Raw genomic sequence first — 72,089 nt, 5'->3', positions numbered from 1 at the left:
TGTAACAGGACATATATAACTACATTTTGTAACAACAATATGTATAAGAGTAATTGGAACCATCTGATCCAGGGGGTGGAGATGGGTAGGTTTAGGGGTGGAAATGGGATCCAGGGGGTGGTGATGGGTAGGTTTAGGGATATGTAAAGTGGGAGGAGTTGGATCTCGAGTTGGAGTTGGTGCACCACTGTAATACCAGTGTACTTACATGGTAACTCCTCAGGAACTGTCCACTTAATATAAAGTGTAACATTCTGGACACCAAACTTTTATATGTAAAGCCTTAGCCTAACTTAATGCCGCTGCTGAGTAACATCAGAGTAATTACGTGATAAATCTGTTATAAAGTGTAACACTTTCTTTACCAAAAAGTGCTGTTAGTCCTGTTACACATTTGTACTTTCATTACCAAAAAGTGTTGTTACCAATGTCCTGTTACACATTTGTACTTACACATACCATTCAGAGGGTTGTTATATGTGTGTAGTTACACAAACATTACAGTTGTAGATACTATGTACCAGTGTGTACTTACACTGTGGTTACATACTACATACATATTTAGTTACTAAGTACACAGGTATTAGGGACACTTAATGTAAAGTGGGACCAAATTATGTAATTCTGTTACACTAGATTACTCCCTAACACTGTTGAGTACTAATGACTAAATCATTTTAAACTGCTTCTTCCTATGAAGTTATAATATTTACACATTCCAAAAGGAGACCATTTTGTCTTTGAACTTGCTTCCCCAGGTTGACGACCCTATTGATATGCTCCCCAAGTCAAGAAAAGCCCTTAGCATCCAGGAAATTGCAGCTCTGGCCAGATCATCATTTAATGGTAAGGGTTTAAACACCTGTAGCATAATCATGAACATTAATGCATGTTAGCAACACACTGAGTTAATCAGTCTTTAACAATTTCCTGTGTTTTCCCCACCAGGCATCTCACAGGTGGTGAAGGATCACGTCACCAAACCCACAGCCATGGCTCAGGGTCGGGTGGCTCATCTGATCGAGTGGAAGGGCTGGTCTAAGCCCTTAGATCCTCCATCTGCTACACTGCAGTCCCACTTTAACTCTTACTCCCATCTCAGCGAGGGTGAGCAGGAGGCCCGGTTTGCAGCAGGTGGGTGTCTCCTTCCCCTCTGTCATAGTTGAGGTATACCTATGATGAAAATTACAGGCCTCTCTCATCTTTTTAAGTGGGAGAACTTGCACAATTGGTGGCTGACTAAATACTTTTTTTCCCCACTGTATATATCCAGTTTTTTTTTTACCTCGTTTTAATTAATGTAATTATTAATAATCACTGTAATTAATGTAGTAATTGTATCTATCTGACTTATATTTCATTACATATACCAGTATATATATATATATGCACAGTTTTTTTTTACCTCATTTTAATGTACAAACCCGATTCCAAAAAAGTTGGGACACTGTACAAATTGTGAATAAAAACAGAATGCAATGATGTGGAAGTTTCAAATTTCAATATTTTATTCAGAATACAACATAGATGACATATCAAATGTTTAAACTGAGAAAATGTATCATTTTAAGGGAAAAATAAGTTGATTTTAAATTTCATGGCATCAGCACATCTCAAAAAAGTTGGGACAAGGCCATGTTTACCACTGTGTGGCATCCCCTCTTCTTTTTATAAGAGTCTGCAAATGTCTGGGGACTGAGGAGACAAGTTGCTCAAGTTTAGGAATAGGAATGTTGTCCCATTCTTGTCTAATACAGGCTTCTAGTTGCTCAACTGTCTTAGGTCTTCTTTGTCGCATCTTCCTCTTTATGATGCGCCAAATGTTTTCTATGGGTGAAAGATCTGGACTGCAGGCTGGCCATTTCAGTACCCGGATCCTTCTACGCAGCCATGATGTTGTAATTGATGCAGTATGTGGTCTGGCATTGTCATGTTGGAAAATGCAAGGTCTTCCCTGAAAGAGACGACATCTGTATGGGAGCATATGTTGTTCTAGAACTTGGATATACCTTTCAGCATTGATGGTGCCTTTCCAGATGTGTAAGCTGCCCATGCCACACGCACTCATGCAACCCCATACCATCAGAGATGCAGGCTTCTGAACTGAGCGCTGATAACAACTTGGGTTGTCCTTGTCCTCTTTAGTCCGGATGACATGGCGTCCCAGTTTTCCAAAAAGAACTTCAAATTTTGATTCGTCTGACCACAGAACAGTTTTCCACTTTGCCACAGTCCATTTTAAATGAGCCTTGGGCCAGAGAAAACGCCTGCGCTTCTGGATCATGTTTAGATATGGCTTCTTTTTTGACCTATAGAGTTTTAGCTGGCAACGGCGAATGGCACGGTGGATTGGGTTCACCGACAATGTTTTCTGGAAGTATTCCTGAGCCCATGTTGTGATTTCCATTACAGTAGCATTCCTGTATGTGATGCAGTGCCGTCTAAGGGCCCGAAGATCACGGGCATCCAGTATGGTTTTCCGGCCTTGACCCTTACGCACAGAGATTGTTCCAGATTCTCTGAATCTTTGGATGATATTATGCACTGTAGATGATGATAACTTTAAACTCTTTGCAATTTTTCTCTGAGTAACTCCTTTCTGATATTGCTCCACTATTTTTCGCCGCAGCATTGGGGGAATTGGTGATCCTCTGCCCATCTTGACTTCTGAGAGACACTGCTACTCTGAGAGGCTCTTTTTATACCCAATCATGTTGCCAATTTACCTAATAAGTTGCAAATTGGTCCTCCAGCTGTTCCTTATATGTACATTTAACTTTTCTGGCCTCTTATTGCTACCTGTCCCAACTTTTTTGGAATGTGTAGCGCTCATGAAATCCAAAATGAGCCAATATTTGGCATGACATTTCAAAATGTCTCACTTTCAACATTTGATATGTTATCTGTATTCTATTGTGAATAAAATATAAGTTTATGAGATTTGTAAATTATTCCATTCCTTTTTTACTCACAATTTGTACAGTGTCCCAACTTTTTTGGAATTGGGTTTGTAATTAATAATCACTGGAATTAATGTAGTAATTGTTTCTATCTGTCTGTCTGTCTGTCTGTCTAATATACTTCATTACATATATAATAATGTTAATTTTTTTTTGTAAAAGTTTAAAAATTTGAAAATAGTTTCCTTTTTACTATAGTATTTATTTTTACATTAATGTTATACTGAATATAATTAACATTAATATATAATGTAACAATAAGGAATTTTAGCAAGTGTCAGTCAACTTTAGCCCGTCCGTGATGTGCCAGCTGAAGGCTTTCAGACTCAGCAGATGCTGTTAAATTAGATTACACAGTCACACATCTACACCTGCTGATCCTGCATGTCAGTTTACTTCATTCCTGTCTTCTGGCTCTCCTCCTTTGATTTTACTTTTCCCGGCAGCTTTTATACTCTGCCACATGTTTGGCTGTCATCAGTTTCCTGACTGCAGTAAATGTAGCTGCTGAGTTAGGGTGCATTTAACAGCAAAACCTGAGTCTCTCAACAGCAGAGCTTTTTCAATCAGAACAAAAGCATCACGAGTAAACTTCTGCGTCATCACTGTGTCAAAAGAGATTTTGTTGCACTGCCTTTTGTTTAATTAGCGTCATTGTGTAAACTCCAGGGTCATTCGATACGATTCCTTTATAATTAACATTAATATATAATGTAACAATAAGGAATTTTAGCAAGTGTCAGTCAACTTTAGCCCGTCCGTGATGTGCCAGCTGAAGGCTTTCAGACTCAGCAGATGCTGTTAAATTAGATTACACAGTCACACATCTACACCTGCTGATCCTGCATGTCAGTTTACTTCATTCCTGTCTTCTGGCTCTCCTCCTTTGACTTTACTTTTCCCGGCAGCTTTTATACTCTGCCACATGTTTGGCTGTCATCAGTTTCCTGACTGCAGTAAATGTGGCTGCTGAGTTAGGGTGCATTTAACAGCAAAACCTGAGTCTCTCAACAGCAGAGCTTTTTCAATCAGAACAAAAGCATCACGAGTAAACTTCTGCGTCATCACTGTGTCAAAAGAGATTTTGTTGCACTGCCTTTTGTTTAATTAGCGTCATTGTGTAAACTCCAGGGTCATTCGATACGATTCCTTTTTTTTGTAGGTGTGGCTGAGCAGTTTGCCATTGCAGAGGCGAAGCTTCGTGCCTGGACCTCTGTAGATGAGGAGGAGATGGACGAAGAGTCCTATGAAGAGGATCCTCCTCTAAATGATGAGCCAATCACAACAACTCTGAGCTCAGGTGAGCGTGGGTGCTCACCCGTCAATATACAGTATTTGGAGATTTAAGTCACAAATAAAAACATATGAATGAATTTGAGTGACGAGTAGCATACATTGAGTGTAGATGCATTAAATTGATCAAAAGGGACAGTAAATATATTTATAGTGTTACAAAAGATTTTTTCTACAAAAATATTAGGTAGCACGACATAATAGTTGCATGCCATTATAATAATAAGAAATGTTTCTTGAGCACCATATCAGCATAATAGAAGACTGGAGTAATGGCTGCTGAAAATTCTGAAAAATTACATCATATATATTAAAATAGAAAACAGTTATTTTACATTGTAATAATATTTCACAATATTACTGTTATTACTTTATTTTAGATCAAATAAATACAGCCTTGGTGAGCATACGAGTCAAAAACTCTTTTAAAAAACCTGAACAACCCCTTATATTTGAAAGATATAACACACACACACACATACTTTAGATTTTAGAATATAGAACTAGAAATCTATTGTTTAAAATGAAAACAAAAAAAAGTATTTGACACTTTCTGGTTGTCATACTTGAACTAAACTGAAAAAAATGATCTCAAAAGCAGTTTGTTAAAAAAAACTATTGAAAAAGTGCTCTTAAAAGTGGAATAATTTCTCATATTATGTGTTTTCAGATGCCACTTGATATTTTGTATGTAGTGCAGTGACATTCAGACATTTTGACTCCGAAAGTGTTCAGATACATTTTGTGGACCCTGTATATTAGCATTTTTCTCGCCACAGTGCATGTCTTTTTATGTGGAACATCAGCAATTTTGTTTTCTCATTCATCTTTTCTGCTCTTTATCATCTGCCTTTTCTGTTGTGTTTTCGGCTTGTCTTAATTCTCCTTTTTTCGTACCTTTTGTGATTCGTGTCATCTTTCTGTCTGTGTCCATCTTCTTTTCCACTTCTGCCCTCTCTGACCTACATCTATAGGTATTCTTACACTTTGCTCCTCCCTCAGACCCTGTATTATCCAATCAAAGCTGCCCAGTGCCAAGTCAGGCTGAGACAGACACCGCTGAAATCCCATGCTCTGACGGCACGCTCAGTCAGTCAGACCCCGACGAGCTGCTCATCTCAGAACAAGTGCCACCACACGCCCAAGAACTCCAGCTTTCAGAAGGCGAGGGCGACAGGGCCACATGTGCGGTTCACAAACCAGACCGCAGGCCTTTGTGGAGCAAGGGAGACTCCTGCTACTACTCCACCTCCTACTCCGAGTCTGGTCTTTCACCTGAGGACGAAGAAGAGGAGGATGGACGAGAGGTGGAGGAAGGGGAGGACAACGTCTTTCAGGAAGTCATCCGCTGGTACAGACACTGTCGAAGCATCTCTGATACCTCTGGAGCTGTGTCTTTTGATGATGATGAGGAGGAGGAGGATGAACAGGAAGAAGGTTCCAAGCAGTGACGCTGTGCTCTCGCTCGCCCTTTTGTCTCAGTCCCTTTGTAGTAACCCTTCTGTGAAGTGTTTGTCCAGTCTGTTATGCATTCAGAGACAATGACTTGTTTTTCTTCCCCATACTTTTAAAGGGATAGTTCATCTAAAAAATGAAAATTATGTCATCATTTTTGCTCCCTCTTGTCTATCATAATCTTTTTTTATCTTCTTTCTTCTGTGGACCACAAATAATGTTAGGCGGAATCAGGGTTATTATAGTTAACTAAAACTGTTTTAGTTAACTAAAACTGAAGCTAAAGTTAAAACCATTTTTTCACTGAAATAATTTCTATATACAGTAAACACTTTGAATATATATTTCAGCTTTTTGCCAAGGCAGCATTTCTCATTTAATTTGGTTTACCTTGATGTACTAAAAAAACCTAAAACCATAAAATGAAAAAAAAAATTATAAAAATTATAATAAAAAAATTAAAACTACTAAAAATGACAAAAACACAACAGAATCATGAAAACTATAGGCTAAAATGAAAAAGAAAGTGAATGGAATGGAAAATACTAAATTAAATCTAAAACTGATTCAAAATATTAATAAAAACTACAGTATAATAGTATCTCTTTGATACAAAAATGTGCGAGCCAGTGTTATTTTAGTATCATTGATATACTGTTATAGTTTTGTTAATATTTTATATTTTAATATTAAAGTTTTATTAATTTTGTTGCTTTTGTCATTTTTATTAGTTTTTAAAATATGTACATATAGTTTTTAGGTTTTATTTTATTTAGTTTATTTTACTAAAACTTCCGTCTCAACTTTAACCAAGTTTTGACTAAACTTAATGAAATTGAGAAATTTTGACTCCACAGCTAGCTGAAATAAAATAAGTATTCTGTTATACATTTTATTTCGTTTCAGTTCATGTTTATTTCAAGTAATGATTTTTTTTTTCTCAGTATGGTTTTAGTTTTATTTAACAATAATAACCCTGATTCAAGCTGCTCTTTTCCAAACAGTGAAAATGAATGCAAACAAGAAGCAAGAATTTCAGGAATGATGACTTAAATTTTAGCCACACAAATGATAGTACGGCTTCAGAACACTAAAAATATAGTGCATAAGTCACGTGGACCACTTATGATACTTTAATGGTGCTTATTTAACGTTTCCCTTTCATTTCCAGTTTAAACTTTCATTGTATAGAAAAGAGCAGCATGGATAACAAAGGGATAGTTCACCCGAAAATGAAAATTCTGTCATTAATTACTAACCCTCATGTCGTTCCAAACCCGTAAGACCTTTGTTCATCTTTGGAGCGCAAATTAAGATATTTTTGATTAAATCTTGAGAGCTCTCTGACCCTCCATAGACAGCAAGGATCATAACACGATCAAGGCTCATAAAGCAAGGACATAAATGTAATAATCAATAATCAACGTAATGAGCGTTGTCTTTGTTCAGTAGAAAGCGTGCGCATGTTGAACGTAAACAACGCTCATTGCGTTGATTAAAGGGGTCATATGATGCTTTTTTAAAGATCATTATTTTGTGTATTTGGTGTAACAGAATATATTGACATGATTTAATGTTCAAAAAACACATTATTTTTTAAATACTGTACATTATTGTAAGTCCTCTATGCCCCGCCTCTCTCAAACGCTTAGTTTTCTACAAAGTCCCTCCTTCCGACAAGCGCAGTCTGCTCTGATTGGCCAGCTGACCCAGTGCATTGTGATTGGCCGAACACCGCAAGCACTCGTCGGAAATGTAACGCCCCTTACCATAATCGCGAGCTTCATCTTTCAAAATAAATGTAAAGACAGTAAATAATGTCATTAGTTTTACCATCAGTTCAAGCCCGAAAGGGGAACAGAGTCACGTGACAGACACAGTGATGAAGCTGGTATGTGTTTGCAGTACACAAACCACGGTTAAGACAGCTGACTCTACTGTGATGTGACCCTGTCTCTCTTTCTCTCTCTCACACACACACACGCACGCGCGCAAACACACACACACACACACACGATGCGCAAAACTCCGCATTTGAACAGTCAATAGCAAATACTTAAACTAATAACAAAACAGTAGCTGATTCAGAAGCGCCAGATTGTCATAGCATAGTCAGAATTACCTCCTCTCCTAGGTTCACGAAACGGTCGTCCATAAAATGCATTGCTGTTCTGTTGTAAGGGATCTTAAAGATTCCTAAATGCATCTACTTCTGGAAGGCCAAATAAAGTGCTTTTGCTTTCGCACTGAAACACACAGCGTCTCTCTGACATGGCTGCTTCAACACTAACTGCGGTTACTGAAACCACGCCTTCTTTGTTTGCATGCACATTTGGGGGCATTATGCAAATATTTCCACATAGTGAGGTAGATATGTGGGGGGCGTGTTAGAACGAGCCGTTTTAGGGGCGCGTGGCAGAGTCTTAACATTGATAAAGAATATTTCTTTGGTTTTGAGACTTTAGTCTTTGCAACTTCAGGGATCTTATCTATGCACAATCAGCTTGTAACACTCCAAAGAGAAAGGAAAACTTGAAATCGCATCATATGACCCCTTTAATGACTACGTTCTGGGGTACTCCCCAAAATGGCGGAAGACGCTTCCTCGGGGAGAAGAATTGTTGAATAAATTGTTATTATTGCTTTCTTTGCGCACAAAAAGTATTCTCGCTGCTTCGTAAAATTACTGCTGAATCCCTGATGTCACATGGACCATTTTAACGATGTCCTTGCTACGTTTCTGTGCCTTGATCGTGTTAGGATCCTTGCTGTCTATGGAGGGTCAGAGAGCTCTCCGATTTAATCATAAATATCTTAATTTGCGCTCCAAAGATGAATGAAGATCTTACTGGTTTGGAACTACATGAGGGTGAGTAATTAATGACAGAATTGTCATTTTTGGGTGAACTAACCATTGAAGACAGGATTTCCAGTTTTTGAGACAACTACCCATCTTCCTCTCTATTCCTGCTTCCAATTGATCTACATCCTCTTCATTTGAAATGAGCGTTCAAGAAAGCCACAGTACTGTTTCCTCATTCAAGCGGCGAGTTGAATGATAGTGACATTATGATTGCAGTATCCAGTGAAATGCAGACGCGACGCTCATTACCTGTGCTCTCGGCGTATTCATGACGACACATCAAGAGACTGGAAAATCTCTGTGAGGAACATGTAAATGCTTTCCTTTTGTGACTGTTCAAAAGTGACGTAATGCTCATAGTAAAATGTTGTTAATACTTCAGGATTGGGGGTTTCCTGAGGGACAGAAAAACCTCAGTTGTTTATTTTGTTTGGGTTTAGATGTCACGCTGCAAGTGCTCGTGTGTCTCGGCTTGCTCCAGAAGGGTTGAGGTGCAGGAGGGTTCTGCTTTGATGGAGCGTGGTAACTATGAATAGAATGTACCTGTTATTATGATCACTGTGTGATGTATATGACCAAACTATGGAAGCCCATTTCAGATGCATTATATAATCAGGATTTGGAAAATCTCAGAATCTTGAGTAATAATTATGACAGTCATATTCATAAAATGATAAATTATGACAGTCATACCTATGAAATAAAAATATATTACAAAAAGTTATTTATGAGACAAAGTCAGATTTATGAGATAAAGTCATGTCAAAATGATGACATCCAAAGTTGTATTTATAAGATGAAAAGTCAAAATTATGTCAAAGATGAGTCATACCTATGACATGACAAAATCAAAATTATGTAAAAATTATGACAAAAATATTTGAAATTACAACTTGCTAAATTAAAATGGAAAAAAAATCTAAATTATTAGGTAGAAAGTCGTAATTATTACATATATGAGATTGTCATATTTGACATTTTATCTCATCATTTCAACTTTTTATTTCATGTCTGTTAGAATTTTGACTTTTTATCTCATAATTCTGCCTTTTTATCTCATAATTATGTCTATTTCAGAATTTTGACTTTTTGTCTCATAATTTCGACTTGCACCATAATTATTACTTTTCATTTCATGATTGCCAAAGAATGATTTTTTTTCTTTTGTGGCAGAAATCGGCTTCCATACCAAACTGAGTGAGAATCCTCTACCATGTTTCTTTCTCTCTGTTTTGCCATCTTTTTTCTCCCTATCTGCACTTCAATAGAAGTTTGATTTGTGATTGGCTGCTGAATGAACAGGTTTTTTTGAAGCTACTATTTAATACAACCTTGACATGCAGCTACACTAAAACAGTAGACAGAACGTATATGTTGCCTTTCCAGACTGCATTCATTCATTGCAGAAGCATGGGGAAGGGCAGTGTAAATTCATATACAACCACGTTTGTCATCATTATCCTCGATATGAACCGGTAATGTCATGATGTTCATTGATGTGAATGTGCGAATCCCCCTACAAAAAAAGTTTATTTTTATTGTTTGTACAGAAAATGTCTGAGGTCAAATGTGAGAATTATGATTGCATTAAAGTTATGTGTATATTCATACGTTTCACTGTGTCTTATGCAAACCTTAAACTGCAAAAACACATTTTCTTGTGTATTTTTGCCAGGTTTTACAGTAGAAATATCATCCCCAACATTTACATTATGGGTACATTTTATTTGAGGGTGTTTTAAAAAAAAAAAATATTTTACCAGAAAACAAGACAAAAATACTTCCAAGATTAAAAAAAAATATATATATAATAATTCCAGTATTTCCCACAAAAAAATGAGTTGCATAAAACAGAAAGCTTTAAAGTTGAAATTTAATATTTACTGATGTACAAAACAATTCCATGTTTTCTGAAAAATAATGGTAACAGCTGATTCAATATGCTTATCTCTATATGTACAGGTTATGTGAGTAGAGTTCATATACATACCGCTTTACCCTGTATTCTGTACAAGCAAATGATTTATAAAAACCATTTACGGATATGGGAGCAGACTTATTGCTTAACTCTACACTGAATGTGCGGCATATTAGCAGACACTTTACACACTGTGGGCTTGACTTAAACTGCACAAGCGGCAAACAGAGACAAAACGTGACACAACATATCTAAAGATCATTATTAGCTTAAGTTACTCCTGTCCCACGTCAGGATTCGGTTTCATAACAAACATTAATAAAACAGCTGATTAGTGCAGCCGGATGAATGGCGAGGAAACATTTCGCTCGTGTGGCTCGCAGAACCCATAGCAGGCGTTTCTTAGAGAATCTGAAAAGTCAGTGTCATGGTTATGGTTTTGGTCCACTTGCCTTGATCCGTTTAAATCAAACCTGTAGCCTCCCATTTCTGCAGTGCACAAGAAAAAGAAACGTAACTCATTCTCTGTTTAGCTCTGCTTAGGCTGTGTCTGGGGTAGTTGTGCTGTTCTTGACCATACTGCATAGCGTCGTTCAGCCACAGTTTTGATGCAAACAGAACATTATACATCATTCTCAGGCTGATACTAGTGAAAACTCCACCGCCGAGGTCCAGTAAACACTTTGCAAGTTGTGAAAACTAAATCTGAAGGCATTTACCTGCCTTGTTTCAATGCATGACCCATTCATGATGTGCATTATTGCAAACAGTTTCAAAATAATATGCACTGTAGAAATAGAGCCAGCGTTCAGTAAAATAACCGTATTTGGCAAGCAGTAGTTCTAATACGACATTATTGCACAGTTGGCAGCTCAAAATCAAATGTAAAAAGCTTTGCGCATATGCAAAACAATTCAGATAAGACACGATCGCAGTTACACAGAATATCCATCGTTGCAATGAATTACATTTTAATACTTTGATGACTGCTGGATGAGATCTGCACAGTGACCACAAACTCCCTGCAATGGTATTTATACAAAGGCTGGTTCTAACACAAACTCGAAACTCGATAACTCGAAAACTTCCCTCAATCTACACTGCCGTCGAAATCTGTGACGTATCGTGAGCATGTGCGAAAAGTATTGCGCTCTGGATTTCTGAACAAATCTGGCCTTGAAGAAAAAAGCAAAAGGCCATGTAAGTAAACCTGATGAAGTAACGTGAAACATGCCAATGCAGGCTATTTAAGCTGGCTGGAAAGCAATATGATTCGTATTGTTTATGCGCATGTGTGAGCATGCAAATGATTGCATTGGGGTTCATACATATAATTAAGAATTTAAGAGGCTCCGTTTCTCCACTTGGAGTCTCTCTTGAGTATTTCGAGCTTTTAGGGAAGATGCTTTAATACATTTTAAATGGCCAGGCAGCTATGCTACAAACTGGTCCTGAAACAGATCCGCGCATGCTTAACGTGCCTACATATTGTGGGATATCATTACTCGTAATTACAGGCAACACCATCCAAACCGTGTACTCAGCGATGCTTTGTTAAAGGAGTTTTTTTCTGATGTTGTCAGTATGGAAAACGCCTGTGTATTGCTGTGTTTTGTTTGAATGGTAATTACAATGTGCTTCAAAACTACCCTGGTTGGAAACTCCTCTGTATGAGTCGCTGTTGGTTTTGTAGGGAGGAGTGGGGTAAGATGCGCCATCCCTGTAATCTAGCAAACTGGATGATTTTTGTCAAATGACCACGTTCTATAAAAGGTCTGTTGTATTCAGCTGCCTGTGATTCACATTGTCAATTTTTTTGTATGTGAAAAAAATTAATGTCAAAGTAAATTTTCTGCATGGCAGGTAAAATGAGTTTGATGTCAAAACAAATTTGTCAATGTCTAAAAATATTTATCATACATTTTGGTGAATTGCCAGTGTAGAAAACAAAAGAGGCTATGAATTGTTAAATCATATCACAACTAAATAAATTTATCAATGAATTAGAAATTAATATTTCGTTTTTCCCAAAATTGTAGCTTTTGGGTAAAGTGTGTCAAATGCAAATTCAAATGCAGAAAAAACAATATATACTTACATCATAAAATAAATGTTGAAAATTGTTACACTACATGCAAATACACTGGATTTTTCTAGTTGGTTAAGATGTGAATATTGAGCATCAAAAACGAATTAATTGTTCATATTTGACCTGAAATAGATTCAAATATTCCCCGGTGACTCAACATCCATGGCACATCTTACCCCTAATGTGGGGTAAGTTGTGTCACTCAGCAATTTTTCCTAAAAAGTCATATTTCTGTGCCTTTATCTGTTCAGAAATATAATCAGGCATATTCATTTCCCTGATGACTTATTTCTTCTTGCCTGATTGACAATCTAAATAAAAAGTGGCACAGTTTACCCCACTCTTCCATTTATTCTCCTGCCTTTCCATGACACTGGTTCCTGTGTCCTTCCTGTCTTTCGCTCATTTTGCATCATGTTCTTGTTCTCTCCGTGTCCTCTTTTGCCCACCCGCTCCCTTTCTTTCCCCCACTCTCTTCCTCCGTGTTTCCTTGCAGTGTGGGTTATTAAGGGCTATATTTAGAGCAAAATTGCAGTTTGGCTCTCAGAGACAATTTTATTTGGATTTAAAGTGTCGGCACCAGATGGGTGCGTTGGCAAGGTGCAGCTGAGTCACTCTCACACACACACTCGGCTTTTCTTACGTACAAAGACGAAGAAACACACACACAAGCGTGCCACAAATCAACAAACAAACACGTTTATGACGAAAACCCGCCGTGACATCATCGAACAGAAACTTCTTTAAATGAATCTCATCAACATAACTCAACACCGAAACGCGCTATGAAGCCACAAATCAACAGACACCCAAATTTATGAGGAATACACAGACGTTCGCTCACAAGCCCATCCACACCGTGTATCTATGACATCCCACACATACAAACACACACGGCGTGTTTCTTGTGAAGGCAGGATCAGAGATTAGGGTTGGTTTGATTAGTACGGAGCAGAGAGTGTGCTTCACTGCTTAAAGACTTCCTCCAGGTTTTCCTCAACCTGACTTCACAATACCGTTTATGGTGTAAATGGAGTGTGCGTTACAGACTGCAAGCAGCTGTCATTTCGGCTGACTCTCTGAGGGAGAGGGGCTTCCCCTGCTCACCACTTCCTCCATCGGAGCTGGGCTCTGCTCGCTGACGACCTCAAAGCCTCCGTCCTCCAGAGGGTGGGTACAGTCACAGGGGAGCTGCGCGAGGTGCTCCTCTTGGGGCGTCAGCTCTGATTGGTCATCTGTGTGTAATGGGCTGTTCTGACTGGACAGCTCTGTGCACTCGGTCTCGTTCACCAGGCTTCCATCTGACGGCTGCTCCGTTTGGTTGTCCAGGTTGGGGAGGTTAGGTTCCCGTGGTAGCGGCAGGCTCCTGTGACGACTCCAGAGTTTGTGGAGCTCGGTGACCTCTGAGACGCTGCTGCTGTTGCCGCTGTCGCGGAAGCTGGCCAGTGGGGGACGGACTTTCACGCCAGTCACGGTTACAGAGCCCTCGATGGCCTTACGCAGCTATAAACAGAATTTTTTTTCAGTTTTTCTGCTATAAAGAAGAGCCAGTAAAAGAATACAATCACGCACCTCTTTTAGAGAGACCACTCCTACTAAACGTCCGGTGCTGGTGACATAGGTATGATCCAGGCCAAGTAGTGAGAAAATGGTGTGTGTCTGAACAAAAGGGACAGAGATAAGGACTGACATTCATGGATAAATAAACTTTACTTTGTTGAGTCTGTTTGTTTTGGACACACTTTAGTTTGGGGACCAATTCTCACTATTATCTAACTATCAACTCTTGACTTTCGCCACAATAAACTCCTAATTTGCTGCTTATTAATAGTAAGGTAGTTGTTAAGTTTAAAGTGTGTGCATAATTATTAAGAAAGTTGATATTCTGATCATATTTTTCCCAACCTCATTTTATCAATTCCAAACCACATCAATCTTAATAACTACTATTAATTTTGTATTTAATCATTTATAAGTGATATATAATTGTCCATGAAGGCTGGAAGTGAAAAACTCAGGTGTATTATATTCAGGTGTGCAGAATTATTAGGCAGGTTTTCTTTTACAGATAAAATTACCCAATAAAGAGATTTAACTCCAACTGGAAGTCAAAAATTATTAAATGCCCATGAGAAGGATGCAATACTTATGCAATACTAGAATTTGCAAAGTTAAGGCATGACCATTGGACAGAGAAATGCTCACTGAGTCAGCACAGTCAGAAAGAACACGTTAACTGCAAAATAATTAAGAATTGAGGTAAAGAACTAGGTGTGAAACCACCAGGAACCATTCAGTCTCCAGTGCCACCATTTTCCAGAACTGCAACCTACCTGGAGTCTCCAGAAGTGCAATGTGTCAGGTTCTCAGAGACATTGCTTGGGAAAAATAACCTTTGCTTAATAAGAATCATAAGCTGAAGTGTTGTGAAATACATGAAGACTGATTTTTATAGGTTTTATAGACAGATAAGTTGAGAGCGACTCTTGAAGTCCCGGATGAGCCCTCCTCTAACTTTATGGGGAAGTCGTGACCTAATGGTTAGAGAGTCGGACTCCTAACCCAAAGGTTGTGGGTTTGAGTCTCGTACTGGCAGGGATTGTAGGTGGGGGGAGTGAATGAAAGCGCTCTCTTCCACCTTCAATACCACGACTGAGGTGCCCTTGATCAAGGCACTGAACCCCCAACTGCTCCCTGGGCGCCCAACCCCCAACCCCCAACTGCTCCCTGGGCGCGCATGCGCACTTTGGATGGGTTAAATGCAGAGCACTAATTCCAAGTATGGGTCACCATACATACTTCACTTCACTTGAAGGACCAGCACCACTTGTACCACTCTTTCAAGAATTTAGCTTCCAGAATCTGGCAGTAAGTTTTGGAATTCATTTTAGTCCATCTCTGCAAGACAGGCTTTTCAGGATAGGAGATGGAAATGCTATTAGCGTGTCTTTTCTTCTCCACCTGTTTTTCTGATTGTGCTGACACAGTGAGCATTTCGCTGTCCAATGGTCATGCCTTGACTTGATTCTAGTATCTCATGGGCATTTACCACGACTGAGGTGCCCTTGATCAAGGCACTGAACCCCCAACTGCTCCCTGGGCGCCCAACACCCAACCCCCAACTGCTCCCTGGGTGCGCATGCGCACTTTGGATGGGTTAAATGCAGAGCACTAATTCCAAGTATGGGTCACCATACATACTTCACTTCACTTGAAGGACCAGCACCACTTGTCCCACTCTTTCAAGAATTTAGCTTCCAGAATCTGGCAGTAAGGTTTGGAATTCATTTTAGTCCATCTCTGCAAGACAGGCTTTTCAAGATAGGAGATGGAAATGCAATTAGCGTGTCTTTTCTTCTCCACCTGTTTTTCTGATTGTGCTGACACAGTGAGCATTTCGCTGTCCAATGGTCATGCCTTGACTTTGCAAATTCTAGTATCTCATGGGCATTTAATACAATTTGACTTTTAGTCTGAGTTAAATCTCTTTTTTGGCTCATTTTATCTGTAAAAGAAAACCTGCCTAATAATTCTGCACACCTGAATATAAGGATTTTTTCACTTCCAGCCTTAATGGACAATCATATATCACTTTTAAATGATTAAATACAAAATTAATAGTTATTAAGATTGATGTGGTTTGGAATTGGTAAAATGTGCTTGAAAAAAATATGATCAGAATATCAACTTATATAATTATGCATGCACTGTAGGTATTGGGAATGGTTAAGGGATCTAAAATATGGTCATGCAGAATAAGACATTAATATGTGCTTTGCAAGTCAACAGTTTACAAACAGCCAGTATGCTGGTAATATGCATGCTAAGCAACTAGTTAATAGTGAGAAATGGTCCCTAAACTGAAGTGTTACCTGTTGCTTTTCCATATGACTTTATATGGCTTACAATACAATATATTCCTAACAAAAATCTGCCATGTGGCTTCAGAATATATTGTACAAATGATCTGCACTACTTTTATGATAATTTTTTGTCATTTTGTATGGCTGAATAATATAGTGCTGTAGGCATGACATTGTTTTTTAGGTCTAAACCCAGGAACAAGCATGTTTCCTTCACTTCATCTTCCGCAAGGCTCTGTTTTTTTTAATGGGTTTTTTGTTAAATGACTGAAATAAGGTCTGTGGTTCACACAAGTTCAAGACATTTTCATGTTTTATTCTATGACATAAAATACATCAGTAATGCTTGTGATTTTTTTTTAAAGCTTTTACTTGTCTTGAAAAAGGCGGTTGCTAACAAGTGTCCTAATGGAACTACAGAGATTGTCAGGAACATTAAAAGTCATCATGCCGAACAGGTAAACTCATCTACTCACTAGTCTGTTTTACAGCCTTATTGTGTTAAATTACTGGTTTCTTGCCCTATTCGGACGGTAATTGTGTCTCAAGGGGACGCAAGTTATTTTCACCATTTACAGGGGGTCGCTGGTGATTTTATTGCCGTCCGAATACAAAATGTCAGTGTTTTTCTCTCACCACCTGCGTAAAAATCCCAGGCTGAATTACCTACTGTTTTTTGACAAACACCAAGGTTGTGTGGTAATTGAATTGCCATCCGAATCCACATCTCTGAGTTTACGAGAAGAAATCAATTCAAAATTCAATGTTTAAATCCTTTTTGAACACTGCCGAACACCATACGTTAACTGTTGTACTTCTCTGTAATTTGCGTGCATACAGTACATTTAGCTTTTCACTTCTGGGGACTGTATTTAGGTTTCAAAATTCATAAAAATTGTGTTAAATTGAATGCTTTTCTGTAATAACCCAAAAGCCAATGGAAAAATCCTATTGGGTTTTTGTCAAGGGAACTAGGGTGATGTAAACAACAAAGTTGGCCTACAAAAATACACTGCTATCATCACTGCAGCGCACTATGCTTGGCAGATACCGCAAATCTTTTACCTTATGCAAAGATGTCCGTTCCACCAGCTGAAAGGGGGCGGGGTCTATTTTACAGTTGTTGAAATTAACAGCCTCATCCAACTGTTGCTCCTCCCACTCTGCTATCTGAAAAAGGAAATTAAAAAAAAAGTTAATACTATTAAAGGTTACAAATTTTTTTTATGTAAACTGACAGGGAAAATTATTCTAGCTTTTATACTATTTATGCAAGATCATAAGATAATCCTCTCCATAAGCAGTCCGTTTAATATTAAAGAAATAATTCAAGCAAAAATGCAAAGTCATCATTTGAGTTTTAATAGAATTCTGAATTCCCCGAATCAAACTTTCAAACCCCTCTGTTTATTCTAGAATACACATTAGTTACAATGAAATGGACAATACCTCAGAATATGTGACTCGCTACAAGAATCATGATACAGTTACAACATAATTAAGGGGTAAGTATAGTATTTAATTGACATACCTCTGCTGTTGACATGTCATCTTCAACATCAGGTGTATCCTGAAAACATCAAGTTGAGAATTAGACATAGAAATGCACAAATGTTTCTTTCATACCTTCTTGTCCTCACAAACGGTCATGCAGTTTACAAGACAAGCGAGATGGTCCTCACTGCAGAACACAAGATCCAGGGGGCGAGGTTGGATCCAGATCCAACTCCTCCCACCTTACATATACCTAAACCTACCCATCTCCACCCCCTGATCCCTAAACCCACCCATCTCCACCCCCTAGATGTGGATCCAACCCCGCCCCCTGGATCTTTCTTCTTTGTTTGGACTAATGTAATCTACCGAAGCGGCTCAAGCTTTACTAAACATTAGCAAGCTTAAGCAAAACATTAAACGCAGCCTAGGGGAGGGCGAGGTAGATTGGATGCCATTACGAAGACAATAAAGCACTAAGACAGGGAATAGCTTTTCAAAAGGTTTTTAATTTGATTGGAGAGTTTAAGGCTCCAGTTCAAAATTGGACTTGAATCAACTTTTAAAGATTTGTTCAAAAGTAACGGGTCCAACTGCAACATCCCCTGACGTCCGCCTGTAGGTTTACAAACATTTGGGGCCTGTTCTGAATCTTGACAACTGCAAAACCAAACCATGCGTCACACAAACGCACTCAAACCCATGAGAGATAAATATACACTTCATAACATGGCATGAATCATCTCATGAGTCAGCTTGTTCCCTGTTCCCTAGAGGAGAAGTACTAAGCTGGAGGAGAGTATCAATACAGCACACAGGCAGAACGCAATAAGGCCTCTGAGTAAAGGCCCTATTGGCTGTGCCACTGCCACCCCCGATGATGCGTGTTTGTGGGCGAGCGGAACGAGTCCCTGCGGCTGCGTTCTTACCGCCATGGGTATCTTCACACGCTTGGGCCTCCTGCTCCTCTTAGGAGCCATGGGGCCAGCATTGCTCTTCCAGTCAGAATAGATAGAAAAGGGAGGAGCATAAAGCGTTAATGTAACTCTAACGCAAAGCTCTCTCAACAGCTGCACCTTCAACATTGACTATTATCAAGGGACACTGTTAGAGCCGTCGTTCCTCCAAAGAGAAAGGCAGAAAGGGGTGTGTAACAAATAAATACAGCAGCCGAAATCCCATGTTAATGCCAGGCTGACAAAACGCTCACTTTGTGCTGGTCAACAGATGTCGCTTGATAAGAGAAGTCCTGTGGGAGTCTACTTAAACATGAGGTGAAACTCCAAAGAAACACAGACTAAGGCCTTGTTCACACTGCACTTAAATCCTATTCATTTTTTTTTTTAAATGGCTGCTTTCAAGAAACATTCTATTTTTCTAAGAATATTTTGTATTCCCAAAAAACATTCTGAAGAATGTTATTATCTGTTTTAGATTAATTTAAAGACAAAACTTAAGAAAAATCTGAATTCATGGAAAGAATATAAAAAAAAAACATCTTAACTTTTTAAAGGGTTAGTTCACCCAAAAATGAAAATAAGCCCATGAATTACTCACCCTCAAGGCATCCTAGGTGTATATGACTTTCTTCTTTCAGACGAATCCAGTCGGAGTTATATTAAAAATAGTCTTTGATCTTCCAAGCTGTTTAATGGCAGTCAGCGGGTGTTGCAGTTCATCAGTCCAAAAGCAGTGAAATAAAGCACATCCATCCATAATAAAAAGTGTCTCACATGGCTCCGGGTAAATATGGTACAATAACCATATTTAAAACGTAATAATCAATTTAATCTAGCTTGTGCTCACTGTGGTACACGGAAGCAGCTCAGGGCAGATGACATAGGATGTCGGCGTTGCGCATGCGCCACTCAGAAGTGACGAGCACAAAAGCGCAGGGGAGAGATCAAAACAAAACATCGGTCACGAATTAGAAATACAAAATGAGGATTTGTAACGAATGTCAGAGGATTTCAATTATAAGCCTGGAGACTGGTTTTCCTTTGCTAAAGTAAGGAAACTTTGCTTCCTTTGCTCCTGTTAACAAACGTTGGTTTTCACGAGACTCAATGTGCAATGCCGACATCTTACCAGAGCTGCTTCCATGTACAACTGTTGGCGCAGGCTAGATTAAATTGATTATTACGTTTTGAATATGGATATTTTTCTTACAAAAACGCATCGATTTGCTACAAGAGGCCTTTGTTCACCCCCCGGAGCCATGTGAGACACTTTTTTACTATGGATGGATGTGCTTTATTTAACTTCTTTTGGACTGATGAACTGCAACACCCGCTGACTGCCATTAAACAGCTTGGAAAATCAAAAACAATTTTTAATATAACTCCGATTGGATTCATCTGAAAGAAGGAAGTCATATACGCCTAGGGTGGCTTGAGGGTGAGTAAATAATGGGCTCATTTTCATTTTTGGGTGAACTATCCCTTTAAAGCTAGGAAGAATATCATTTTAAAAAACTTAAAGTAAGTACATGGTTCATTACAAAAACATGACTCTTCGAGTGCTAAGGCTTTGGCAAGAACTGCTATTCAATCATTCAGAACAAAAGCTTGTCATTTTCTTTTTTACGAAGAAATAAGATGTTCTTAAGAATATATTTGAGAACTACTTTTGAATTGAAAAAAAATAGCATTTTGGAATATTCTGACAAATTTATTTTAGAACATTTCTTAACTTATTTCTTAAAAAGATTTTTGTGAATCTGACACCTGATCTGTATTTAAGTCCAATTCAAAAAATCAGATCCGCTCAGCATTCAATAGTAAATGCCACATGTGAGAGTAAAGAGTGAATTTGGATATTCTGCAGCACAAATGTTGAATAAAAATCCATGAAATCTAATTTGACTTGAATCAAACATCAGGTTTTTTATTCACATATTTATGTGCTTTGAATCACATTTGTCAAAAATGTTTAAAATAGGAGATAACTAAACAGAAGCGAGTCGAATACGGCAAAAGATAGGCCTGTCTGAACAAAGCCTAAGACAGCCACTAAAACATTTAAAAAGCAACAAACAAGATGTTTAGGCTAATTGTTAGGCTGGTTTGGCAGATGGTTCCTCCTTAGTCTTTCATCCCATATTCAGTCTCCGGGCACCTGTAAAATCTACAGCTACACAAGTGCCACGTATCACTCACGATCCCTAGAGAGCCATCATACCTCTACTAGCTCCTTCACAGGTTCCCCAGAGGAGAGGTTTGGAGAGCCTGCAGAAGAGGAGTGATTAGATTAGCACAAGATGGGTGCGTACCAGGGGGTCGCAGACAGTTCACAACACGACATACATGAGTAGGAGTTGAAATGTGTGAGTAAGTGTTATATACACACTGTTCAGTGACTCTGTGTTGCTGATTGCAGACACCGTCTTCAGAGCAGACTTGAGGGGGATCTGGGAGTTAGTCAGTGTGGGGCTGTAGGAGGACTCTTCAGTGGAGATCTGGAGAAAAACAGTCTGTTAGATCCACTTATAAGTAAGTTTGATTACTAACACAGGCTTCACATACTCCCAGCTGTATTACTGAACTCAGAGATGACAGCCTGCTGGGAAGGAATTCTTTGGGATGAAACAGAAACATGAAAAAAAAACACCTGACGGCGATCTGACAATCCTATCTTCTTCTTGAGAAATAAACAGACAACTGGGGAACACAGACTCCAAAAATAATGTCAGACTAACATTGAACATAATTAAAGAAATACTTCACCCAAAATTGAAAATTATTTATTACTTTCTCTATGCTGTTCCAAGCCCATATGCTGTTTTCAGTTGAACACGGAAGGAGAAATGTTTATGCTGTTCCATCTTGTAAGAAAGCTCATAATTACCAATAAACACTGTAAGGAACCATAAAAGCAGTCCATGTGCCTCATTTGCTATATTTCAAGACCTCTGAAGCAATACTACACAGACTAAAATTTAGGTCTTTAATTATGGAAAATTTGCCTCTTCTCTGCAGCTCTCAAATCTTATTCTTTATCTTGCGTGTTCAAGCGCAGCATTCACTTACCATGTGTAGGATATGTCATATATTTTTGGATGTATTGCTTTGTTGGAAATTCAATTGTTCATACTCACTTCCCTTATTTTAACATTTAGATTACCTGTGCCATCAATTAACCATCACTTAAAATTCATCTTTAAAGGGGTCATGAACTGAGAAACCAAATTCCCTTGCTCTTTTGACATATAAGAGGTCATTGTACTATAAAAACATCCTGCAAGTTTCAGAACACAAAACTTTCTCGTTAGTCTAACATCTTATATTGAAGGCAGTCTGCCAAAACAACAGTTAGTGGAATGTACCACTCTATGATGTAATAGTGGGGATAAGCACCACCTCCTCAGAAGAAGATTTTTGCTTAATACTTTGTTTGGAGATCTGTTGTTTAAATTATTACTTGCTGCTAGGAAGGAATATTTAGTTGTCTACCTATTTCTACTTTGTATTTTCATTGTAGTTTGTATTTTTGATTGCACTTACTGGTAATTATAATAATTGCCATTGGCTAAGAAGGAGCCTGTGTTATTTGCATTGCTCACTTCCTGCACTTACGTGCGAACTGTAGTTTCGATTTGAGCAATTGTCCTGCTATAGGCTATTGGCTGTGCTAATTAGAAGGCGGCCACAGCTGTTTTGACTTTAGTCTCTTAGACTGTGTATTTCTTTGATGTCCGTGCACTGACGCGGAAGTATCAGCAGAAGCGTTCAGCCCTCGTGTGAAGACCGACGAGTGTAAAGACCTGCAACTTTACCTGCGCGACTTCCCCAAGCAACGAAACCGGCAATGCACTTAAGTATTATTTTTATCTTCCCTTTACACTCTCCTTTTCTGTCATCTCTTTTCCACCTCTATCACGTGTTTCCAAAACATTCTGGTTGTCTCTCAACAACGCTCTAACATCACATGCAGACGGCAACACAATCTTGCTAACCTGCATCCTATCTCTACATCTTCTACTGCACCACTTTCTTTCTCTGTGGGCCTCTGGAATTGTCAGTCAGCTGTCAACAAAGCAGACTTAATTTCTGCTTTTTCTTTACAATCCACACTCAGCATCTTGGGACGCACCTTCCTAGAGGAGCTGGATGGGCTGCTTTCCTCATTCCCGGAAGATGGCAGTCCACTTTTAGTCTTTGGCGACTTCAACATTAATCTGGACAAGCCTTATGCTACAGAGTTCCATTCACTCCTTGCTTCATTTGATCTCAAACGCCTTACCACTACAAGCACGCACAAATCAGGCAACCAACTTGACTTAATTTACACACACAATTGTATTGCAGACAACATTTTGGTAGAACCCCTACATATCTCTGACCATTTCTTCATTACATTTAAACTACATTTTGCTACCTGTGTGCCACCAACCCCTATCTTTCATCTGTAGTATCCTCCTCTCTTCCCTCACCTACCCATTTTTCATCTCTGGATGTGAATGCAGCAACTGACACTTTATGCTCTACTTTAACCTCTTGTCTAGACGATATTTGTCCTCTCTCCTCCAGGCCAGCACGGGCTGCCCCTTCTAACCCCTGGTTATCCGATGTTCTTCGTGAGCATCGGACCAAACTCAGGGCAGCAGAGAGAAAATGGTGCAAATCAAAATATCTGTCAGACCTGAGTATGTATCAGTTTTTGCTTTCATCTTTCTCTGCTGAAGTCCGTACTGCCAAATCTTCCTATTTCCACAATAAGATCAACAGCGCTCCAGACACACGTAATCTCTTCAAAACATTTAATTCTCTCCTCTGTCCCCCTCCACCACTTCTATAACAGCTGATGATTTCGCCACATTCTTCACAGACAAAACTAGAACAATCTTTAGTCGATTCTCAGCCCCTAACACACAGGACCTCAAACCAACCACACCTACTGCTAAAACTCCCATCTTCTCCTTCTGTCCCCTCACTGAGGCAGAAGTATCAAAACTTCTCCTCACCAGCCATCCTACAACATGCCCTCTAGACCCAATCCTTCTCCTTCTCCTTCACCTTCTGCAAGCAATCTCTCCTACACATATAGAACAGCCACAGGCTCAGCACCCGCCCACTTCCACTCACTATTATGAATCTACATCCCCTCCAGAAGCAACGCCTCGTGGTACCATCACAGAGAGGCTAAAAATCACTTTCCAGAACATTCTTGTTCACCATTCCTGGCAGGTGGAATGATCTTCCCACCCCTATCCGGAATGCTGAATCCCTGACAATTTTCAAGCGACTCACCTCTTCCGACGCAACTTGACTTCATCCTAAATTTTTAAAAAAATCAACTTTGTCTTTCTCTTTATTTATTCCTTCCCTTTCTAGCTTGTACTTATTTGAACAAATGCCTGAAACTTGGTATTACGAGCACTTCCTGTGCTCTTCCTGAACTCTTTTGTTTACTTCATTTTTACAAACACGGCTCAATACAACGTGAGATTTTTAAAAAAAGATTGAAACTAAAAGACGATGCTGTGCCGATTGGATCCGACAGTCATGTCACAACACACAAGTGTGAGTAACTGCTTTTATTACGTGGTCACTATTGCTTTGTCTGTTTAACAGATCGTTTGATATATACTGAGTATTTATGCGATTTTAACCTAAATCACATCAGCATCCATGAAGGACATAGACTGTCAAACATACACAAGCCAATCATAGCAGTGGGTGTTTACTTCTGAGTCTACAATCTGCCACGCCTATTCAAACACAGCATTCTGATGAGGGATGACTATTTTCTGTCAAAAAACAGGACAGAAAATAGCCTATTTCTTCTAAATTATTATGTTTTTTGATGTAAAAATCTTGATAACATTATAAGTGGACCTCAGAGAACAGCACAAAGTAAAAAAACAAAGGCAGTTCATGACCCCTTTAAAAACACTGATAATTTAATAAAAAAAAGTTGTGTAATCTTTAGCAAATATCTAAACGAATATTAATTTTTCATGTACTATTATTACTATTATATTGTACTAGTATAATAGTACAGTTTTATATAGCAATATAGTTTTATATTGCTGTGATGCCTAAATTCACTTTTTTTTTGTTTTTAGTGTTTCATTTTAACTTGATTTAGACAAATATTGGTAACACTTTACAATACGGTGGCAATAATATGCATTAATTCATGCTTAACTAATGCACAGATAATCATGAGTTAATATATAACTCAAATATTCTATAATGTAGAAACTACATATAAGAATTTATCAGCTACCGTCCATATTATGAAAATAATTATCGGCTTATGTGGCCAAAATGTTAATATCAATGTATCCCTAATAGCTTTTTGCCATCTAAAACCTGGTGCAATCTGAAAGTGCATATGAGATTTCAGTTTCACAGAAAAATTGCATTCAGGCTTAGAACAACATGTGACAACAATTTAAATTTTTGGTTGATATATTCCTTTAACCTACAGTCATTTTTGTAGTCTAAACTACCATTAAAAAGTCTGATGTCAGTACGTCCTTGCTGAATAAAACTATTAATTTCTTTAAAATAAAATAAAATAAATAAATAAATAGTAACACTTTGGTTTATGGTCCAGTTCTCACTACTAACTAGTGTAATTAACACTAGCGTCTTCGCTCTGAAGTTCATACCAGGAAACGTACGCCATGACCAGTCCTGGGGGGAGAGTCTTGGGGGAAGGTGGGCACATGGGTGCCATTGTCCTGAGCACGTTCCCTCAAGTACTCCAGCCTGCGAGCTCGGCTGAGCTGCTGCGAGAGCAGGGACTGCAGCTGGGAGCGCTCCATAGAGCCCAGCAGGATCATGGACTCTGGAGCCAGGTGGGGACACAGGCAAGGGAGACAGCAGAGAGACCAGAAAGAGAGGGAAAGAGAGAGAAAGAGAGAAGTGAGAGAGACACAGCGGGATAGCTGGAGGAATGGGGGAGAGCAAAGGGAAATGGTGGGAGGACGGGAAAGGAGATGGAGAAGGTAAAGAATGTGTCTGTCACAGGGTATGAGGTGGAATTGTGGGATTACATTTCCAACTGTGAGCTTTCATTTGGGAACATCAAGAAAATGTCTGGAAAAGAAACTGTACTAAAATCAGTAAAACGTCAACAAATATTTACAGCCTCATTTTTACACACTTATTTACTTGTATTTTTCTTTTTCTAGCACACTGTCCATTTTTAAGCCTCATTTTCTCTGTTTCTCAAATTCATTCAGAAGCTCATTTACTTTCCAGGCATCTACATCTGTACACTTCTAGTTTTCAAGCAATATATTAACTCAAAATCGTTATTAGGCATATTTTACACATTTAAAAAATCTAGATATAAACCTTGAAATAAACAAATGTCTAGGACTCTGAAAACATTTAAAACAAATGTTTCAGATTCTACACTAATCAAATAATTAAAATGATGTGACTGTTTGGCCAGGTGCTCTCTGGATTATTTCAAAATCTTCAGTGTCACATAATCATTCAGAAATCAGTCTAATATACAGATTTGGTGCTCAAGAAACATTTTGTATAATTATACAGCGGAGAAAAAAAGAACTGAACATATCACCATTTTCTCAGTAAATATATTTCTAAAGGTGCTGTTGACATGAAATTTTCACCAGATGTCGATAACATTTACATTTACATTTAGTCATTTAGCAGACGCTTTTATCCAAAGCGACTTACAACTGGGGGATACATAAAGCGATTCTTCTTAAAGAGGCAAACAGACACAGGAAGTGGTTGTAATACCAAGTTCTTAGATCTTCAGTGTCACATAATCATTCAGAAATCAGTCTAATATACAGATTTGGTGCTCAAGAAACATTTTGTATAATTATACAGCGGAGAAAAAAAGAACTGAACATATCACCATTTTCTCAGTAAATATATTTCTAAAGGTGCTGTTGACATGAAATTTTCACCAGATGTCGATAACATTTACATTTACATTTAGTCATTTAGCAGACGCTTTTATCCAAAGCGACTTACAACTGGGGGATACATAAAGCGATTCTTCTTAAAGAGGCAAACAGACACAGGAAGTGGTTGTAATACCAAGTTCTTAGACATTGTTCAAATAAGTACAAGCTAAAAAGAGAAGGAATAAATAAAGAGAGAGAATTTTTAATTTTTTATTTATAACAACCCAAGTAATCCAGACACAAAGAAAACAATACAAATAAGTTCAGAAATGAAGTTCTGTGTAATAAAATGGAATGATCCAGGGAAAAAGTATTGAACACTTACCCATACTGAAATGTATTTAATACTTCATACAAAAGCCTTTGTAATGACAGCTTCAATACGCCTCTTGTATGGAGAAACTAGTCGTATGCATTGCTCAGGTGTGATTTTGGCCCATTCTTCCAAACAAACAGTCTTCAAATCTTGAAGGTTCCATGGGCCTCTTCTATGAACTCTAATCTTTAGTTCTTTCCATAGATTTTCTATTGGATTCAAGTCAGGTGATTGGCTGGGCCATTCTAGCAGCTTTACTTTCTTTCTCTGAAACCAATTGAGAGTTTCCTTTGCTGTGTGTTTGGGATCATTGTCTCGCTGGAATGTCCACGCTCATTTCATCTTCATCATCCTGGTAGATGGCAGCAGATTTTTATCAAGAATGTTTTGGTACATTTTTCCATTCATCCTTCCTTCAGTTATATGAATTTTGCCAGTGCTACACTATGATGTTTTGGGGTGATGTGCAGTGCCATTTGACCTCCAAACATGGTGTGTATTATGGCATCCAAAGAGTCCAATTTTTGTCACATCTGACCAGACTATATTCTCCCAGTATTTCACAGGCTTGTCTAAATGTTGTGCAGCAAACTTTAAACGAGCTTCAACATGCTTTTTCTTCAGCAATAGGTCCTTGAATACAGGCCACAGCGGTTGAGTGCATTTTGAAACAATTGTACATGCTAATTCCAGGTCTTTCTGAAGCTCTCCACAAGGAATCCTTGGCTCTTGGAAAACTCTTCTGATAATTCTTTTCACTCCTCTGTCAGAAATCTTGCGAGGAGCACCTGGTCGTGGCCGGTTTATGGTGAAATTATGTTCTTTCCACTTCTGGATTATGGCCCCAACAGTGCTCACTGGAACATTCAGAAGTATAGAAATCCTTCTGTAACCAATGCCATCAGTATGTTTTGCAACAATAAGGTTGCGAAGGTCTTGAGAAAGCTCTTTGCTTTTACCCATCATGAAATGTTTCTTATGTGACACGTTGGTCATGAGACACCTTTCGATAGGCCATCAGTTGGGATTGTTAATTTCCATTGAAAAGGGGCAGGATTGCTTTCTAATTACTGATAGATTTCAGCTGGTGTCTTGGCTTTCCATGCCTTTTTGCACCTCCCTTTCTTCATGTGTTCAATACTTTTCCCCTGGGTCATTCTACATTATTACACAGAACTTAAGGGGTTAGTTCACCCAAAAATTTCATTAATTACTCACCCTCAAGTCGTTCTAAACCCGTAAGACCTCCGTTCATCTTCAGAACACAAATTAGGATATTTTTGATGAATTCTGAGAGCTCTCTGACCCTCCCATAGAGAGCAATGTAATTACCACGATCAAGGTCCAGAAACGTAGCAAGGAGATCGGTAAAATAATCCATGTGACATCAGGAGTTCAACTCTAATTTTATGAAGCAACGAGAATACTTTTAGTACGCAAAGAAAGCAAAAATAATGACTTTATTCAACAATTCATCTCCACCCTGGTGCTATTTTGGAGAGTATCCACTGAACGTAAACAGCGTCACGCGGATGCGTTGTTTTTGTTCAAATCAAACCGTAAACAACGTAGAAAACGTGTACGCGTGACGCAGCTGACACAGAATAGCATACGCTGTTTATGTTCAGTGGATACTCTCCAAAATGGCACCAGGGTGATGCGGAGGAGACGAATTGTTGAATAAAGTCTTTTTTTTTGTTTTCTTTGTTTAAAAAAATTTTTCTCGTAGCATCGTAAAAATACAGTTGACCCCCTGATGTCACATGGATTATTTTACCCATCTCCTTGCTACGTTTCTGGACCTTGATCATGGTAATTACATTGCTGTCTATGGGAGGGTCAGAGAGCTCTCAGAATTCATCAAAAATATCCTAATTTGTGTTCCGAAGATGAACGGAGGTCTTACGGGTTTAGAACGACATGAGGGTGAGTAATTAATGACAGAATTTTCATTTTTGTGAACTATTCCTTTAATTTCTGAACTTATTTGTTTTGCTTTCTTTATATGTATGGATTACTTGGATTGTTATCGACATCTGGTGAAAATTTCATGTCAACAGCACCTTTAGAAATATATTTACTGAGCAAAATGGTGACGTGTTCAATACTTATTTTACCCACTGTAAATGTTCAAAACAGTGGTGCTTCTTAATATTTTTGTGCATGCTTTTTTTCAGGATGTTCAAAAGAACAACATTTATTTAAAATATAAATATTTTGTAACATTATAAAGTTCTTTACTGTAACATTTGCTCAGTTTAATGTAGTCTTTCTAGAAAGTATAATAATAGTAATAATAATAATATTGTTTTTTGTCAGCAAGTTTTTTTAAAGAAATTAATAAAACTCATATTTTATACAGTATATGCATTATATGAAGTACACACACACACATATGCACACGCACTACTTTGCTCTCTAGATACTGGTATCAGTCATTGAAAACTCATTTTGAGTGCAGCTTATTTCTTGCCGAAAATGGTTCAGCAATCAAAAGTTGATATTGCAGAGTTATTTCAGCTGAATCACTCTTCTATATTGAGCAAAATGGGGGAAAAAAGACACTTTGGGAAGAATACTGTCTAAAATTTGTCTTAAAGGGGTCCTATTATGCTCTTTTACAAAGTCTTGATTTTGTTTTGGGGGTGTACTAGAACAGGCTCTCATACTAGGTTGTTCGAAAAAAAATAATTTTTCACATATTGTACATTATTACTACACCTCTCTCCCCAGTCTAGCATGAACGGCTCGAATAGTTCCTGTATCAAATGAAGGCCCGCCTTCTGAAAGACGAAATGTGCTGTGATTGGTTAGCTGGGCCAGTGTGTGCTGTGATTGGCAGCACTCAGCGCCTGGTCGGGAAATGTCATGCCCCTTACGATAGCCGCCTGTGAGCTTCAGTGTAAATATTGCGCCAATATCAAATCAATTTGAGCGCGATTTAAACCGGATGATTGTAAACACTCTAAGTTCATCTGCCTTGAGAAAGCTAGCATGTCTCCGACATAGTGATAACACTCATTGCCTTCTCTAGAGCAGCTCATCCAGGTCTTGTCCCATTCGTCGATATTTGTGATATCTCAAATCTCGGAAAATATGCGTTGTAGTCCAAACGTATCATTCGTTGTATTTTTTCAAAAGTGATTTCTGTTAAATAAAATATCTCCTTTTGAAGTGGACTTTGAACTTTGTAACTTTGCAGATCTTTTTTATGCTCAAACAGCAACATTACATACTAACTAAAGTTGAAAAAGTGAAAAAGCATAATAGGACCCCTTTAAAATTCCTAATGTAAGAGAACTGTGAATCGCCTGTGATTTTGAACGTGATTTTGTGTAGCTTGTCAGTGAAGTATGGCTCTGTGTAGTAAATGCCACTCCATCTGAACGCACGCGCTGGAGATTTTCTACTAATCACAGGAGCGCCTTTACTGACGAGATGTGCATGAAAATTGCATTAGATTTGTTGCACAGCCCTAGATAGTGGTATGAAGAACATGTGCAGAATAACTTATTTTGTTGTGCAAAATATACCTTTAAACAGATATTTTATATGTCTCACCTTTGGACTCCACCAAGGCCAGGGTTTTAAGCTGGCCTGTTATGAGAGCTTCCTGCAGATCCCGGTAAGAGGAGGAGAGAGTGATATACCGCACGTCTCTCACCATTATGTCCTCCACACGGATATTATATTTCCTACAGGTAAAAAAAAGAGAGAGATGGGAGTAAGCATTCAAAACGCCAGGGGAATGATATGAGAGTGATAATTTGGATAAGTTACGTAACAGCCCTCACTCCTGTCCCCAGCCCAGCTCTGGCAGGTAGGGAAGTTTCTGGATCCGGATGATGGAATCATAGAGGGAAGGCTGCAGACTCTGAGCCACGGCATTGGCCAAAATCACAGCGATCATCACGGGCAGGATGTGCGAGATTTGACCGGTCAGCTCGAACACAATGACGGCGGTGGACACGGTGTGAGTGACTGCACCAGAAAGAGCCGCCGCCCCTGTGGGAATCACCATTTCATCCCGCATCAAATTACAGTAGCAGTCACCCGCCGCAAGCCATCTGATTTCCTATTGTGCTCCTGACAAGCTTTCTGCTCCGCTGCACAATGCAGCGCTACCGCTGAAGCCATTTCCACAGGCAAGATCTAATTTGGCTGTTGGTCTGTGTGGGTTAATGAAAAATGTATGACTCTTGCATACAACACCCTGCAGGTTCAATTACGTGTGTGAATAAGATATAGCCACGACGGGCTGAAACTGATGGCTTTTGAAAGAAAACAAATGGACATACGCGAGAAGGCATGCACAATCGACGCTCTCACCTACAACTGCGTATCCGCCGGGAACTATGGGATATACAGTGTTGTCGGCGTGTATCCCTTCGGGGAAGACAGCGGCCATGCTCTCACCGACCAGTCGACCGAACGCAGCTCCTGTACAACACACAGAATTCACAACGTAGATTCGATGACATTCTGGAGGTGGCAAAAACACCAATTTTGAAAAAAAAAACACCAACACGTGCTTGACGAATACTTACGTGAAGTCACAAACATTGACTCCAGTGATTTTGACACGTTTACACACAGGCTTTAGTGAGTCAGACAGTGATGAGGGATGGAAATGGAGAACATGATTGCGGGAAAAGGAAAACAACCATTAAGAACAAACTAAAGTATAATGGCTGGTACGAACACAAGAACAAAATAATGTTCAAAAGTGCTCGCTCGGTAGCACTTTATTTTACAGTCCTGTTCCTCATGTACATACTGTGTACTTACTAAAGTAATTACTATAACTAGGTACTAACCCTAAACCTAACCCTACCCCATGTAGTTACCTTATATTACCAGTACCTTCTTAGGTAAGTACACTGCAAGTACACCGTAAGTACATGTAAGTACACATACTGTAAAATAAAGTGCAACTGCTCGCTCATTCAATAGTGAATTGAAATGGAAACCAAAAAAGCATATCCCACAGTGTTGACTTTCAAAAACGACACACGCACACTATAATCACATACCAATGAGGAAAACCGGCATGAAGGCCCCGCAAGGCACAGGCATTGTTGTGGCCACAGCTGACATCCAGAACTGAGGAAAACATTTAGAAGCCACAAGGTCACACACTTGGACAAAGACATTTTTAATAATTAAGCAATATCACAGTCGTAATCACGATGCTGCACTGAAAATCTGGACGGCTGTGATTAAGCAAAACTGTGCTGGTTTTTAATATATCAACACAATTCAACATACACAATGGACCCTTTTCACAAGACTGTGATGACGCGTTTAACAGTCATCAGCATCATAAATCCTCGAAGGTTTTTTATATTTTGATTTTTTTTAATGTATGTACATTTATAACACTATACTTTGATTATATCACCTTTGCATCAAATTACAAAAAAACTAGTTAACGCTAATGCGAGGGTGTTTCTAATGCAGCGTCTATGGGAGGGACGGTAAATTTGACATCGTTCTCTCTTCTGACAGCCGTTATCAGTCTCTCTCAGTTTTTTTCCTTTTTTTGAAAGTCATGAAAACACTATCGTGGAGTTTTTCTTTTGCTATTTGAGCAAATGGCAATGCAAAAAATATATTTGTGGTACTCTCCCATTCACTGATCTTCAAGTTAACCCAACTATGACGACTTCCGCAGCAGAGAAACCCGGAAATGTGAAAAAGGTCCATAGTTTAATAAAGTTAATACTGAGTAATTGACATTTCAGAGACGATATGACCAGATGTTTTGTTTTTGCAACTAGAACAATTACAAAATAACCAGTATAATGCAATGTTGCATACATTATTCACATATGTGACCCTGGAGCACAAAACCAGTCTTAAGTCGCTGGGGTATATTTGTAGCAATAGCCAAAAAAACATTGAATGGGTCAAAATTATCGATTTTTCTTTTATGCCAAAAATCATTAGGATATTAAGTAAAGATCATGTTCCATGAAAATATTTTGTAAATGTTCTACCATAAATATATCAAAACTTAATTTTTGATTAGTAATATGCATTGCTAAGGCCTTCATTTGGACAACTTTAAAGGCGATTTTCTCAGCATTTTGATTTTTTTGCACCCTCAGATTCCAGATTTTAAAATAGTTGTATTTCGGCCAAATATTGTCCTATCCTAACAAACCACACATCAATGGAAAGCTTATTTATTAAAAATAAGTATATAAGTATATAATAATATACAAAAATAATATTTTTGCTTATTTAAAAAATTGACCCTTTTATGACTGGTTTTGTGGTCCAGGGTCACATATTGTCACATATTGCCCAGTGTTTAAAATTGCTGTTAAAGAAATAGTTTACCCAAAAATATTATACCCAAAATATAATTTTATTATCACCCAATAAAATTTACTGAAAATGTATTTTCCCTCAGGTTATCCAAGATGTAGATAAGTTTGTTTCTTCATCAGACCAGATTTAGAGAAATTTACATCACTTGCTCACCAGTGGATCCTGAATGGGTGCCGTCAGAATGAGAGTCCAAACAGTTGCCACAAGTAATCCGCACCACTCCAGTCCATCAATTACCATCTTGTGAAGTCAAAATCCTGTGCGTTTATAATAAACAAATCTATCATTAACATGTTTTTAACTTCAAACCATTGCTTCTGGCTAAAATACAAGTGTTCTATCCATAATATTATACAATTAGGGATACATAATATTTCTCCAGTGAAAAGGTATAAAGGATAAATATGCACAGATCAAGCACCGTTTACAAGTAAAAACAGTTCTGAAGAAAAATGTTGGTGGATTTTGATTTGAGAGAACAACAGGGGATGGACTTGTTCGCCGGAGGAAGCAATATATTGACTTATAGACCATTATTTTGGCCAGAAGCAACAGTTTAAAGTTAAAACATCTCAATGATGGATTTATTTATTACAAACCAGCAGCTTTTCACTTTACAAAATATTAATTGATGGACTGCAGTCATGTGGATTACTTTAGGATTATTGTGCTGTTTTTATCAGCTGTTTAGACTCTTATTCTGATGGCACCCATTCACTCCAGAAGATCCATTGGTCAGCAAGTGCAGGAATACTACATTTCTCCAAATCTGTTCTGATGAAGAAACAAACTAATCTACATCTTGAATGGCCTGCAGGTGAGTATATTTTCAGCAAATTTCAATTTTTGGTTGAATTATTCCTTTTTATTTTCCTTTATATTTGACATAATATGGTGAGACACACCTTCATGACAATGAAGAGGAGGAGTGTGATGAACACACTGACTTGTGGGTGCTTCCAGGCCTGAGGTACGTGACTTGAGTACACAAACTCCTCAGAAACACCTTGCTTGTACCAGGTTTGGTTGTCAAACAGTGCCACTAGTGACTCATGTTGAGTCAGCTAAATGAGGAGGCAGCGCAGTTTGTTATTTAATGCATAATTACTGATCTGGAACAAAATGAAGCACACTTGAAAGACTGAAAAATTCTGGTTGTGTGGAAAGAAAAAAGATATAGAGAGGGAAATCTGAAAATTTCAATGAGACACACAGTAAATCTCAAACATCAGACCTGGCCTGCCATAAACTGTCCAAACCCTGGAGGAAAGGTGAGTGTAGAGACAAGAAGAGTGACCACTGCTGGATACACTAGTCTTCTATGGAAAGCCAAACATGAGAAAGAATAATTGCTTTTTATATATTAAAAAATACATTTGTTACTATAATATAATATAATAATAATTTTATTTATTTATTTAAAAAATACAAATAAGTTGAAAGTTGAATTATTATTTAGTGATAATGTTTTGTAACATTCTTAACAATGAAATGAAATTTTATGCTGTGCTAGTACCTAAGCAAAATACATTGTACAACAAGAATTATTGTTAATGTAAGAGAAGCTGTAAAAAACTCACTTTTTTAGCAAAAACTTGTTGATGGTTTTCTGTTTTCTCATAGACTCCACTATGATCCTGTTCAGGTAGACATACAACGCCCCTCCAAAACCACTGGCAATCCTAAAAAAACATTAACAACAGAAGAACTGAAACATCAATCTCATAAAACATGACAAGAGGTACTGTATAACTATGATCACTGCACATTTCTATTTTACAGCTAAGAACTAAGAATAACTAACTTGTTGGATTTACAGACTAGACATGTGAACCTGGCCTGTCAACCAGAACACAAGAACAAGAAGTTTAAGCTTTGCAAATAAACAGTTCTAAAGAGCTTAGACATTTTAAAAGGGTCATATGATGCTGCTAAAAAGAACATTATTTTGTGTATTTGGTGTAATGAAATGTGTTTAAGCGTTTTAAGGTAAAAAAAACCCCACATTATTTTCCACATACTGTACATTATTGTTTCTCCTCTATGCCCCGCCTTTCTGAAACGCGTCGATTTTTACAGAACTCATCGGTCTGAAAAGCAAGGTGTCCTGTGATTGGCCAGCCATCCAGTGCGTTATGATTGGCCGAATACCTCAAGCGTGTGACTGAAATGTTACGCCCCTTACCATATTGTGATGATGCCCTGTCCAGCCGGAGCGACGATTCAAAAACATGAAAATCCATTATAAATGAGGATTCGTTGCATCCAGTGGGGACATGATTATGGATTATACTGACTTATCAAAGTAGTTTCACTTTCACGCCTAAACACAGCGTCACACATGGCCTAGAGTGAGGAACGGCCGGAGGGCTAGAGTGAGCAGAGGCGGCGGGCTTGAGAACGGCGCGGCCGGCGGATTCGATGAAGGAGCGCCCGGAGGGCTTGCGGCAACCACATGTGACGGCCCCGGACTCCGCTTCGTCCACGGTGAAAGCCGATCCGGCGATCCACAGCGCAAAGTTGTTGTATTTCCTCAGCGACCAGCACGGATCAGCTCTAGGCTCTAGGCATGACAAAGCGCATATCGTCCTCTTTTGGAAGGCCAAACAAAGTAGTTTCGCTTTCACAATGAATCACACAGTGCCTTCACAACATGGCGGCGGCGGCAACAATACTACAGCGAGAATAAAAGTTACGCCTTCTTTCTTTGCGTGAACATTTGGGCGGCACTATGCAAATCTTCCCACATCGTGACGTAGACATGTGGGGGCGTGTTAGAACGACCGTTTTAGGTAGGCGTGGCTGACTCTTAACTTTTATAAAGAATATCTCTTTGGATCTGAGACTTTAGTCTTTGCAACTTTACTGATCTTCTTTACGCACCAAGAGCTTGTAAGACTCCAAAGAGAAAGGAAAAATTTAAATTGCGTCATATGACCCCTTTAACACAAATGTTCTTAGACAAGGATATCAGTTTGCAGGAAATCTGTCTTTTGACTACCATCATTTAAATGATGTAAATCAAATTTGTGTTTAGGAGAAAGATGGCAAAGGTGAGACACAAACCCGAGCACAGCAAAAGCTGGAAGCTCTTGTAGGTCAAAGGGAAAGTCCAGACGAAAGCGCGTTTTAAAGAGAGCCGTGATTGTCTCTGCAATATGGCAAAGAGAGAATGACAGAAATTTATGACGAATGAATCATCTGACTGTGCTGGCTATCATGACGGATTTCTCCCTCACCCTCATCATTATTCCACACCGCCAGCACCCTGAAGATAAAGGCACTGAAGGTTGCAGCGAAGAATCCTCTCCAGTAGTTCCTCACAGCAAAGAACGTAGATGTGACCTCAATACTAAACAGCACTCCTGCCACAACACAGCAGATCATATGACAAACAACTCTGCTCAAAGCTGGAAGTTTACAGGGAAACGTTACTGTCGTAAATGTGATATGGCGTTATCTCCAATGGCCAGCTATGATCACAATGTCTGGACTTACCTCCAATAGGGGCTGCAAAGCAACAGCCCACCCCCACTGCACAGGCGGCTGACAGCATCTCTGTGTTTCTCAGCTCGTTCTGTCAGATTAACAAGAAAACCCAATACATGCAAATCCTGTTTCAAACGACTGTCGTCGTGGCATTTTACAGGCAGCTAAGAGTGGAACAGGGTAATTACACTGACGGATACATGGCAACGACATGCGGAACAAGGTATTGCTATGAACACAATTAAAAAATGGACAAACACTGCTCTTTCATTCACTATGTGCTATCTTTGTGAACGGTTTGCTACGGCCAGGGAGGATGAAGTCCAGTAAGACTCTAAATTACAATGGAAAAATGGCAAACTTGAGAAAAAAAGAATCACAAATGGAGATTTTCGTTCATTATAACACTTTCAATCAATCTGATCACATGGAAACACCCAAACATAATAATACCTGCATCTTACCTTGTTTCCCTCAAAGGGCTCTTCCTTCAGCAGTAAATCAAAATAACACACATACATGTGAGTATCTGCACTCTTTCAAATCCTATCAATACTTTAAGTACTTACACTGCTGTTGTTTCAAGTCTGTATCTACAAAAAATAAATAATTTAATTAAAAATGATCGTTCTAATCATTCAGTCGTGTATTAAATCTTACTGATAAACCGCAATCCCCCCTATAAATTATTCTGATATCATAGGGAATTTTCCCTCTATATGGCAACATTATCCCCTACGGAAGCCCATTTCTGCCACTGAATAAAAAATAAAAAAGGTAATAGTGAGTTTTTTTCTCACAATTCTGACTGCTTTTCTCGTAATTTTGTGAGTTTACATCTAGCAGTTCTGACTTTTTTACCTCAGAATTATGTGATACAAACTCACAATTACGAGTTATAAAGTCAGAATAGCAGGATATACTCACAATTCTGCCTTTTTTCTCGCAATTGTGAGTTTATATCTAGCTATTCTGACTTTTTTTTCAGAATTGTGAGATATAAACTTGCAATTGTGATTAATAATGTCCAGTTCTGAGAGGGTTAGGGTAATGGTTAAAAAAATAATTCTGACTTTATTTCAGAATTACAACTTTATATCCCGCAATTCTGACTTTATATCGCAATTGTTCGTTTACATCACACAATTCTGAGAAAAAAGTCAGAATTGTGTGATGTAAGCTCACAATTGTGAGAAAAAAATCTCACTATTACCTTTTTTATTTTTTATTCAGTGGCAGAAACAGGCTTCCATAATCCCCTCCATTTTGCTACTAGAGTATTTTTCTTTTACCCTGGCACTAATTGGAGCTCATTCATATCCCAATATCAAAGTAACACCCACAGGTATGAGGTGTCTGTCAGACAAATAATTATCAGCACGGCCCGTTTTCCCCCAGACCCCACTGCCTGAAAATTAACTTAAATGATTTTAGCAAATGGCTGCAATATAACAAAGAGTGAAAAATTTAAGGGGGTCTGAATACTTTCCGTACCCACTGTAGCTATTCTGACTTTTTTTTTCAGAATTGTGAGATATAAACTTGCAATTGTGATTAATAATGTCCAGTTCTGAGAGGGTTAGGGTAATGGTTAAAAAAATTATTCTGACTTTATTTCAGAATTACAACTTTATATCCCAGGCATTTTCTGCATTGAGCCTCACAGTTTCCCATGAGGGCGAGCTGGTGGACCGCTGCCAGTTCTCTGTTTTTATCCACAGATCCAAAACAATTAGTACTGAAATAGACAGATTAAGTCGGCTATAGTGGTAGGACTTCGCTCTAAAGTTGCATAGAGAACAAACAGCAGGATGCTGACAGCTTGTCGCAAATCTACCTCCCTCTGTCATCTTAAAATTCACAAATAAAGTCTAATTATACAAGGGAGAGAGGGAGATATGTGCATATATGCTCTGTTTACTTATGGGCATATATGATGCCAGATCTCATACGAAAAATCATGCAACTTGTTTTGACAAATGCACAAAATATGCTTAATCAAAATAAATTGATCAAGGCACACTGTTTGATTTCAATAATCCGGTTTATTACAGAGCAAAATTAGAGATCCCTAATGTTTTGGATAACGTTTTATTTTGATACTATAATTTCTACTAACTATAAGTAACTTTGCAACTAGCCTACATGTCAACTACCAGTCATTTGAGCATTAGTCGTTAGTAGACTGTTAACTGTAGAATGTCTAAAGTGGACTATCCAAATAAAACATAGCTAACCATGTTTTGTACTGCATGCCATTACTGTTAAGCAAATGTGTGTTAATAAATGTGTCACTTTGCCATGAAGTTGTCATAAAAATGCAGATCTATTTGTAAACAGAGCCTATATTCAATGACAAATATCGAGATTATTTCTAGAACATATAAAAATGTATCACTACATACATTTTTTTTTGTGCTGATGCCAGTGAAAATTTTGTCAGGGTAATTAAAATTCTAACCAGGCCATCTGATAAAAAAATCCTACCTGCTTTATTAAAAACTGACCATCTAAATCAATCAATACATTTCTCTTTTGCAATTACACATCACTGGGGTAAAAAAGAAACTGGAGCAGGCAGAAACACTGGAGGAAAATGGAAATTTTATATAGTGCAGCTCAGACTGTAGGTGGAGAAATCTGACAACTGCTATTAGTGGTCGGTTATACTCTACTGTACTGTGTAGGTACAACAGATGTCTTTGCTCTCAAAATAAACCCTGTAAAAATCCACAACCGAGAAAGCAATAAGCCGAACCAAATTTACCGCAACTCAGGATGCATTTTGGACGCGCAAACCTGCAGTGCTTATCTCCAAACCGCGCCAGACAGAAGTGCTGAGATGTGGCATATTTTGACACTTAATTGGAGTTTGAGGAATAACCGTAAAAAATATGCAGAGCCCATGCTTCCCCACACAGAATTTAGTGTCTTTGACAAGTGAGTCACAGGCCAGCACTGGAAGTGACATCCTTATGTGGCATGCATGCATAATATAACAATGTATTATATATCCAAGATCTATTTATATCCCCAGAGCGAGTAGAAAGGTGTAGGAGGTTCGGTGAGAGGCAATAGTATCGGCCCCCTTTCTGCCTGATATGACAACTTATGCGGCATTTTCTGCATTGAGCCTCACAGTTTCCCATGAGGGCGAGCTGGTGGACCGCTGCCAGTTCTCTGTTTTTATCCACAGATCCAAAACAATTAGTACTGAAATAGACAGATTAAGTCGGCTATAGTGGTAGGACTTCGCTCTAAAGTTGCATAGAGAACAAACAGCAGGATGCTGACAGCTTGTCGCAAATCTACCTCCCTCTGTCATCTTAAAATTCACAAATAAAGTCTAATTATACAAGGGAGAGAGGGAGATATGTGCATATATGCTCTGTTTGCTTATGGGTATATATGATGCCAGATCTCATACGAAAAAGCATGCAACTTGTTTTGACAAATGCACAAAATATGCTTAATCAAAATAAATTGATCAAGGCACACTGTTTGATTTCAATAATCCGGTTTATTACAGAGCAAAATTAGAGATCCCTAAAGTTTTGGATAACTTTTTATTTTGATACTATAATTTCTACTAACTATAAGTAACTTTGCAACTAGCCTACATGTCAACTACCAGTCATTTGAGCATTAGTCGTTAGTAGACTGTTAACTGTAGAATGTCTAAAGTGGACTATCCAAATAAAACAGCTAACCATGTTTTGTACTGCATGCCATTACTGTTAAGCAAATGTGTGTTAATAAATGTGTCACTTTGCCATGAAGTTGTCATAAAAATGCAGATCTATTTGTAAACAGAGCCTATATTCAATGACAAATATCTAGATTATTTCTAGAACATATAAAAATGTATCACTACATACATTTTTTTTTGTGCTGATGCCAGTGAAAATTTTGTCAGGGTAATTAAAATTCTAACCAGGCCATCTGATAAAAAAATCCTACCTGCTTTATTAAAAACTGACCATCTAAATCAATCAATACATTTCTCTTTTGCAATTACACATCACTGGGGTAAAAAAGAAACTGGAGCAGGCAGAAACACTGGAGGAAAATGGAAATTTTATATAGTGCAGCTCAGACTGTAGGTGGAGAAATCTGACAACTGCTATTAGTGGTCGGTTATACTCTACTGTACTGTGTAGGTCAAGCGCTAATAAACTCAAATATGTTGTTGTATTCTGGAAACAGGCCCAGAAAGCACAAACCGCGACTGCCTATATTTATACGTGAATTTATTAAATTATTTTATAAGAAGCTGACAAAACAACACTGACTTCATCTCAAAAGCTAATGAGCTGCCTACAAAGGCCACATTTAAAAAACATCATAAGCATGCTCTCGACCAAAAGGTAGACCTCTTAATTATGCTGCCTGCCAAGATACTCTCTTATGGCCAACACATCACACATATCCTTCACAGCAAAGGCAATCCCAAAGCACACTGTGAAAAAATCCTTTGCACAATACTTAAAAGAACTGAAAAAATTGTTTAGTGTGAATAAAATGTATTATCATACCCAATATTTCAGTGTGCTTCTATGAATTTTAAAAGGATAGTTCACCCTAAAATGAAAATTCTGTCATTAATTACTCACCCTCATGTCGTTCCAAACCTGCAAGACCTTCATCTTCGGAACACAAATTAAGATATTTTTGATGAAATCCGAGAGCTTTATGACCTTGCAACGCAACTGACACATTCAAGAACATCGTTAAAATAGTCCAATTGACATCAGTTGTTCTACAAAAATACTTTTTGTGTGCAAAGATGAATTTTTGTGCATTTGATGAATTCACTACACAAAATTTATCTTGCGAAGTGAAACGCACGGACTGCAAATACATTACCAACCGAGTAATACACAAATTCTTTCTATGAGGGTTGCGCTTCACTAAATAAAATTGTTTATTAAATACATGTTTACAATAAGCACTTATTCGCGGGTACACAGGACAGAATTTGAGGGCGCACACGTAGCCTAATATCTGAGCGAGCGCAGAGCCTTGATCACTATATATATGGGAGAGCAAGCCTGCTGTAAGCCGAGAGATTCGTGCTGGTGCCCTCTCGTATTACAATAATGCACTCTTGACATTTGCAATTAAAAGAACGCCAAAAACTGCCTGAAATTAACTATAAAAATAAGGATAAAGTTGTAAAGTATATTTCTTATAGGTTAAAATGAACGGAGACATGTGTCACGGGATCGGTGGCTATGCATGGTACTGTCGTGAACATGCTTCGAAGACTGACTGGGAAGAGAAGAAATTGTTGAATAAAGTTGTTGTTTTTTGCGCACAAAATGTATTTTTGTATAAAATAAAATTACGGTTGAACCACTGATGTCACATGGACGATTTTAACAATGTTCTTACTACCTTTCTAGGCCTTGAACGTGTCGGTTGCATTGCTGTCTATGCAGGGCCAGAAAGCTCTCGGATTTCATCAAAAATATCTTAATTTGTGTTCTGAAGATGAACGAAGGTCTAATGGGTTTGGAACGAAATGAGGGTGAGCGATTAATGACAGAATTTAAACTTTTCAGTGAACTATACCTTTAATTAGTGTATAATTTTATCAATAGCAACAAGCCAACAGCAAACTCAAACAAATGTAGGTTATATCTACTTTCCTCAGTACTTAAAGGTATTGATAATATAGTTATATATAGTTATTAAAGCACCACGCTTAACAAGCTAACGGCAAGCTATTAGAGACGAAAATCCAGTGCAGAGCCCCTTGTACATGTTGCTGCATATGCAGAGCGCTCCAAATCAGTCACTTATGAGGTTTCATGAAGGTTAGGATGCCTTAGTAGGTAGCCACCTATGTAGGCAGTGTGCAGCATGGCAGCTCTCTTGGTTTTGGAACAGAATTACAGTTGGATGAAGGAATAAAATAGAAATGAGACAGAGACACAGAGAGAAAGAAACAGACATATGATGCCAGCTCTGTAGACCGGTGTGTAGGTAGTGAGCTGACAAGCCTCCAAACCCCTCAAACTCAGTCAAGGAGGATCAGAAGACCTGTGCTGCACACTGTGCTGATAGATTTCTCATGCTTTTCACACTCAACAGGGAGGCGGGATGGATGATATTGAGACAGATGCTGTGTGTCTTTGGAGATTACACAAGGCCAAAAGAGCAGTCTATTTATATTACAAGAAACCAATGAGATACCTCATTAGCACTAAAAACATTGGACTGCGAGACACTGTTGCTTATTTAATGAGAACTCAACTTTTTTTTTTTAATAGTTCAGGGAATTTATCACAGACTTCCAATATGAATGGCCACTGCTTTTGTTCAAAGCTCTCTTTTTTCAGCCAATCATCTTAACGTACCATTAAATGAAAAAATAAATCACTGCTTCGCGAATAGTTTTTATCTCTAAACTCAAATGTAATGGTCCATATAACACATCCTTTGGTGAACGGTGACGTACTTCTAGACACAGATGCACAGGCACACATAAAGACACAGTGGCTCATTACCGATACACTGCACGTCTATGTGTCTCATCTATCACCCCTAAACAGCGCAGACTGATTATGCTCCCTGCTGGTGAATGGCAAGCACTGCACAGAGGTGCGGAGGGAATTGAACAGGCTGATAAATGCTGCAAGTTGTTGTTTACAGGCTAGACAACAGCAAACGCTCAGCGTCAATGCTTGAAAAATGATTGGGGAAAATGTCTCCATCATAAATGTGAAGACCATGAAGATGCCTTTAAGATTCAGGTGATGACACACCTGTGGAATGTGCGTGACAGATTGATAAACAATGACTACACAGCTACACAAACCAGTGACAATTAATCACCAGTAGAGGGCAATCTAGAAACCAACTGCCTCAAATACAGTATATGAGCAGACCCAGATGAACCTTGTTGAAAGTGAAATGGATTTAAATATGATAAAAGCTATGCTTTATGCTGGTTAGTGCTGGTTCAGTGCTAACAAAGCTGGTTGGCCAGCATGTTGTATTATGGTGATGCTGGTTGACCAAGAAAGTCTTGCTGGTTAAGTTAGTCAACAACCCTTATCAGAACAGCAGTCAGTGTTTGAACTATGGTGTCGGTGCCCTTTGTGGAGTCTGTCTCCCCTTATTCAAAATCCCCTAAGGACTCAAAACTATGTACAATTTTTACATACAGAGGAAAAAATTGTTTTCAGGTAGGGTTTCATCAACCACAAAAGTTAGATTAATCAGAGCACAAACAGAAGTCGTGCCATCTGAGGGGGGCTACCATAGCAACGGCTGCTTGATCGCTGTCTGGGTACATTGACAAAACATAAGTACTATCATTATTTTTGTCATTTATGTTTTCTTTAAAGTCACCAAAAAAATAATAAAAAATAAAATAAAATATTGCAAAATATTGGAATTTTGCAGTGTTTATTTTTTTATAAATAATTTATTGGTACAGGTCATTATATTTTTATTCATGTATCCTTCTAATTTTGAATCAAAATAACTTCCCCGACCTCTGAGCAATGACATCTCTTCTCTGATGACGTGCGCCAGGCGAGACAATAATCCTTCCTCTCCCTGGCTGTGACTCACATGAGAATGCATTCATTAACAACAACGATCCAATCAATTCCCAACTCTTTCTCATTTAAGAAGCTGCTTCACTCAGAAATACGAAAAAACTTCCATTTCATGCTGATTTTAAAAAGTATTTAAGTTGACATTCAGAATTTAATTGAATCATTCTCGTACTAACATCAGCATCCAAAACACAAAATATACTGGAATGTGCTAGATCAGTGAGGTCCGGGGCCCACTAGGGGGCCTTTGCAAACTTCCAAGGGGGTCCCCAATAGTGTTGGCCGATATGCTCAACTGTCATATCGTCAGCCTGTGAGATCGCCGATACACAATATTATCATGCTAATTTATTTATTTACTTAGTTTCACTGCCGGAGAGTGAACCAACTCTAGCATAAGGCCAAAAGCAGCCTAATGTTTTTAGTATGACTGAATTTGTATTTAACATGATAACAATTTAATAAAAACATTTTAAGTTACTAAATATAATGCTTACAGTTTACTCAGTTATTCAAACAGCAGCTACAGAAAACGAGCCAAGAACATTTACATTACCAAAAAACATCACTGACTTCATTCTAGCCAGAGTATTATGCATTTTAAAAAACACTCCCGTTATAATCAGTGAAGCTATCGACACTGTATGATGAATAAATCTCTTATACTTACATCGCATGTACATCTGCACTTTGTTGTTTATGATGAGAGAATTCGCGAGAGAGCAGAATTCAGTCAGCACGTGCATGCAACGAACAGCTAAACTCGTGTTTCAGCAATGACTCATCTGAACGCCTCTGATTGGCCATTGCATTCATAAAGTCAACAGAATCATGTGTGATTGGTTATAACGTGCAACACTGTAAAAACGTGGAAAAAGAAATATGATAGAACAAATAAGCTCTAATATTAATTTTTGAGTATTACTAGCCTGATGATAATAATAATAATAATAATAATCATCATCATCTTGCTTTCATCAAAGGCATCAGTCACAGGCGATTACTCTGACTATTGTCGATACACGATTCTATCGTCTATTAGCATAACCCTAAATTTCTTCAATTCTATTAACATAATCTTCATTGAAATGCTAAAAACCCCACTAATTATAAAGAATTATTAAAACTTTGTTTACAGATGTACTAGAGGTATATATCAGCTTAGATTGGAGGGCCTCTGAATATTGTCTTGGACAAAGGGGGGCTTTGAACTCCAAAAGTTTGAGAAGCACTTTGTTAGATAGAGATGAAAGTACAACTGTTCAAATCCTGCAGGAAAAGCTTAAATCTTTATGCGAAGTTCTACTACAACTGATTCCTTGTGGGCCTGCACAAGACTGTTGATGCATCAGCCTTACTCAGCCCGAGTAAAGCTCAGATCTTGAGTCAAATCCCTCCCACTCATCTCCAGCATCAGTCTCACCTAATCCCCAATTCCAACATGTTCTCACTAACTCTTCTGCCTCCTGCCCTTTGCGACCCTTTTCCTCTTTCGATCCCTGCTGCCGTTCATCCTTGTGGATTTGCTCTGCTTTCCTAGCTTTGCTATGTAGCCACTGCTGTAAATAGCAATCTATGACACTAGCAGACCAGCCAGCAAACAGTTGGCGCACACGTATGTATGCAACACACCCACCTTGACACTTGGCACACGGGTCCTTCTCATACTCCAGCAGTTCTGGAGCCTGGCCTCGCACACTGGCGGTCCTCCGCAGCGCTCCATCCTCACGCAGACGAGCTGCCTCTTCTTTGGCATAGGCCCCCAACTCCTGTGTATAGCGTCCATACATCTGAAAGTGAGACAAGAGTGAATGAAGATTTTACCTGGGAAGGAAATGAAGGGAAACCAAGCCGAGAAGTGCTTCACTGAAATAATGTGCAACTTAACAGTCTGTTCAGAAGCCCATCAAATAAATGAAGGTAGTCTGTCAGAGGTTCCTGTCCCTGAGTACGATTCCTGAAACATTAAGCTACCATGCTTCACCGCAATGATGCTATTTGTGATATTTACATTTAAAGAAATAGTTTGCACAAAAAACGAAAATTTACTGAAAATGTACTCATCCTCAGGCCATCAAAGATATAGGTATATATAAAGAGTGTTTTTTTCTTCATCAGAACAGATTTGGAGAAATTTTGCATTACATCACTTGCTTGCCAATGGATCCTGTGCCTTGAATGGGTGCCGTCAGAAAGCCCAAACAGCTGATAAAAAACATCACAACAATCAACAAATAATCTGCATGACTCCAGTCCATCAAGTAACGTGAAAAAGCTGCATGTTTGTAAGAAGCAAATCCGTCATTAAGGCATTTTCATTTTTAACTATTGCTTCTGCCAAGATACGAGTTTATCGTCTCAATGTCGTTCAACGTCTTAATGATCAATTTATTACTAACACAGTTCTTTACTTCACTGGAGTCATGTGGATTACTGTAATGGTTTTATCAGCTATTTGGACTCTCATTCTCAGCAACCATTCACTGCAGATGAGCTATTGCTGAAGTGATGTAATAGTACATTTCTTAAAATCTGTTCCAATGAAGATGGCCAGAGGGTGCTTAATTCTCAGCAAATTTTCAGTTGTGGGTAAGCTATTCCTTTAAGCATCCACATTTGACCTTATTGGACCATGGAAATTATTCAGTCACTCTCATTCCTTTGGGAAAATTCCACCTGAGATGTGATTTGAGCTCTTATATACAAGACTTACAAGACTACAGAGTTATTAATTGTTTATGTTCTTGTTGTCTCAAGAACATGTTCTTCAATCTTTTATGGAGAGCTGTAACTTCAATAGTTCCTGTGAGCTTTTCCTGTGTTCATTTTCATGACTCTTTTACTAAGGCTCTGTACACCTAGACAAGGAGTGTCCAAACTCAGGCTTTGTCCAAATACCCACACTAGCAGTCTTTGCACTTGACCACTTGATTACTTAAATGACGTATTTCCTGTATTTGGCCGAAGTCTTCAAGTGGGTGTGAAGACCACAAGTCTGTGTCGAACTTTTCATTACCTGATGGGACACACTTATAGTGTTGTAAAAATGCAAGTGTTTACACAGCTTTATTTTAATTTTAATTTGAAATACTTTGCATTTTAAAATCAACTTCTAAATGTCGGTTCAGTAGTCCCTATAACATGACATAATTTTAATTTGTGGTGCTTCCAATTAAATGATAAACAAATGTTGTACAAAATAAATATCACCACAACTCATCTTTGCACCAATAAAAGTAAAAAGTAAAAACACTGTTTTTCTACCAAATTATTTGTAATATCTAATTATTATATTAATACTTAACTTACATTGGAAAGGTTTCCGTCACCTCTCGGCAAAAAGTCTCACAATTTATTTCCAGAACATGATGCATAATGCCTCGAAAAGCGCTCCGGAGCGGTATTCGAGATAGTGTGGGTTTAGTGTGCTTTAAGGGCACTGCGCTTTGGCGTTTTTAAGACCTGGGACAGTCTTGCGCACTTACTTCCTGTCGCGCGCACGCGCTCTCAAATGGCCAAGACCGCAAGTGTGGGTATTTGGACAAGGGGTCAGTCCTGCAGAGTTTAGATCCAACCCTAATTAAACACAACCGAACAAGCTAATCAAGGTCTTACTTACTAGAATACTAGAAACTTCCAAGCACCAGATACTTGAACACCTTGACAAACAATTTGCTGAAAAAAGTTCTGAGCATATTCACAGTTCTTACAAATTTTGGCCACATAGTTTACTTTTCTTCAAGGTATGTTCAGTGCTTTGGAAATTTCCTACATACTTGCCCTGAGTGCAATTTTACATGTACCTTGACGCAATTGGGCTTTGAATGTGCCTTTGTAAGGTAGCCGAGAGAGCTCAACGCACAGCAAATGAAAAAACATATGCAAATAGAAAAAACATCTTCATCAAATTGACAACACATGCGCTGCAAATGCAAAAGCAACACAACCAAATAAAGAAACGCATTGCAAAAACAGAAACGCGCTGCAAATACTCACAACACAAACAAATAAAGAAACGCATTGCAAAAACAGAAACGCGCTGCAAATACTCACAACACAAACAAATAAAGAAACGCGCTGCAAAAACAGAAACACGCTGCAAATGCTCACAACATAACCAAATAAGGAAACGCGCTGCAAAAACAGAAATGTGCTGCAAATGCTCACAACACAACCAAATAAAGAAATGCACTGCAAATAGGCACAGGCACAGAAATACACAATTACTGTAACTGTACAGTATGGTTTTACTATTCAAATTAATTAATTAATAAATACATTTATTATGTAAAAAATAAATAATGCTACTTCTTCTTTTTTTGTCTTTTTTCTTTTAAATTATTAGCGTAAATAAGCTGACGAAATACACAATTACTGTAACTGTGAAAGCATGTAAGTTGGCTAACTTACTTTACAACTTCCCTTACAAAAATTAACCATATGGTTTTACTATTAAAATTAATAAATACATTTATTTTGTAAAAAATAAATAAAAACAAAAAATGGTCACTATAGTTAAACCATGGTAACCACAAATTAACCATGGATTTACTACACTAACCATAGTTTAACCATGGTATTTGTACAACTGTGGTTATACAAATGGTAATCAATACAAAAAAAAACTATGGTTAATTTTTGTTTTGTTGGGGTAATTTTGGCATTGTTGGAGTCCCTCCCGTTGTGGTCTGTACTTGCGTTTCTGTATTTGGTTGTGTTGTGAGTATTTGCAGTGTGTTTCTTTATTTGGTTGTGTTGTGAGTATTTGCAGCACGTTTCTTTATTTGTTTGTGTTGTGAGCATTTGCTGTGGGTTTCTTTATTTGGTTGTGTTGTGAGTATTTGCAGCGTGTTTCTTTATTTGGTTGTGTTGTGAGTTTTTGCAGCGCGTTTCTTTATTTGGTTGTGTTGTGAGTATTTGCAGTGCGTTTCTTTATTTGGTTGTGTTGTGAGTATTTGCAGTGCGTTTCTTTATTTGGTTGTGTTGTGAGCATTTGCAGCGCGTTTCTTTATTTGGTTGTGTTGTGAGTATTTGCGGCGCGTTTCTGTTTTTGCAGCGCGGTTTTTATTTGGTTGTGTTGTGAATATTTGCAGCACATGTGCTGTCAAACTGATGAAGATGTTTTATTAATTTGCTGGTGCTTTTTCTATTTGCATGTGTTTTCTGAAGTTGCAGCGCATTGAGCTCTCTCGGCCACCATACCTTTGCCCTGTTGACATAATGTTTCCTTAGAACTGCATAGAGATGCTCCCACACAGACCCAGGAGTGTTTTATTTTGAATTCATGCACCTCATACCTCAGATGCAGATACACGGATTCCAGTTAGATCATCGTGCAATTTCTGTGTGGTCCCATTGGTTAGATCAGTAATAATTTAACTGTTAAAGCATTGGTCTTAAACTCAATTCCTGGAGGGCCACAGCTCTGCACAGTTTAGCTACAACCCTAATCAAACACATCTGATCGAGATAATCAAGGTCTTCGGGATTACTAGAAACTTCCAAGCAGGTGTGATTTGGAGCTGGTTGGAGCTAAACTCTGCAAAGCTGTGACCCTCCAGGAATTGAGTTTGAGACCACTGTGTTAAAGCAAGTCACTAAAAATTGATCATTCAATTATTATTATTATTATAATTATTATAAAAACATTTTTAGTGTGTGTCTTCAACTATGGCCACTTGGGTACCAAGTTTTATTTATTTATTAATTTTTGTATTTATTTAAAAATTAGATTTTTTTTTAAATAAAAAGGTCAGATTAAACTGGAAACTCTACTGTACATGTTCAAGACAGACTATGCTGTAACTTATTCAGCATATTAGATTGTTATACCAGTAGTTGGCGACAAATGTTTAGTCTTGTCAGTGGCATCAGTAATCTAATTATTTACCTTATTCTGAATAAGACAATATTATGAAAAAGGTGTTTACAGTAGTTGCTTGTAGAATATATGCTTTAATTTTCCCGTTTTACATGTTATAGTACATAGATAGATTATTGGCACACGTCATTACGTCCCAAGGTGACGCCATCCGATGTCCCCTCCAGAATTTCATGTATCAACATACAATTCGTCTTCGTTATGCATGGTGCCATATACAGTTTTGGGTGTTTCATGTTTAATTTTACAAAATATTCAAGTGCAAATAATTATTGTCATGCTATACGTGAAAACAGACAATGGCATTGTTGAAAGCCATGCTCCTTTATTTGACGTCAAACGGCTGACCACTGCCGTGTTTGTGTCCAGTCGCAAAATGTGGCGAAAAGTCCTACACAACAGTAATAATGTGATTAAAGGGGTCATATGATGAGACCCCTTTAAGGTGTGTACATGTCTATACTGCACTTTGATAATGAGACTAAAATAGGAATACTCCACATGTCTTAATTCGGTTTGTGTTTACTTCGAGTATGACTTTAACCAGATTAAGGCATTCACTCTGTTTACATGGTAGATTCTTAATCAGAGTATTGTTTTAATTGTGTCTGAATATAGTTTTTTTTATTTATATAGCACATTTCATACACAATGGTAATTCAAAGTGCTTTACATAAAAGGAAGTAAAATAATCATAAAAAAATGATCACAACAATAAAACAAGGAATTTAAAAACTTTTAAAATGATTAAAAACATTATTTAGAAAGAATGTAAAACAGTTAAAGATATAAAATTATTATATATAAAATACAGTGCAATCAGTTCGGACATAGCTCAGTGCTCATTCAATAAATGCACAGCTAAACAGATGAGTTATGAATCTAGATTTAAATGTGGCTATTGTTTTAACACATCTGACCTCTTCTGAAAGCTGGTTCCAACTGCGGGCTAAAAGCGGACCCCCCCTGTTTTGTGTGAAACCTTGGTATTCCTAACTGACTCGATCCTAATGATCTGAGTGGTCTGTTAGGTTTATATTCAGTGAGCATATCTGCAATGTATTTAGGTCCTAGGCCATTAAGTGATTTATAAATGAGTAAAAGTACTTTAACTGGAAGCCAGTGTAAGGACCTGAGGACTGGTGTGATATGCTCAGATTTTCTGGTTATAGTCAGAATCCTGGCAGCAGCATTCTGGATGAGCTGCAGCTGTCTAATGGTCTTCTTGGGAAGGCCGGTGAGGAGACCATTACAATAGTCCACCCTGCTGGTGATAAAGGCATGAACAAGTTTCTCCAAGTCTTGACTGGAAACAAAACATCTAATTCTTGCAATATTTTTGAGATGATAGTATGCTGATTTAGTTACTGCTTTGAAATGACTACTGAAGCTAAGGTCTGTCTCCAGAATCACACCAAGATTCTTGACTTGAATTTTTAATTTAGTTTGACCCCTAGAGTCAAAGTATGCATTCACCTTGAGAACTTCATCTTTGTTTCCAAATGCAATTACTTCAGTTTTCTCTTTGTTTAACTAAAGAAAGTTCTGGCACATCCAACTGTTAATTTCATCAATGCATTGGCAGAGTGAGTCAATGGGGCTGTAGTCATTTGTCGATAAGGCTAGGTAAATCTGGGTTCCCTTTCATGGGAACTCGAACTGCATCCTCTAGGGGTCGCTATGGGGAACGCCTCGTCGTGACCCGTGTCTGAAGCATACATTGAAAAAACACCAACTCGTTGGCCGGCGACAGCCATGACGTCACTACCGGTGCGACTAAAGTATAAATAGGCGCCGGGAGCTACACATCATTTTCTTCTTTGTCTTCATTGACTGTTCTGTTTGAAGCGTGCATTTCCAAGGAAAAAGTAAGAGCTATCTCTATTTTTTATGGCGAGCACTAGCAGAGCATTTAGAAGGTGTGTGCATCCGTGTCATCGCTATTTGACACCAGATGACACACACGATCTATGTGTTGTTTGTTTGGGCGAAGAGCACACACGCGATGTCCTCGAGGGGGCAATCTGCGTGCATTGCGAGTTTTTTCCAATGAAAAAGCTCCGTTCTCGTTTGTCTCTCTTTTCAAGTAAAGAGGGGCAGCCATCTGCTTCCCGCGGTTCAGGACCCTCCGCTGCTGAGGCACGGAGGAGAATGAGCTCGTGGGGATCTCAGGTGGACCTGGCCGATGAGTTTAGAGAGGGGCTTTCCTTCTCGTGCTCATCGGCGGGGGGTGAGAGACAGCCACTGGAGGATGATGTTCTCTCTTTAACATCATCTGATCCAGGGGCCAGTGCTCTGCTGGGTCCAGCCCAGGAAGAGCAGGAAATGGATGTAGAGAGCAAAGAAGCTGAGGCTGAGCCTTCTCAATCTTCCTGCCCTGCATAATTCCTCTGAATTCGGAGTTCTCCTCTCACTTGAGAAGGTTGAGTTCTCTGTTTCTCCAGAGCGCCTGGATCCAGCAGCATCAGGTGAATTAGGCCTTTCCTCTGCCTCCCTGATGCGCTTGGCTAGCTTGTTTGGCTAGCTTGCAGTATGCTTACCCCTCTGATTTTACAATCATGCTGCAGGTCGAGCCCCCGTCTCGGATTGAGAACTGAGTGTGTTGCTCCCTCAGCTGAATAACTGCTAGCTGTTCCACCATGGGAACATGCTGTAGGTTGAGCTCCCTCTCCATTGAGAGCTGGATGTTGCTCCCTCAGCTGAATAACTGCTAGCTGTTCCACCATGGGAACATGCTGTAGGTTGAGCTCCCTCTCCATTGAGAGCTGGATGTTGCTCCCTCAGCTGAATAACTGCTAGCTGTTCCACCATGGGAACATGCTGTAGGTTGAGCTCCCTCTCCATTGAGAGCTGGATGTTGCTCCCTCAGCTGTGTGACGGGCCAAGACTAGCATGATTCTAGGCTCTTGGTCATATTCCCTTAAAGGAATCTATTTCTGATTCCAAGCCTTGAGCTCTACCCTGGGCCCAGGAGCCTGGCCCTAACAGGTAAGTATTTTGGGGTATGTAGCCTAGGCCTTTGGCCGTAGGGAATAACGTCACTGACAGCCGTCTAACGTCCCAGGGGCGACTCCCATAGCAATATGGTAGAGTTGGTACTTAGTGCTCGCCATGGTTCTGGCTTGCACTTCCCTCAGCATGGTGGCGTGGGTATACCATTCCCCATAGCGACCCCTAGAGGACGCAGTTCGAAGTTCCCATGAAAGGGAACGTCTCAGGTTACTGATGTAACCATGGTTCCCTGAGTAGGGAACGAGACACTGCGTCCGCTAGGTTTCTTACCATGCTGCGGATGCAAGCTTCAGATGAAGAAGTGAATGATGTGTAGCTCCCGGCGCCTATTTATACTTTAGTCGCACCGGTAGTGACGTCATGGCTGTCGCCGGCCTACAAGTTGGTGTTTTTTCAATGTATGCTTCAGACACGGGTCACGACGAGGCGTTCCCCATAGCGACCCCTAGAGGACGCAGTGTTTCGTTCCCTACTCAGTGAACCATGGTTACATAAGTAACCTGAGACGTTTCATCAGCATAGTTGTGATAAGCAATTTGGTTATTTCTCATTATTTGACTTAGTGGAAGCATATACAGGCTAAACAAGAGTGGTGCAAGAATTGAGCCTTGTGGGACTCTGCATGTCATAAGACGTCCACTTAAACTTGTGCTCTCCTATACTCACATAATAACCCATCCCTTCAAAGTATGACCTGAACCATTTGAGTACCATCCCAGAAAGCCCGACCCAGTTTTCCAGTCTCTCTAGAAGTATGTTATGATCGACAGTGTCAAACGCAACACTAAGATCTAGTAGTAACAGCACTGATATTTTGCCAGAATCAGAATTAAAGCGTAACCAGGAAATTAACGTTCTTAGAATTGACAAGACAGTTGACCCTGAGAGGTCAGCTAAATATCTACAGCGGATCTAAAATATTCATAATTAATTATAACTAGTTATGGCTAATTATTCATATTTCCCATGAGCTGATTCGTTACAATTATTTATTATCTTAATGAGCGCTGTGCTGTGATGCGGTCGGAAACCAGATTTAAAATTGTCCAGGTATTCATTTGAGTTTAAGCAGTTGTTCAGCTGATTAAAAACTACCTTTTCAATAATCTTGCCTATAAAAGGAAGATTTGATATTGGTCTATAGTTGCTCAATATGGTGTTCTCAAAGATTGCTCTTTTTCAGAAGGGATTTAACAACTGCAGTTTTCAGAGAGTTGATATTGTTATCAATATCGATATTGTTGTCAATAGATATTGTTGTCCATGTAAACGTACTGTGTAAACTGATTTGTTTACATTTACATTTAGTCATTTAGCAGGCGCTTTTATCCAAAGCTACTTACAAATGAGGACAATGGAAGCAATCAAAATCAACAAAAGAGCAATGATATGCAAGTGCTATAACAAGTCTCAGTTAACTTAATGCAGTACACGTAGCAAGGTTTTATTATATAATAAATAAAAAGAAAACAGTTAGAATAGAAAAAGAATAGAGCAAGCTAGTGTTAGAGGCTTTTTTTGCTTTTGTTAATTGTATAATAAATAAAAAGAAAACAAATAGATTGTATAGAATACAATGCAAAAAGAATAGAGAAGCTAGTGTTAGTTTTTTTTAAGAATAGAATTAGAATAGAGATTCCTACAGTTAGTGGGTCAAATAAAGGTTTTGTTGGCAAACATCAATGCCTTAATTTTATGCGAGCAGCTATTGGTAGCCAGTGCAAATTGATAAACAGAGGTGTGATGTGCATTCTTTTTGGCTCATTAAAAATTAATCTTGCTGCCGTGTTCTGGATTAATTGTAAAGGTTTGATAGAACTGGCTGGAAGACCTGACAATTGAGCATTGCAATAGTCCAGCCTGGACAGAACAAGAGCTTGAACAAGGATTTGTGAAGCATGTTCCGAAAGAAAGGGCCTGATCTTCTAGATGTTGAACAAAGCAAATCTTCAGGACCGGGCAGTTTTAGCAATGTGGTCTGAGAAAGTCAGCTCATCATCAATCACAACTCCAAGGTTTCTGGCTATTTTTGAAGGAGTTATGGTTGACGTGCCTAACTGGATGGTGAAATTGTGATGACAAGGATTTGTGAAGCATGTTCCGAAAGAAAGGGCCTGATCTTCTAGATGTTGAACAAAGCAAATCTTCAGGACCGGGCAGTTTTAGCAATGTGGTCTGAGAAAGTCAGCTCATCATCAATCACAACTCCAAGGTTTCTGGCTATTTTTGAAGGAGTTATGGTTGACGTGCCTAACTGGATGGTGAAATTGTGATGAAATGAAGGGATTGATGGAACCACAAGCAGTACTGTCTTGGCAAGGTTGATTTGAAGGTGATGGTCCTTCATCAAGCAAGAAAAGTATGTTAGACAAGCTGAGATGCGAGCAGCTATCGTCAGATCATCAGGATGGAATGAGAGGTAGAGCTGAGTGTCATCAGCATAGCAGTGATATGAAAAGCCATGTTTCTGAATGACAGAACCTAGTGATGCCATGTAGACAGAGAAGAGAAGTGGTCCAAGAACTAAGCCCTGAGGCACCACAGTAGTTAGATGTTGCGACTTGGACACCTCACCCCTCTAAGATACCTTGAAGGATCTATCTGAGAGGTAAGACTCAAACCACTGGAGTGCAGTTCCTGATGCCCTTTGCCAATAAGTTTGACAGGAGGATCTGGTGGTTAACCGTGTCAAAAGCAGCGGACAGATCCAGCAAAATAAGTATTGAAGATTTGGAATCCGCTCTTGCCAGTCTTAGGACTTCAACAACTGAGAGCAAGGCAGTCTCGGTTGAATGTCCTCTTCTGAAACCAGACTGGTTGCTGTCGAAGAGTTTGTTCTGTGTGAGAAAGGCAGAGACTTGATTGAACACAGCTCGTTCAAGTGTTTTTGCAATGAAAGGAAGAAGGGAAACGTTCAAATACTTGTTATAAAGATAATTAAATGTTCAAATATTTGTTCAAAGATAATTCATTCAGCAACAAAGCAAGTGATGTGAGTGAGTCATTGAATCATTTACTTAACCATTTATTTTAAAAACACTATTTCATTCAGGAATGATGCACCACTACAGTAATTCTGCTTGTGTAATATTCCTAATTATAGGCCTACATATAGTAGTACTTACAGTTTTATACTATGTTCTGCCTTCTTTGTCATGTGCAGTGCTTCAGGAATGAGTACACATTCTATCATGCACGAAAAATAGAGTCTTTTACTTTTACTTTTTTGATTTTCAAAAAATCTAATTCCTTTTTCCTTTTTGATTTTCAACTACCTTGGAAAGTTTCAGTCAAACATTATCATGTGATTCATCCCTGTGCCGGTTAGTTTGGGTCCAAGAAAAAAAATACTTCTGTAAAAAAGGATGCTGGAAAAGAGTGTATGTGTTCACTATATCTGTCATTTTTAAGAAGAAGAAGAAGACAAAGAAAAAGAAAAGATTAATTCTATAGCTTTGTTGTGCATTTCTATTCTCCCAGGGCTCTACACATTAAAGCTAAAAGTGTAAGAAACAGTGCTGGTGATACACAGAGATACAGGACCACAATACACCATCGGAATTTAAACTACTTTCACATTTTGCTGCATTGAGCTGATATACGGTAATGTCAAACAGTGAGAATCAAGTAGTTGAAAAAAGGAGCATGTGGATGCTGGAAAAGAGTGTATGTGTTCACTATATCTGTCATTTTTAAGAAGAAGAAGAAGACAAAGAAAAAGAAAAGATTAATTCTATAGCTTTTTCTAAGCATCTGGATAGGATGTGCATTTCTATTCTCCCAGGGCTCTACACATTAAAGCTAACAGTGTAAGAAACAGTGCTGGTGATACACAGAGATACAGGACCACAATACACCATCGGAATTTAAACTACTTTCACATTTTGCTGCATTGAGCTGATATACGGTAATGTCAAACAGTGAGAATCAAGTAGTTGAAAAAAGGAGCATGGTTTGCTCGATGAATGATATTCAATACAAGTTCAGTTATAAAACTATTTTTGAATCTAAAACAAAGAAACACACTAAACAGCAGCATTTTCCAACCACCCTGGTGCCAATGAATATTTCATTATTCAACAAAGTAGTTACAGATTATTGCACACAGACCCATGAGACAATAGCAAACTGAAATCTATACTTTTATTCTCAGACTGCCCAGCACAATTTTTCTGAGGCGATCTTTAAAATGTGATTTAAATGAGCAGTGAAACTTCATTCTTCTCCTCTGAACCCAAATGGCTTGGCTTTAAATATTTCTTAACACCCATTAAAAATGTATTTTGCATTATTTTTACAAAAAAATTTTTTTCACTAAGACAATATTATTAAGCAGTTTCTCATTGCATATTTTTGACAAACAGTGTAGGTCATTGTGTAAGTCGCAGCATCTCTGTTTCTCAAATGAAACTGCATTTGTCACAAAAAAAAAGAAAACAAAAACAAGAAGACACTGTGAATTGGTCTTATGGTAATTTTTGTGGCTTAATGTCGGGAGTAATTGACATACATAAGGAGCTCCACATGGAGCACTGAAGAAAAAAAATTTGACAGCCAAAATAAGCTTCTACCACTTTTAAAACTGTTAGAAAACATGCTTTAGTAAGATGATCTGAATCACTATGGTTTGTAATGCGCATATCCCATTAGTGATGGTGAGATTCTTCTTACAATTGCTCGCCCAACCCAATTTACTTCTCATTTGGTGCATTTAAAAAAAATGACTTTTCTAAAACTTTTTAAGTCTAACAGATTGTTGGAATATGTTTTACAAGAAAATACTTTTTCAGTTTTTCTATGTCAAAATTTCTACAATTAATTAACTGTTACTTGCCTTTTCGTTGTAATTATTTGTGAAATTTGTGAAAATTTGAAATTCTACACTAATTTATATTCAGTGTGTTTAGCGAGGTTTCATTTTGGACCCTGACTGGTGATCTGATTAAAGTGTCAATCGATTTTACAATTTTCTTTTACACCAGAATTTGGGGAGTCAGTTCTTTCGGCAAATCAACTGCGAATTCGCAATAATGCTTTGAACAGCTTTGTTACCCCCAGCTGGATTTCTATTTCATTACATTCAACTGTATCATCCTGACATGATTTTGTCCTCCGATATGAAAAAAATCCTCATGTGTGGGTGACGTAAGGGGGTATTTTGAGCCCTTCCCACCCATTGTAACCCTGTCCTCTGCCTTTCCCTATTCCTTTCTTCTCCCATCCTTCGTTCTTACAGTCAGCTGCTCCCACACAGGCACATGCCCACGGTGCTAAAGATGGAGAGACAGGGATATTGGCAGGTCCGTAGTGTAGCGCCACAATCCCTCTCTCCCACTCCCTCCTCCTGTTTCTCCCTCTCTCCCTGTTCTATAAACACACGGCGCTCTGATCTAAGGAGCTCAGCCGCCAGCGGCACATTGAGATGAGCATCACGATTCCAGCAGACTCTCTCTTCGCTCGCATGAGCAGGTGCATCTCATAGAGAGAAAGCAAAGCAGGCCGACGCGGATTGATCCGCACCCTCCTCTTCCTCCTCTGCTCCGTCTGCATCGTTTCACACAACCTTTGCACTCCTTCAAAACATCTACCCATGCACCTGAAGCCGTCACCCGACAAGCGATCGTCTTCATCAGCTTGGCACCTGTCCCTCTCGGACAGCTTGATATATTATTCTGGGCCAATTAAACTGTCCCATTATTTACTAACAGAGTGACATTTAACCTTAGCAACACAAGCTGTCACATTCAATGACCTGCTGCAACCAATCAAATCGCACGGCCGAAATGTGACGCTCCTATTGTAGGTAAGCTCCTGACCCTCTCGGAAAAGGGTTTAGGTGATGAGCTGTGACAAACAAGGTTTACCCAACAGATGCTGCCTCATCACATCAAGCTCAACCCCGCTAACACTTCAGAGCACGCTCAATCGATACAATAAGCCTCTAAAGTGTTCCCCTTCTGTATCCTAGCGGTCAAACAGACCTGCGGCATATTGACCAAGATGGGCGCTGCACATGCTACACGCCTCCGCCCTGTCACTGAGCAGTTAGTGGGCAAATGGGGTACATTTATCTATTCTTCAAACTTCAGCTGGTACTAGAAGTCAGGTCTGACAGTGCTGCTTTCACTTGCAACTGTTCAATAACTGTTGTAATGGTTAAAGACGTGACGATCTTGTTTTTTTTATTTTGCCCTATCTATTATCTCTTTGACGCATACAATCAGCATGTGATTAGAATGTTCAGTGTGTCACATTATCAACTGCAAACTATCATGGCGGTGCCCAAGCCCATTATAGATCAACTAACATCAACTAATGCCGAGTTCACACTGCACGATTTTCAAAGACGTTGCATCACTGTTGGTTTCACACTGAACGACTATCTGGGGTAGCATTCAGTTGTTGCTGTGTTCACACTGCACGATGGAACGACGACAGGAGGTTACACAAGCCATGACTTTACAATAGGAAGAATCGCGACAGCTTTGTCTGGTGCAGGGTTGCCAGGTTTTCGCTACAAAACCCGCCCAATTTCTACTCAAAACTAGCCTGAAAATAGCCCAATTGCTTTCGAGGGGGTCCCCCAGTAAAAATCGCATGGGGGGGGTAAAATACAAATTTTTTTGGCGGGGTTCTCCTGGTACAATTCACATTCCAGGGCCTAAATATCACGTTATTGGGGTCGCTTCAACCTGTTGACATAAAAAACAACCGGTGGCAATCGCGGATTTGGCAACACTGGTCCGCAAACTACGTTTCATATAACTCCTCCCCGAACTTCCCGCTGCCCTGTATCTTGGTCTCTCATTGGCTGTAGGTCATCGCGATGTGTTTTTCAGTCAGAACTCACTTCACACAGCGTGATTCCCTCAGATCGCATCTTTGATAATTCACACTGCGTGATTGTCACTCGCATGAACGAGCACCGATTTCGGGCATTTGTCGGCGATTTCGCAAAACCTGTCGGTGAGTGAAAAATCGGGCTAAAATCATGCAGTGTAAACTCGGCATAATGTGTTTAAACTACAAAATAGATTTACTTAAAAGTATTTGATAATCTCAATCAATACCAGATATAATACAATATAGTTAAGAAGTTCGTGAAAACTTTGCATAAAAAGGAAAAATGAAATAAAAACCAATCAGTCATACAGCGCTATTGTTGCTGTGATGTGTCATGTAACAAGCTTGAAATAATAAAGTAATAAATGATAAATAACTGTCAGCTTTAAGAACTCACGTTGAGGGCTCAGCTAGAATATTTGAAACTTAAAAATGACATTAATAATGCTATTTAGGGATGGGCAATATACCGGTAGACCTGATTAGAAATTTGTCAACCGGTAGAGACCGGTAGAGATTTTCCACTATCGTCTCTATCTCGGTGATGTTGCTGTGCTACGTGGTCATGAAAATTTAACGTTTGCACATGTTTTTGTTTTAAAAACAAGTGATATTAAGCCTTTGAAAAGCAATCGGCAGCGAAAGAGAACTAATTTCGCAATATGCACGTGCTGTCTGAGAGAGTTTCTGAGCGCTGTCAGAGAGGCGCGTGCACGTGAACACGGTGCTCATAAAGAGAGGGAGTAGTTATTTTTGACACTTATAGGCCTTGAAGCGTTAAATACACAAACTTTGCAAGTAAAACTCTTTGCAAGTATCCTCGTAAACACAGTCATTTAGGTCTTAAGTGAAAGCAAACAGCTGAGAAAGAAAACGCATGTGTTACAGCAGTGATTCCCAACCCTGGTCCTGGAGGCACCCCAACACTGCACATTTTGCATGTCTCCTTAATCAAACACACCTGATTCAGGTCATCAGCTCATTAGTAGAGACTCCAAGACCTGAAATTGGTGTGTTAGAGAAAGGAGACATGCAAAATGTGCAGTGTTGGGGTGCCTCCAGGACCAGGGTTGGGAACCACTGTGTTACAGTATATTGGATCCAGGCAGCTCTTAAAATGACAGCTATCTAAAATTCCTGCTGTCTGTCATATATGTTAAACTACAAAAGAGAGAAAATTTCTCAATGCTCTTGACTAAATCACTTTTGTAGATTTAGTAATAAGAAATATATTTAATGTACACAGTGAAGAATATGGAGTTTTGTGAGTGAGGGAAAGCACTCTATTGCCTGCTTCACCAAACGTGACATAAGGTTTGAGGAGTCGTGTATTGGGGGAACTGGAAAAAATAGTTGATGGCACCAGAATGAGAGAGAATCTTATGGAAGAGGGTCTGTGTAGACCTCTACCTGACCTCATGTCACATCAAGGCTAGTTCATAGTCCCAAAAAACATACAGAAAAAAAATGCTTTTTACTTGATGGTTACACCACATGGCATTTTAGAGGCATTAAATTCAACTTTTTACTACAAAGAGTAGGTTTCTTGTAACATGTTTTTAAATTTTTCCTCATTATCAAGGACACTAATATGTCATTGACCTGTACATTTATTGGTACACAGCTAGCAAGTATGTTAATAAAAAAAAAACTACAGACACAAAATCTAAGGAGGTTTCAGGTGGATATGAGTGGCCTGTAGCAAAGATCTCTCTAAAGGGTTTTGGAGTGTAAATGGAGCCTTTTACCACTTCTGCCTCAAAGCCTTTATCCAGTCATCTGAGAGCATCAAGTGCCCAGTCCTGCGTCGCTAAGGCAGGTGCGGCACTCTACTGCAGGTTAAATGGAACATTATATCCACCGCATTTAAAGATTTCTGTATACTGCAGGACATCTGCTGTCCTTCATGATTGCTCCTTGTCAGACTGTGAAATATGACCCCATTGCGATCTTGTGTGATTGTGAAAGACTGTGTGACATCTTTTATGTCAACTGTACGATGTGCATCTTAGCTAAGACTTTGGTTATGATTGACAGCCATGACTGGGCGTTTTACAGTCCCCATCACATTCTGACATCCTCATTGACACGCAAAATTGAAATGGGCTGCTCAAACAAAAGCAAGCTGTTTTTTTAATTTAAAGTGTCTGGAGTCTGTGGCTAGGCTAAAGAAGATGTCATTCTTCACACCAGACACCAGAGATCATTTTGATAGTATGAAAATAACTTGAGGGCTACAAGACATTTGTGTTAAGCCTGACAAGTATTTTCAACTGAACGTCTCTCTCTCCTTCTCTCTCTGTCTCTTTTGGTCTCTATCCAGACACACACACACACACACACATTGATAAGGTCATCAATTGCTGTGCTCCAATTGGTTCTTCATTTGATGGGTGTCATAAGAGTAGTTGCACTGGAGAAATGTGGCCCACATATTTTAACATTACCAGAACCCAGTAAGAGAAGATTCACCGCAAAAGCAATGAATTGGTCATCACTGAGCATGTCACATTAAGACTGCAGATTCTGAACTTGTTTTTACGATCTGCAAATTTTCTCAGTAAGCAAAAACATGGCAAAAATTCTAGAATGGTGTCTTTGGGTTAGCCCACTGTACACTGAACAATTATCAAGCACATAAAGAAATTAAAAGAACGCATACACCAAAAAATAAAAACATTCTCTTGGTATTTGTCTTGTTTTCCAGTAAAATACATCTAAACATCATTTAAAGGAAGCATTACCTTGAGAAGAAAAATTGTGTGAAATGCACTGAACAAAATTATAAACGCAAAACTTTTGTTTTTTCCCCCGTTTTTCATGAGTTGAACTCAAAGAGGGGCAAAAACAAAAGTGTTGCGTTTATAATTTTGTTCAGTGTAATGATAATAATAAATTTGAAATATATTTCAAGTACCTCACTAAATTTGGCAGTTATTTATGGGATAAGAAAATCTATTCGTTTTTTTTAACTTTTGTTTGTTTAACCTTGGTGTTGTTAGCACCATGCTCTACCAGTTGGGCTACAAGAACACAGTTCACAAAAACTCTGATTAGGAAGATCAAAAACAAATGTTGATGCCATGAAAATGATTTAAATAAAAAATGGGGTTCCCTTTCAGTCGGTCACTCCGAGTCACGTCGGTGACCGATGAATTGGGATATCGCTTCGATAGACCAATCTACTTAGAGTGTAAACTAAATGAGCCAATGCACATTGGCATGCAATTATTGCATCCAGTTGCCGCTGATCACAGCGTGAGTATAATAAGGCAGCAGGTGCAATGCATACCAGCTTTTCACTTCGGAGCCGAGCGAAAACATTGTTCTGCTCTATATTTATTTAGAGAACTACGAGTTCAGCACGCTCTCGGAAGCTTTCTGTGTTGGAGAGACGGTGCTTCAGCGGTGGTCGTTCCAGTGTCGAGTGGGTTGCACACTTCAGGCTGCACTACACCCTGTCGTGTTGCAAGCGGCCATCTCCCCTGTGCACCTCAACACTAAAAGAGCATTTCCTAAAAGAGCAAATTTCTCGAAAAGAGCTCCACGGGTGCGTCTTTATAAAGACGACGGATCGTCCTTATAAGGATGCCGTTTCACCCGTGCATTTCTGGGTGCGGTCGTTACCTGGCACCAGGTGAAGGTCACGATCGCTGCCTCACGTGTCTGGGCATCAAGCGCGCTGAGGTGGCCTTCGTGGATGAGTCATGTTCTCATTGTGGGAAGATGACCATCTCGGAGCTGCGAACCAGGCTCCGCTAGGGGGCGGAGTCCCGTTGCCGCTGCCACAATCTGGGGCTCTTTCTGGAGGACAGACGAGAACCACTTCCAGCAGTAGCGTGGGTGGTTTGAGGGTTACAGTGATGGCAAACTCCGCAGGGAACCAACCCTCTGGGGACCATCACTCCTCTTGCTCCTCCGATCCAGTGGAGCGACCCACGGAATGAGCTGGACCTCTTTAAAGAGCGTACCAGCGGTATCCAGTGGACCTCCCCCCGACCAGATGACGATCTCAGCATCGGAGGGAGAACTGTCCGATGAAGATTCGGCCGCGCTGCCGCCTTCCGGGACGGTGGCAAAAAGCCTGAATCGGATCCGGAAATGACAGCTATGCTTTCCCGGGCTGCCGAAAAGGTTGGGCTCAAGTGGAAACCTCCATCGTGTCCCGAGCCCTCAAGGCTGGATGATTGGTTTCTCAGGGGGGCTCGCACTAGTTCTCAGCACCCGGCCCCGGTGCCTTTCTTCCCAGAAGTGCATGATGAGCTCACCAGGTCGTGGACGACACCTTTTACTGCCAGAAACCGGCTGGCGGGCTCCTCCTTCCTCACCACCCTCGACGGCGGTGCAGCGAAGGGGTATTCTGCGATCCCCCCGGTGGAGCGGGATGTAGCGATGCAATTGTGTCCTAAGTCCGCCTCCTCCTGGCGGGGAGACCCGGTACTTCCTTCCCGGGCCTGTAGGCATTCGTCTGGTCTAACCGGCAGTGCCTCTATGGCTTGCGTGGAAGCTGCTTCCGCCTTACTCGCTATGGCGTTACTGCAGGTGCACCAGGCTAAGGCACCGAAGGACCTGCACGAGGGTGGTCACGATCCGGAAATTCTGAAAGAGCTCCGACAGCAAAGCGGCATCGTGGAGCCGGGCGTGGGCAGGCTGCCCCGCATGTCCAGGTCCCCGTCAAACTTGGCGGCAAGCAGAGAAGCAAGCGGCCCTGAGACAGGCGACCCAGAGATGGAGGGATCTGCTCTTCGGGAGATGGTGAACGCACCACTCCCTTCCCCGGAGGAGGGCCGAGTGGAGAATCTTTTGTTTCATTTTTTCCTGCCGTTGGCCTCACGGCCGACGGTACCCAAATTCTCAACAAAAGAGCAGTTTCCTTTATCTCTGGGTCTCAGGAGGGCACGGAGAGTTGCAGACGGACTAACGCCGGACCTCACTCATCCTCCTCCTTCACCAGCCAGCAGCAGCAGGCGGTTCGAGGCGGGTCAACAAAGGCCCTACTCACGCACCCTCTGCCAACCTGTGGAACCAGGTGAGCCTTGCAACCCACACTCACACCCCTCTCCGGCCCGCTCACAAGCCGCCCGAGTTGGGTCCCTGTGTTCCACAACGCTGCCCCACTGCGGGTACGGCTGTGGTTCCGCTGGTCCCGCTTGTATGGTTTCTGGGTGCTTGGTCAGCGCTACCCAGCCCATCTCGCTGGCTTCTGCGAACCATCAGCCTCGGCTATGCGATTCAGTTCGCCTGGCGCCTGCCCAAGTTCAGCGGTATCCACATCACTACAGTGAGGGCGGCTGATGCCCCTGTTCTGCGGGCAGAGATCGCAGTCCTACTGGCTAAGGATGCGATAGAGCCGGTACCTCCGGCCGATATGAGGTCGGGGTTTTACAGTCCTTACTTCATTGTACCCAAGAAAGGAGGTGGATTACGGCCAATCTTGGATCTGCGAGTTTTGAACCGGGCCCTTAATCGGCTACCGTTGAAGATGTTGACGCAGAAACGCATCTTCGGGTGTGTCCGTCCCCGAGATTGGTTTGCAGCGATCGACCTGAAGGACACGTACTTTCATGTGTCGATCCATCCACGCCACAGACCATTTCTGCGGTTTGCGTGTCTTTACGAAAGTCGTGGAGGCAGCTCTTGTTCCCCTCAGAGAGCAGGGTGTTCGTGTTCTCAACTATCTAGACGATTGGCTTATACTAGCACAGTCTCAGGATCAGTTGTGCGAGCACAGGGACCTGGCGCTTTGGCACCTCAGCCTGTTGGGCCTTCAGGTCAACTGGGAAAAGAGCAAACTCTCCCCGACGCAGAGGATCTCTTTTCTCGGTATGGAGTTGTATTCGGTTGAATAGACAGCACGCCTCACAGAGGAACGTGCGCGGTCGGTGCTAGCCTGCTTGAATATGTTCAAGGGCAGGACAGTGGTCCCACTGATACTTTTTCAGAGGCTCCTGGGGCATATGGCGGCTGCAGCGGCACTTACACCACTCGGCTTGTCACACATATGAGACCGCTCCAGCACTGGCTTTATGGCTGAGTCCTGAGGTGGGCGTGGAAGCGCGGCACTCACCGGGTCCAAGTTACACCAGTCTGTCGCCAAACCTTCACCCCGTGGTCAGATCTTGCGTTCCTCTGGGCAGGGGTGCCCCTAGAGCAGATCTACAGGCATGCTGTGGTCTACACGGATGCTTCCACCACCGGGTGGGGTGCCATGCACAATGGGCACGCAATCTCAGGGGTTTGGACAGGCCCGCAGCTGCAGTGGCACATCAATTGCCTAGAGTTTTTGGCAGTGCGCCTTGCCTTGAACCGTCTCAAAGGGCGCTTACGAGGCAAGCACGTACTGGTCCGAACGGACAACACAGCGACCGTTGCGTACATCAGCTGACAAGGTGGTCTGCGCTCCCGTCGCATGTCGCAACTCGCCTGCCACCTCCTCCTTTGGAGTCGGAAGTTTCTGAGGTCACTTCGTGCTCTTCACATTCCGGGCCTGCTCAACCATACAGCCGACGAGCTGTCTTGAGCAATGCTCCCGGGAGAATGGCGACTCCATCCCCAGACGTTCTAGCTGATTTGGAGACGTTTCGGAGCCGCTCAGGTAGACCTGTTTGCTTCTTCAGAAACCTCTCACTGCCAGCTGTTCTACTCCCTGACAGAGGGAACACTCGGCACAGACGCACTGGCACACAGCTGGCCACAGGGCCTACACAAATATGCGTTTCCCCCAGTGAGCCTTCTCGCACAGACACTGTGCAAAATCCGGGAGGACGAGGAGCAAGTCTTACTAGTGGCGCTGTATTGGCCCACTCAGACCTGGTACCCCGAGCTAGTGCTCCTCGTGACAGCCCCTCCTTGGCCAATTCCTCTGAGGAAGGATCTACTGACCGTTTGGCACACCTGTCTGGTCCCTGGACGGGATGCGGAGGTTCTACTTTTAATAGGCTATAACATATTAAAATGTAATTTATTCCTGTGACGGCAAAGCTGAATTTTCAGCAGCCATTACTCAAGTCTTCAGTGTCACATGATCCTTTAGAAATCATTCTAATATGCCGATTTTGGGCTCAAGAAACATTATTATCAATGTTGAAAACAGTTGTGCTGCTTAATATTTTTCAGGAATCTGGGATGAATAGAAAGTTCAGCAATTATTAGTAAAATTATGACTTCACTCTCACTTTTTGTCAACTGAATGGCTCCTCGGTGAAGATCACTTTCTTTAAAAAAAATAACTTTAATATTAGTTTGTTGTGATAAGGTGGAAACTTTTCTCAAGATCTTACCATAAACTAAAACCTACCTCAGCTCTTGGCTTAAAAAATAAAATACAATTTTGCACATATTCTTAAAAGGGTGTTATCAAGCCTTTTTGTGCAAATTCTTGCTCCTAGTCGGGGGATTTGATGCCACATCTCTACACGCAAGCTTATTAAGATATTGCACAAGTTTGAGGTCCTCCATGTCACACCTTCCTCAATATATATAATGGGAAAAGTAAAGAAAAGTGTATTGGATTGGATTAGCATTTTAGCAGAGCCAGAAGATGCATGAAAACAACCTCTGTCAGCAACCACAGCTCCTCATGTTTCCCAAAACATACCTTCTAAGAAAAATAAAAAAAGAATAAAGGCATTGATCCCATTACACTAATGACTCCTCTGCATTCCAGCGCACCTGGTGTGGGCCGATTTGACACTGAGCCAGAACGAAGAATATTAAAGAATTGTGTCATTTCTTTACCTGAGGTGTTGTATAGTGGTTCAGGGCCAAATGGTGTTTCAGATGCTTGGATGGAGATCATGCGACTAAAAGCTGATGTGAGATTAAACTGCCTTCTTTAATCCATTTTGCAATCAAGTTGATATGGCTGTCATTAGAGCTGTTGCCTTGCCTGCTTAAGGTTATTCATCGCTTCATTTGAGAAAAAAAAATCATAAATGGGGTAGTCAAATCATCTTTGTGAGTGATGAATAGCATATCTATTTGGCATATCATTTATTCAAGAGCGTATGAACACTGCAGATCAATTTACGTGCATGCATGACCAAACCGCAGGCAGTACCACTGGCTGTTAGAGACTTCCCACCACAACCTCTCTATTGCCCATGTTTTGTGGGTAAAGTGTGAGGTCATTAGCATCTTCCTGATTTAGTGACTGCACCGCAACGATCCCCTAGCGGTGCTAAAAGCATAATCATATGTATTTGACTTCATGCACCACGCTGGAGATGTGTGGGGAGGCTGATGTCACACCATAGGACTTGTATCCTCTGCACATCTACAGTCTTTGATCTTATCAGTGGCCAAAATCCTACTCCCCTTGATGGAGGACATTGGAAAGCTGTCTAAAACATCTGTTCTTGTATATCCTCAATTCTGAAACACACACTGAAAGGTCAAAATCAAGAGTCATATATCTTCGCTGCTAATTTCAAAAATGAAAAGCATAATTTACTCACATACACATACGTCAAACCAACAAGTTTCAAGGAAAAGAAAAGATGTTAGATCAAGTTTCAAAATAAAAATAATCATATCAAAAGAGTCAAAAGAAAAAGGGTTTCCATCCAAAGTTGCAAATTTAACTTATGTGCATAATTGAAATATCGCATAAAACATTTGCGAATAAGCACCGTTTCCATCCAACGAGTCAAAGAGAACAAAATCGTCACATCCTGGTAGAACTGGCGCTATATATGACTAACAAAATTAGGAGAAGCCAATCATTTTCATATATAATAAATTACTTGTGCCTCAGAGCGAGCAGAAGAAACAAAATAAATGCAGTCATTGCTTTCGGAGGTGGATGCTGCTGTTTGGGAACGCAGTCGTGTAACAGTTCTGGGAGGCAATTATACAGAAATACTTTGATGGCAGACTTTGCTCAGGCATTTAAAAATGACCATAACAACATTTAAAGTGCCCCTATTATGGATTTTTGAAAATTACCTTTCATGCAGTGTGTAACACAGCTCTAAGTGAATGAAAACATCCTACAAAGTTTTAAATCTGAAAGTGCACCGTGTATAAAGTTATTTTCTCTCAAAAGAAAGAGTCGACTCTGAATCATTGAAACGAGTCATTTTTAAACCGAAATAACAAATCCCAAGCCATTTCATGTTGACGTCAACATGAAACATTAGCATACTGCCCACCCACTTATTGCGCGAGCAGACCCCGGAAAACTTGGTCTGAATGAAAATGCAAATTCATTCTTTGCCACTAGGTACCGCTTTTGGAGCGGTAAAAAAACAGTTGTTTCCCCCGTAACAGCTGTACACAAAGCAGCACTGCTCTTATAAACGCTGCATTACAGGCATGATGCAATGAAAATGAGACCAATCGCCAATCAGACCAATCACGCAGATTAGCGTCACGCAAAGTAGGGGTTTGGAAAAATTAATCGTTTGGGAGTCGTTGAGCAACTAAGGTAAAAAATAAATGCATATTATAAGACAATGAAAGTGTTTTTTGACCTTGCATGCATGTCAACAAGTTGTTGGGGACTCCCAAAACCAAAATACGAACCTTTCATAACCCATAATGGGGCACTATAAGATGCTGTGGAACAAGATCAGTCCGCTGGTTAGTCAAGTTTTGGCGTCCCATAGTGCAGAGCCACATGACTTTTTTGATGCGCATGGAGGAATTTACTTGGCAAATGCATTTCCATTTCCAAGTCAAAAACCAACTCAAGCGAGCGTAAAAACTTTTTTATTCGAAATTTGGCATTTCCATCACTCGTTTTTGATGAGATACTTCAAAATCCGCATAAAAACAGGGTGATGGAAACATAGCTAATGATGTTTTTGTGTTATATTCCAAGTGTTCTCAGGTCATATGAAAAAATAGTTTAAAATAATTTCAATTTCAAGTTTATCATTTCAAGTTGCATTTTTCAAACTTGCCATATCACAATTAAATTCTGTTTGCTATTAATGACATCAAATCATTTTTAAAATTACACTATGTAACTGTGTATTCTCTACTGACATCTGTGACACTGACATCTGAAGTTGAAAATGGCCATATTTAAATTAAGGAACATTACTCTTTTTTAAAGAACTTCCTTATGCCAAGGCTGCATTTATTTGATTAAAAACACACTAAAAACAGTAATATTATGAAACATTCCTGCAATTTAAAATATTTACCATGTTCTATTTAAATGAAAATGTAATTAATTTCTTTGATGGCAAAGCTGAATATTCAGGAGCCATTACTCCATTCTTCAGTGTCACATTATCCTTCAGAAATCATTCAAATATACTTATTTGATGGTGGTAAAAATTTTATTATGAATATTTTTTGGTGAAAGCTGCAATACATTTTTTGATGAATGGATAGTTCAAAAGAACAGCGTTTATTTGTAATACAACATTTTTGTAATGTTGTAAAAATCTTTCTTTTAAAAATCTGTAACTAGATCCTGGAGGGCCAATGTCCTGCAGAGTTTAGCTCCAACTGGCCTTAACACACCTGTCCTATTATAGCAGACATATCCACTGATTTGCATTGATTTTGCCTTTCTAATAGTGCTGCACGATATGAGGAAATTCTGCTGTGTGTGATAACAGTGGAGTGTTTTTTTTTTTGCAATGATGATTACTTGTGATAAATAAATTCCAACAAATAAAACTAAATATATTTTTATTTTGTTTTTTTGTTTTTACAGCGGTGAGCATTACAACCAATAACATACGATTCCACTGAGTTTATTAATGCAATGGCCAATCAAAGGCGTTCAGATGAGTCATCGCTGAAACGCCAGAGTTTTGTTGAGTGCTGAATTCTGCACTCTGGCGCCTAAATCCACCAACTCTGCTATTTCATAGCACGTTTCGGTGCCCATTGCTAAATAACATGTTCATACTGCAATGACAATGAAAATACGATTCATCTTTCAGCCCTATTTCTAACCTCATAAAAAGAGTCGGTAACACTTTACAATAAGGTGTCATTTGTTAACATTAGTTAATGTATTAACTAACATGAACAAACAATTAACAATATATTTATTACACTATTTATTTTTGTCTTTGTTAACATTATTTAATAAAAATACAGTTGTTCATTCATTGTTTGTTCATGTTAGTTCACAGTGCATTAATGTTAACAAACACAACTCGTTATTTGAATAATGCATTAGTGAATGCTGAAATTAAAGTTAGCTAATATTAATAAATGCTGTAGAAGGAAGTAGATGTAGACGTTAATAAAACACAATCTAACAGGTAGAAAATTAAATTAGAAACATCTAAACTTTTCAAAACACAGCAAGCGCACCGCGGGTCATGTGACAAGAATCAACCAATCAGCTTCATCCTTTCCCGTAACAAAATTGAAAGCTAAGCCAAGACAGAGAAACAGCTAATCATAGCTGTACAAGGATAGCCATTTTTAAAATAAATTTAGTAGCAGAGCTACTGCAAGGGATTTTTAGTGCTGCAAATCCATTTATCCTTTGCTGAAACTTCCGCGTCTTCATGGTCATAGTTGCTTAGCAACGGCAGACGCCACGGGAGCAAATGTGGTTTTGTTTTGAAGGAGAAAAAAAGCATATTGCTGGACTAGTTCGAGACCAACGAGAACATTTGGCGAGTCCAATGACCAAGTCCGAGACAAGTCCGAGTGCAAACACCAACGAGTCCGAGACCATAGAAAAATGTCTATTCTACCATAGAATCCGAGACCGGACTCGAGTACTACAGCCCTAGTAAATAATGACAAAATGTCTTTGTCATCACTTGTCACTTCTGGGTGCACTATTCCTTTAATTGCCACTGCTCTTGTAGTCCTGACTAATGTCT

At 39.5% G+C, this 72,089-nt stretch overlaps 2 protein-coding genes across 2 annotated transcripts; one reads left to right on the top strand and one right to left on the bottom strand.

Moving 5' to 3' along the window:
• The first annotated feature begins 762 nt into the window (after positions 1–762).
• On the top strand, positions 763–5,918 carry fam131aa (family with sequence similarity 131 member Aa). Its single transcript, XM_016248147.1, has 4 exons — positions 763–846; positions 949–1,134; positions 4,123–4,260; positions 5,256–5,918. Exons 1-4 carry the CDS (start codon positions 777–779, stop codon positions 5,702–5,704), a joined length of 843 nt encoding a protein of 280 aa, XP_016103633.1. The 5' UTR covers positions 763–776; the 3' UTR covers positions 5,705–5,918.
• Positions 5,919–12,640: 6,722 nt separating this feature from the next.
• Positions 12,641–37,534, bottom strand: LOC107563297 (chloride channel protein 2-like). Its single transcript, XM_016248124.1, has 19 exons — positions 37,440–37,534; positions 36,985–37,063; positions 36,726–36,851; positions 36,553–36,637; positions 35,067–35,168; positions 34,721–34,805; positions 34,392–34,550; positions 32,184–32,253; positions 31,480–31,590; positions 30,945–31,155; positions 30,712–30,845; positions 25,554–25,732; positions 21,284–21,392; positions 21,116–21,162; positions 18,865–18,930; positions 17,973–18,011; positions 17,507–17,611; positions 14,151–14,237; positions 12,641–14,081 (listed from the first exon to the last, which is right to left on the bottom strand). The coding sequence occupies exons 1-19, from the start codon at positions 37,494–37,496 to the stop codon at positions 13,641–13,643; spliced, it is 2,292 nt and encodes a 763-aa protein (XP_016103610.1). The 5' UTR covers positions 37,497–37,534; the 3' UTR covers positions 12,641–13,640.
• Positions 37,535–72,089: the final 34,555 nt, after the last annotated feature.

The sequence above is a fragment of the Sinocyclocheilus grahami genome, unplaced genomic scaffold, assembly GCF_001515645.1.
Source record: "Sinocyclocheilus grahami isolate Dianchi unplaced genomic scaffold, SAMN03320097.WGS_v1.1 scaffold866.1, whole genome shotgun sequence".
Lineage (NCBI taxonomy): Eukaryota > Metazoa > Chordata > Actinopteri > Cypriniformes > Cyprinidae > Sinocyclocheilus > Sinocyclocheilus grahami.
This window is presented reverse-complemented; position numbering and strand designations above follow the sequence as displayed.

Excerpts from the sequence above, each read along its gene's own strand:
- fam131aa (XM_016248147.1), top strand. The coding sequence starts at position 777 with ATGCTCCCCAAGTCAAGAAAAGCCCTTAGCATCCAGGAAATTGCAGCT. Across the intron at positions 1,135-4,122 it reads GGAGGCCCGGTTTGCAGCAG|GTGTGGCTGAGCAGTTTGCC; the intron begins GTGGGTGTCTCC and ends TTTTTTTTGTAG. Across the intron at positions 4,261-5,255 it reads CACAACAACTCTGAGCTCAG|ACCCTGTATTATCCAATCAA; the intron begins GTGAGCGTGGGT and ends CTCCTCCCTCAG.
- LOC107563297 (XM_016248124.1), bottom strand. The coding sequence starts at position 37,496 with ATGTATGTGTGTTATTTTGATTTACTGCTGAAGGAAGAGCCCTTTGAG. Across the intron at positions 36,852-36,984 it reads CTTTGCAGCCCCTATTGGAG|GAGTGCTGTTTAGTATTGAG; the intron begins GTAAGTCCAGAC and ends GTGTTGTGGCAG. Across the intron at positions 31,156-31,479 it reads CGGCGGATACGCAGTTGTAG|GGGCGGCGGCTCTTTCTGGT; the intron begins GTGAGAGCGTCG and ends TGATTCCCACAG.